Source organism: Lithobates pipiens, unplaced genomic scaffold (assembly GCF_037356315.1).
Source record: "Lithobates pipiens isolate NorthernLeopardFrog02 unplaced genomic scaffold, aLitPip1_a1.2 Scaffold_4, whole genome shotgun sequence".
NCBI lineage: Eukaryota > Metazoa > Chordata > Amphibia > Anura > Ranidae > Lithobates > Lithobates pipiens.
In genome coordinates, this window is record NW_027507852.1 from 308,104 (window position 1) to 380,192 (window position 72,089).

The window sequence follows — 72,089 nt, forward strand, 5'->3', positions numbered from 1 at the left end:
CCTCTTGTCCCCCTGTTTTTTTATAAAGGTACTTATATAGCACCATCAATTTACACAGAGCTTGATAAATCTGTGTATAAATACAGAATGTCTAAAATGTAATTGTACAATAGGTTAGTCAAGTTTTTGGCAACTATACCCTCTTTCCTCATGGAAACCAATTGTGTGTCAAATTTATTTTCCCCTTCCTCTTTTCCCCCTGTTTTTTTTATACAGGTACTTATATAGCGCCATCAATTTACGCAGCGCTTGATAAATCTTTGTATATATACAGAATGTCTAAAATTAAATTGTACAATAGGTTAGTAAAATTTTTGGCAACTATGCCCTCTTTCCTCATGGAAACCAATTGTGTGTCAAATTTATTTTCCCCTTCCTCTTTTCCCCCTCTTTACATTGAGAATTCATCACATTCACTGCTATCTGCATGACATTTCAAGGTACAGGATCACAACTGCTTTTGGCCCATAACAGTAGCAACATGTTGGCCTTTCCAGAATGGAAATGGTTAAGGTCACTGTGTTTCCTGCAGCACTACAAATTGGTTGAACACATATCCCTTAGTATCCTGTTGAGGCGGTGTATGTGACAAAACTTTTCAATTACATATGTAGAGGACATCTGCTGTGTGGCTACATAGACACTCTCACTGGCTCCCCTCCCAACTCTGCTCACTGTCCCCTTTTCTCCCCTCTTTTCTACCCCCCACCCTTCATTTTCCCCCCTGCAGAGTTATTGTTCATTGCCAGAACTTCATGACTTGCTGAATAAGAGGTGGATCAAAGAGACACTGAAGAAAAGAGTAAGCCATGCTGAACTTGTATTAAACCAACATAACCAACTAAATACTAACTAAAATGTTGTCTATTAGTAAAAATAATAAAATTGTTCACCATTTATTTTTGTTCATATTTACTGCAAATAGTGGAAAAGTAAATTATACAAGCATGCTATAGGACATTATAAATCTATTTTCCATTGCAAGGGTTTACAGTATATCTACATGTGCTTCTGTACAAGTTTCACAGGACTAACTTGCACTACCACCAGATCCCATATCAGACTATAAAGTCAGCTATAAAGTCAGAATTCCATTCAATTTTCTAATTGTTAGTTGGGTCAAATTGGCTTTGTTTTCGATCGCAGTGACAAGAAAATTAAAAGGAGCAAAATTAAATTTTTTTTTTGGAACAAACAAATTCCTAACAGTGTATACAATTTTCATGCTAGAAAGTCTATTCATTCCTAATTCGAATGTTAAAAGCAAACAACATTTTAAATATTTTTGAACAATATTCATAAGAAAGTTTTTTCTGAATTTTCAGATCAAATGTGCCAGTGTTTGGCCAGCGGAAAGGCTGATTCACAAAAAGGATTTGAGAATATTAATTTTAATAAATTGAGAGAATATTCACTTTTCACAATTGTGTCAAAATAAATCCCTGTTAGTTTAAAAAAAAAAAAATAAATTCATATGATGGTGAAATAAGTAAACAGGATTTTGCTTTTCACAGGTTTGGCTAATTGAAGCGATTATTTACTCAATTTAGTGAGTGAAGATTCCCAACTCCTTTAGCAAATCAGAAGTGGTAAATACTCTGCGTTGACAACCTCAGATTAAATCTCCCACTCTATAATAAAAATGTAAGCAGCAGGGAGATCTTGATACTGTTCCTTCTTTTGACACGACTGATAATTATTCCGAATGGCCATGCACACATTGGCACTGTTTATAATTGATCAGCTGTATGGCACAATTTTATGGAAGGCAATATTAGGAATGGTTCCAAACAACATACGAAAGCAGTTATCAAGCTACTGTTATACAGTAAAACAGCAACTGGTTAGAACTTGAAAGATCACTCATATCATGTTGTAAAGTGCTACGCAAACTGTTGGCGCTATATAAATCCTGTATAATAATAATAATTCAACCTTAATCTAAATTCTGTGTCTGCTGAATACAACACACATCTCCATTAAGGATTACCAAGTGGGCAGAGGGAGTTCACTTCCTGAAGTTTGTGCTTTGTAACTGTGGGGTTTATTTACTAAAACTGGAGAGTGCAAAATCTGGTGTAACTCTGCATAGAAACCAATCAGCTTAAAGCTTAACTGAACAAGCTGAATTTAGAGGCTGATTGGCTACCATGCACAGCTCTCCCAGATTCTGAGTGCACCAGTTTTAATAAATATAACTCTGTGTTCCTTCTGTTTCTTGTATCACAAATTACTTTTTAAATTTCTAGTGCATGATTGAATATGATTTGTGCCTGTGGAAAATTTCTCAGCACTGATGGATTTTAAATTAGACTTCAAGAAGCTGAAAGGAGGGTGTTCCAGCATCTCCAGCACATGTGTTCCAGGAGTACCTGATTTCAGGGGGGGGGGGGGGGACGTGGGATACATTGATACATCAAAGTAATACCTTAACCCCCCTGACGGTATTCCCGAGTCTGACTCGGGGTGGATTTTTCATACCAAAAGCGGTATCCCCGAGTCAGACTCGGGACAGCGTCGCTGGATCCAGGAGGAGGTTTACTTACCTTCTCCTTCGGATCCAGCGTTGTCTCCCCGCTGTACGAGCGAGCCGTGTCTCGCTCGATGCATCACATCGCCGATCTCCGTGCCCTGCGAGCGTTGCGACGCACGGGCACGGAGATTGGCGCCAAATTCAAAAAGTGAAACAAACAGTATACATACAGTATAATGTAATCTTACAGATTACATTGCTGTATGTAAATATTTCACATCCCCGTTGTCCCTAGTGGTCTGCCCAGTGTCCTGCATGCAGTTTTATATAATAAAAACTGTTCTTTATGCCTGGAAACTGGAGATTGCCCATAGCAACCAAAACTGTCACTGTACATCAAAAATGATTTTAGACCAGCTAGAAAACAGCGATAATAAATTAGAATCACTCGCAGAATTGAGCGATAGCGATTTGTGGGGAGATCCGTCATCAAATACTGAAAAGTAATGACAGTGACAATTCTGCAACTGAGCAAATTTCAGTGTTTTTGATTTGATTACATTATTGAATAATTTTTATTATTGTTATATTATTATTTGGTACAATTATTTATAATTATTTATTATATTATAATTTATGATTTAATTTTTCAAACTTTATCATACCCGGGATGTCTGCTAGACTCTGGTTTGGACAGATTTAAGAGAGTTATTCCTAAGAATTGCAGGACTACAATATAAAACGCCAAATTTTCATGCAAAATAATGGTACCGCTTTTAGCACCTAAAATCCGAAATAATCGTACCGCCAGGGAGGTTAATAAAAGACTTAAATAGTGAGCGGGTAATCTGTTCCTCCTTTAGGCTGGGTTCAGACCAATGCAAATTGGATGCGGGTCTTACCGCATCCAATTCACATGACTGGAGATTGTGACCGGCTCTCTATGGATCCGGTTCACATATCTCCATTGCGGCTGTGGAGCGGCTTGCACAGGAGTGCTGTACATCTTTGGCTTCATTTCAGGGTGGAATTCAGGCAAAAATGTTGCCCTGGTTCATCCCTGAAACAGAGAACAGGGATGCACCGGATCCCTGCTGCAAGCCGTATCCATCAGAGGTGTGAGCCCAGCCTTAATGTATCTGAAGGCTTCATTTTTAGCTTTGAGGATCAGTGTATCAACAGTGAATATTCATTCGCTGTTGTAACACACCTGGGTGGGATTGGAGCGCATCCTCTGCGACCCAAGCCCACCCCAATTTTGAAGCCTGTTAGAGCCTCTGGCTCTAATCAGGTGCTTAAAAAAAAAAAACCTGCTATGCATGAATCTATCCATTGCATATAGGGGCTGGAGTGGAGAGAGGGGGCAGAGCCTGGGCGCCCCTAAAGGACGGGCCGCCACTGAAACCAAGACAGAATAAAACCTGCCCCTGACCACTTCATTACTGTGCTTCTGTTTTTGGAGAAACTTTCTCATCTTCACGAAAATCTGTCTTATCTCCAGTGGTAATTCTGCACTTGGCTACACATGACTGCAGACGAAGGGGTTGCAATAACCAAAAAGTTGGATAGACATTGTGAATCAAATGGTAGCTTGATTTGTCTAATTTTGTCACAACTTTGCTTGATAAGAAAGTTAGAACTGTTACTTTCTGACAAGATTGCTGCTATGTACGACATTAAAAACTCTATCACCATTTACGCCTACACCATGAAGTAATATTAGGGGCAAATAGATGCCTCACAAAGCTACATTCTTCAAACTATCTTCTTATCCTGAAAAGAAGGTGACACCGGGGGAGGGCTAGGCTCTCTCTTCACAGGGCAATCAGTCAATTTCATGGAATTCTTGCCTTATTTGTCACAATAAGTGGGAGTTGGGAAATGTAGGAGTGTCTGATTAGTAGCTGACCAACTGTGATGTGCCTGAGAGTTTGGGACAAGAGCTTCAGATAAAGGAAAGGGAGATTAAATATGCCTCAGGGGGAGTGAGGAAGACAAAGAAAGTTCCTGGTACTCTCGTAAGTGGTAGGGAAACACAGCAAAGACAGATTCAGATAGATAGATAGATAGATATAGAGAGATATAGATAGGCAGATAGATAGATAGGTAGATAGATCATGAACAATGGAGGTTCTGATAAGTGTGACTTAAATGCCATCCGGCAGTGAGCGATAAGGTGGACAAAAGACAAAGAATCCAAGCCACTGTGAAGGAGCAGTCAGATATCAGGTTCTACACTTGTTCTGGGGAAGCAGTGTTTCCAGTGCTTGAAATGTCACGCAGGAAGCAAAGGAAACCTCAACAGCTTATCTCCGACTGTGACAACTCAACCTCTTCAGAGAATGGTAAGGACAGTCCCTGGAGTTGGGGCAAGGCAATGAGAGAGAGCATGTGTGTGTCTATGCTATGTGTTTAGGAGTCTGTATTCTTCAATGAGACTGTAATCTGTAGCTCCCCTGTTGGGGGTAGATGTTTGCAAACAGGTTATACAAGAAAAATAAGGAATCCTTCAACTTAATGTACTTTATATTGTGAAGAATGTATCTTTAAAAAGAAAAAACACCTTGCATTGTACCTGTGTGTAAAGCCTGGTACAATATGTGTGGTATATGTACTGAATGTATTACAATTAAAATTCTAGATTAACTTAATGACGATTAAATGCATGTCACTAAAGTGAGAATGAGAGTGTTTTATATTTGTATAGGTTTAGGATGCGTATATCATAGTTATTTCAGGCATTTGTCTATGAGCCATTGTCACGTGCTATGATATACAGGCCGACTTACAAAAGGAACTGGGAATGTTCACTCAATAAATTGTGTGAACATTCACTTTAATTATTCAATCATGTGAAAAGCATGTTTCTGCATTTCAATTGTCATTTGCATCTGTGTAACTGAACTTTACACTGGGATTTTCTGTTGCTTTTCAAATTGCGTATGTGCTGTTTGTCTGTACCTAGATTTTACATTTTAATAAAATCAGATTGAACGCAATCATATGAAAAGCAAATTCCTGTTTATTTATTTCATCTGCACATGGTTGGGTGTTCAAAGTGAACAGGAATTAGCTTTTCAATTGGATAATTGAAGTAAATATTTGCAGAATTTATAGTGCAAACATTCCTAACTCCTTTAGTTCAGCCTTGTAGTTTTATTGTATTGACTTCAGAAACTAATATCAAGACAGATAAGTATAAAAAAAGTATAAACTATAATACACCAGGCAGTGCATCACTTGTCAGCAACTATATACCATTCGACAATTCACTTTGCAATGTTGCTGCGCTGTTGTTTATAATGCTCCATGTTTGGGGGATCAGGCTTCTAAAGTCTTACAAGGGCAGGAGGCCAAATATTTATTTAGATTGATAATGGTGTTAATGGAAAATATATAGATTAGTCATGTTATGGTATAATCTATCTATCTATCTATCTATCTATCTATCTATCTATCTATCTATCTATCTATCTATCTATCTATCTATTATTGGTATCTGTGTATACCTACTAAGCATCGCACACAGCCATGCTTCATTGTTTTATTGCAATTGCATTTGCAATAGTTGTATTTATTGCACAAAAATGGAAATGTTTTAGTGACTGTGAGAATTGCAGCTTACATGACTTTTCTTAGAGAGTCGTTTTTAACAACCCAAAAGTGTCTTTTTAATACTTATGGGAAAGTTGCCCCCAATAGCTTTCTGTGCTTTGAACAGTTGGTGATAACAGCTCATAAACAGTTAACATTCCCAGTTCTTATCCAGCTCAGTAATACACACACACATATACATGAATGCTAGTGTTTGTTGTCCATGGTAGATCATTCCAGCAGGTGCATATGTTTAACTTGTTGTGTGGCCATTCACATGTTTATCTTTTTTCTGCCATTTGCCCCAAGTTCGTCAAGCCATGGACGCTGACCCCATTTATATATATATATATATATATATACACACACACACATACATACATATATATATATATATATACACACATACATATATATATATATATATATATATATATATATATTTTTTTTTTTTTTTTTTTTTTTTATTTTTTTTTTACTTTTATTTGTTTCAAAAGAAAGAAAAAAAAACAAAACAACAACAACAACAAAGGGGAAAAACATTTTCCATAATGGCACAATCAAGTATTGTAATAATAGCAAGACAATAGTCTCTAAACCAAAAAGTTATAACCAATTTGTTCACAACATATCATTTTGTTAATCATCCTAATTTCCTCGCTCCGGTCATGTACTTAGGAAAACCTAACCCCATTTTTAAAGGATGCATTTTTATCATATGCTTTTAGCAACAGAAAGATTTCAGAACATATTTGCTTTTACTGTTCATTATTTTATTTTTATTTTCATAAAGCACTCAATTCCTGTAATTTGGCCAGCTCCTAATGTTGCAAAGTTGGTTTTACGCCCTAGGATGACATTTTCCTGAAATTTCTCCATCCCCTTCTGTACATATTTAGATTTCTCTAAAACAATAACTTTTCAGAATTTTCTATAAATGCATGTAAATTAAACAATTGTTGCCTCTGTTGTTACCCAACACTAGAATTGCAGTCTGCTTCAAGCTGTACAACTCAATATGTAAAACTGTTGACTTTTATCTTCAGATGTATGTCAATATTGACCACTGTGGCGTTAGTTTACTAAAACTTGAGAGTGCAAAATCAGGTGCAGCTCTGCATGGTAGCCAATCAGCTTCTAACTTAAAATGGAAGTAAACCCTTCCAAACAACTTTGACCTACAGGTAAGCCTAGATTAAGGCTTACCTGTAGGTCCAAGTAATATCTCCTAAACCTATATGGTTTAGGAGATATTTGCCCGAAAATGGGCACCGCTGTCTACGGCGCATGCGCCGTAGACAGCGGCGCGCATGCGCACTAAATGCGGCAAGTCCAAGAATGGATTTGCCAAATTTGTCGACTCCCGTGCGCATGCGCGGGAGTGACGTCATCGCGGCCTCGCCGTATGACAGCGGCGGAGCTGCGAGGCGTGACTCCCGTGCGCATGCGCGGGAGTGACGTCATCGCGGCTTCGCCGCTGTCATTGGTCGGAGCTGCGAGACGCCACCAGCAAGATGGACGCGGCGGACTACAGGGATCAGCGGCGACTTCGCTGGCTCCTGTGTCAGGTAAGTGACACATAATGAGCTACTATGCGATGCATAGTAGTCCATTATGCTTTACCTTTGCAGGGAAAAAAAGAGGAAGTAAACCCATCAGGGTTTACTTCCTCTTTAAGCTTGTTCAATTAAGCTTTGACAAAAAAAACATGGAAGCTGATTGGTTTCTATGTAGAGCTGCACCAGATTTTGCATGCCCCAGTTTTAGTAAATCAATATAAGCCCCTATATTCCTAAAGAAACACACACCTAAAATGAGTTTTGTTAATAATATACACAACTATGTGTATTGAAGTACAGAATATTTGCCATTCATGTAACTTTTCAGTACCACTTATTTGTATGGGTGCATGACTGGCATCATAAGATATAGAAGACATCAAAGGTGGTCTTCTGCTATGGAATTAATGTTTTATAGAAAATGTAGCTGCCCACCCATACCACCTAAATTTTACATTTCCTGTGTTTTGACAACCTCAGGAAACTTTGAAAAAGTTTCCATGAATGCCTTAAAACTAACTTAATTATTCCACCTTGCAGGTTTTATTACATGTAGCTTAAAGCGATTGTAAAAGGTAAATGAAAAAAACAAAACATGTCTATACTTACCTGTTCTGTGCAATGGAATTGCACAGCGTAGCCGCAATCCTTCTCTTCTCGGATCCTCTGCTTGTGCTCATGGCCCCTCCTCTCTGTCCAGTGCTTAGGAGCGAGCATGCACGAGTGCCCCCATGGAAAGCAGCTACCAATGGCGGCACTCATGTGTGCTCGCGAGCATGCCCCGCTGCTGCGCCAATTGACACAGACAGTCTGACTCAGCCCCCCACTCCCTCGTCACTGGCTTGCATTGACAGCACCGAGAGCCAATGGTGCCCCAGGAAAGCCAGAGAAAACCGGAAGTGAGGTGAGAGAAGAGCTGCAGACGTGCATGGTGCTGGATAAAATGAGGGCTCAGGTAAGTAAAAGGGGGGCGGGGATGCTGATGCCTAAACATTTTTTTACCTAATGTAAGGAATCCATTAAGGTTAAAAATATTTAGGCTTTAGAATGATTTTAACAGTACACTGTTTCTCTACACACTGTTGGTCTGCAGGAATGAAAGTCCTTCATTAGTTTTCCAAGTATGTTATGAATAAGTATGCACCAAGGGAAGTCAGTGAGAGTGAATGCTGTTACCCAGAAATGATTGAAGTCATCGAATTAGTATGACAGCCAGGTAACCAGCATTTGACAATGGTAATCTATGCCTATATTGCAGCACAGGTTTCTTGGTTGCCTGAATGGCTTAAATACTTTCAGGGTCACTGACCCAGAAGAAAAATGCAGCAATGACATCATAGTGAAGTCAGAACATACGTTTTCCACGTCAGAACAGGCAGCTTGCAAATCCATACAGGTTTCCTTTAACTGCTTCAGCCCAGGAAGATTTTAGCCCCTTCCTGACCAGAGCACTTTTTACAATTTGGCACTGCTTCGCTTTAAGTGACAATTGTGCGGTCATTCGTCAATGTACCCAGGCAAAATTTGCGTTTTTTTTCCCCACAAATAGAGCTTTCTTTTTGTGGTATTTTATCACCTCTGCGTTTTTTTTATAAACAAAAAAAGACGACAATTTTGAAAAAAAAAATTATTTTTCACTTTTTGCTATAAGAAATATCCCCAATTTAAAAAAACTAATTTCTTCATCAGTTTAGGCCAATATATATTCTTCTACATATTTTTGGTAAAAGAAAATCACGATAAGCGTATATTGATTGGTTTGTGCAAAAGTGTGAAAAAGCAAAAGTGTCTGCAAACTATGGGAAAGATTTATGGCATTATTATGGCATTTTTTTTATTATTTTTTTTTTACTATTAATGGCGGAGATCTGAGATTTTTAGTGGTACTGCAACATTGTGACAGGCAGATCTGAGACTTTTGACACTTTTTTGGGACCATTGGCATTTATACAGCGATCAGTGCTATAAAAATGCACTGATTAGTGTGTAAATGTCACTGGCAGAGAAGGGGTTAACACTAGGGGTGATCAAGGGGTTAATTGTGTGTTCCTCCCTGTGTTCTAACAGTATGGGGATAGGATTGACTAGGAGAGCAGCCATACCGTTTTTCCTACTTAGTAGGAACAAACGATATGGCTCCTCTCCTCTGACAGCACAGGGATATGTGTGTTTACACACACAAATCCCCGTGCTGGCACTCGTGTACGCAATCGCGTGTGGCCGGCGGCGATCGTGCTTGCTGGCCATGTGCATCGTGTGCCCTGCCATGCAGCCAGCATGCACACGCCCTCTGGTGGCCGAAAAAGGGTAGGACTTATCCGTACGGGATTTCGCCCAGGAGAGCCATTCTGCTGCAGTGTATCTGCATGACAGGGTCGGCAAGTGGTTAACATGTTAGTGATATAAAATGAAAAAAAAATTGCATTGAGGTTATCTCATATACACAAAAGCATTTTTTTGTTTTTAAATAGTAAACAATACAGTTTGAATCACAAATTTATTACCAAGATGTAAAGTGTTTATACACATATAAAAGTAATTGGGCTTAGGCAGACAACATTTGTTGGGTGCTTCAACAATAAGGGCGTGCATTACAAAAAAAGAGTGTACGTTTTTTTGTAGCAAAAAAAGTTTTTATATTTTGCAAAAAAAAATTAGTGTTAGAGTTTCTTAGGGCTAAACTTTGTGGGTGATTTTTATTTCATGCTATTGAACCCCTTGCTGGCAATAACCGTATTTATAGCACATCATAATGAATGTGCTCCAAATAAAGTAAGGGCCAACAAGTGAAAATCTCTCACTAACGTGAGATTAAAAATATTGTTTAACTGTAAGGACTTTTAAGATATATATATATATATAGATATATATATATAGATATAAATGCATATATATTATTAGGATGAACATTTTAATATGTGTCTTGTTAGAAACATAAATAAACAAAAATAATATAAAAAAAAATAATCAATATCGTAAAGACAGAAAAATGCATGACATTTATTTTCACTATAAAAAAATTCTTGGATTTGTTCTCTTCTAAGTAGTATGGTTATAAGTAATTTTGCTTCTAATTTCACACCACTGATCTCAGATTTCTCTCTCTTTATGAACAGCAAAAGCAACAGTCACACCTGTATGTTACACACTAAAATAACAAAAAATAATGTACAAAGGAAACCACGCATTACTGAGAAATAACAAGATATAAAAGATAGTTGACATTATGTAGGGGAATACTTTACTTTCATGAACTACACCTTTGCTAGTGCTTTGCACAATCACGTATTTAAAATAGATCTGTATCCGAGTTTATAAAACATATATTTAACTCAAATATCAAAAAATGTTGTATCACACTGAATAATTTATTTAGTGTTACTTTGCAAACTGTGGCAAGGGGGATACCTTAAATTGACACTAAGCTCTGGTTTAACCACTTAAGAACCGAGCCTCTTTTTGAGATTTGTTGTTTAAGTTAAAAACTGTTTTTTTTTTTGCTAGAAAATTACTTAGAACCCCCAAACATTATACTTTTTTTTCTAACACCCTAGGGAATAAAATGGCGGTTGCAATACTTTCTGTCACACCATATTTGCGCAGCGGTCTTACAAGGGCACTTATTTTGGGAAAAAAATTAACTTTTTTGAATTAAAAAATAAGAAACAGTAAAGTTAGCCCTTTTTTTATATTGTGAAAGATAATGTTATGCCGAGTAAATTGATACCCAACATGTCACATTTCAAAATTGCGCCCCCAAACTTTTACTCTTAAAAAGCTCCATAGGCGATGTTTAAAAAATTCTACAGGTGGCATGTTTTGAGTTACAGAGGAGATCTATGGCTAGAATTATTTCTCTCGCTTTACCGATTGCTGCAATACCTCACATGTGTGGTTTTTCATATGCGGGTGCTACTCATGTATGCTTTTGCTTCTGCACGCAAGCTCAGCAGGATGGGGCGCGTTTAAAAAAAAATATTTTTTTTCTTATTTATTTTACCTTTTATTTTTTATTTTTACATTGTTCTTTTATATTCTTAAAAGCACCTACTATTTCTCTCAGTCTCCTTCAGAATTCCAAATTCTTATTTTTTTCTGCTTTGATCCAACATCCTGTTTGAGGGTGGCTATGTTCATCTCCATAGTCTGACTGCATGTAGAACATAGCCACCCCATCTTACTCACTCCTGAGATAGTACTAGGGACTATGGACTATGGGATTTGAAGTGTGCATAGAAAAGTGTACATGACCACAACCAACGTGCACTGCTTATTCCTAACACATGGAAAGGGAGATGTTCAGGAGCTCATGGAAGACATCACAAGGAGGCAGGAAACAGTAAGAAACCACTTCATGAAAAGTAGATTACAGGGGCATTAGGTAATGGATGTGCATTGATGTTGTTGAAGAATAAGGATATCATTTAATGTCAGTTTAATTTCAATTTTTGCGCAGTTGTACATCTTTTAAAACAATTGGATATGTTAGACTTTATACACAAAATGGCCCATAAAACAATAACCTGTATAATATGCCCAATATTGAAAGTATAGGTTTATACTGAATTACAGGCAATAAGACTGATTTACTAAAAGCTTGAGGATCTTAACCTCCCTGGCGGTATGATTATTTCAGATTTTAGGTGATGAAAGCGGTACCATTATCTTGCATGGAAATTTGGCGTTTTATATTGTAGGCCTGTAATTCCTAGAAATAATTCACTTAAATCCATCCAAACAAGAGTCTAATAGACATTAGTCATTTGAAATATGAAGTCATAAATTATAATATATATATATTTTTATATATATATATATATATATATATATATATATATATATTAAATAACTATAAATAATTATAACAAATAATAATATAATAATAATAAAAATTATTCAATAATGTAATCAAATCAAAAACACTGAAATGTGCTGAGTTGCAGAATTGTCGCTGTCATTACTTTTAGTATTTGATGACGAATTTCCCCACAAATTACTATCGCACAATTCTGCGAGTGATTCTAATTTATTATCGCTGTTTTCTAGCTGGTCTATAACCACTTTTGATGTAAACGTCCATTTTTTGGTTGCTATGGACAATCTCCAGTTTCCAGGCATAAAGAACAGTATTTATAATATAAAACTGCATGCAGGACACTGGACAAACCACTAGGGACAAAGGGGATGTGTAGTTATTTGATACAGTAATGTAATCTGTAAGATTACAGTATACTGTATCTATACTGTGTTTTTTACTTTTTGAATTTGGCGCCGAACTACATCCCTGTGCGTCGCAACGCTTGCAGGGAACGGAGCTCTGCGCTGTTACAGATCAAGCGAGACATGGCAGCTCGCTGATCACAGCGGGGAGACATCGCTGGATCCAGAGGACAAGGTAAGTATCTCCCTCCATGGATACAGCAATGCGATCCCGAGTCTGGCTCAGGAATACCGCTTATGGTAATTAAATCTCACCCCGAGCGAGACTCGGGAATACCGCCAGGGAGGCTACATGTGTGAATATTCACTTCAAATATTTAATCACGTGAAAAGCATCTGCACATATTTAAGTCAAGTCAATCAGGAATTTGCTTTGCACATGACTGGTTAATTAATTGCAGAAAATAGTCACACATTTTTTTTTAATTGAAGACTCTTAACTTCTTTAGTAAATCAGCCTCCATTATGCCATTTGTGTTCTCTCAAAATTCAACCCTTTGAAATAAAGTTGGGTTATTATTATTATTATTATTATTATTATTAACGATTTATATAGCGCCTACAGTTTACGCAGCGTTTTACAATGTATAGGGGGAACACAATTACAGTACAATACAAAAGGTACAGGAGGGCCCTGCTCGTAGAGCTTACATTCTAAAGGGAGGGGGTGGTGGTACAAAAGGTAATAGATGCAGAGAATGATTTGATGGGGGTGGCTCAGGGACAGTTAGGTGGGTGTGGGATAGGCTTCCCTGAATAAATGAGTTTTCAGGGAACTCTTAAAGGTGGACAGGGTAGGGGCTGAGCGGACAGACTGGGGAAGGGAGTTCCAGAGGATGGGAGATGCTCTGGAGAAGTCTTGAAGGTGAGCATGAGAGGAGGTAACAAGGGAGCTAGAAAGCAGGAGGTCCTCAGAGGAGCGGAGGGGACGATTTGGGTGATATTGGGTTAGTTTACTAAAACTAGAGAGTGCAAAATCTGGTGCAGATATGCATTGTAGCCAATCAGCTTCTAATTTCAATTTGTTCAATTAAGCTTTGACAATAAAACCTGGAAGCTGATTGGTTTCTATGCAGAGCTGCACCAGATTTTGCACTCTCTTGTTTTAGTAAATCAACCCCAGTGCATAGTTCTTCATTCACGGATTACCATGAAAGCCACATGCAATTACTAGAACTTGTTTTTCTCATCACAACTGCTGGTGCAGACAAGTGAGACTTGGTACTTTGAACTTGCCAACAGGCTTTTTTAGAGTGCAAAATGTTTGTTTGTCTAGCTTCCAAAATATACCACTTTATTAAATAACACAAAATTTAATATTAAATAACACAAAGTATAGCGTTAGAAAATAGAAAACACTAGCAACAAAGTTTTTAAAAGAATAAAACAAAATAAAGCCAAATTCTCAGTGTTGGATAAAAGAAAGAACACAAGAGGAACTACAACTGGTATATATCATTAATGGAACCTTCAGAACAAATAACATCATGTTCATGTCACCTCCTAAGTTTACCTTGCATTCATTTTTAGGGTCTGCTGCATTAGGCTTTGAAAAGGGAATCTCACATAAACCCTAATTTCAATAAGATTTGTTTTTCTATGAGTTCACCAGATCAATTAATTTATCCAAAGACTTCAATGTCACTCTGCCTGCTCAGCTTCTGTTAGCACCACTGGCCGTGGACAGCATGCTGTCAGGTCAGACATTGAGGGAGGCACGTGCTGTCTACAAACAACGCAATGCTAGTGGGAGTAAGCAGAGCATTGGCAGGCCCTGCACAAGTAGGATTTTGGACCCATGAGGTGTTGTGAAGGCTTGACCCCAGATAAGAATAGGATTTTCATTGTTAAAAAGGGATAAATAATAGATATGCTTTTGCACTGTCTATTTTTAAATGGTCTTGATAGCTATGGATTCCCTATATCTCTTTCAATCAAGTAAACACTACTTATGCATTGGCTAATTATGTCTTATTATTGCCTTTGGAACAGGACGATCATTGTCTAATATTAACAATACATTCTAGCTTCTTAATTTAAAAAAATGAATTCTCCTAGCACATGTACTAGCACTGCTGGGCCCATAAGTGTTAAATATACAAGTATACAAAGAAGGAGTTGGGGATTCAATTCTTAATCTCATCTTGCATGCTACTGTGGAATATGTTGGCACCACACAAATACATAATATTAATGCAAGGCCACACACAGTGTGGGTGAGATAAAGTCCCTCTGGCTTGTACAGTCAGCAGCAAGGCTTGGATGGGAATTCAGGGGGTTGGCTCCATTCTCAGCTCATTGGGTTGGGACACTTTCTTTGCATTGTCACTGTGATGAGAAGGGGGCTTTTGTGACTCACAACCTTAGTTCAGCCAGCTGCAAAATCTTTTTCCCAGGATCTGAATAGGAAAAACTGAGGGTAAAGGAGGGGGGAAAGAGCAGAGAGGGAGAGGAGGGGGGCTAAGTAAAAAAGTATCAAGAGATCTTCAACACACAGGCAATAAGACTCCCTTCGTTTATGAGCATCCCGTGAAAGGAGTAGGCCTCCTCACCTGTATGTGGTTGTATGGAAGAGTTTATAGAGTTCTGCCCTTTCTCAGGTATACATCGGGTCACTTATGAACACTGACATCTCTATTTAACGATATTCATGTGTATTATCTTCAGGTTTCATGTTTTTTTTTTGTTTTTTTTTTACTTTATGGGGTTGATTTACTAATAGGCTCTCCACTTTGCAAGAGAATTTACTCTTAGTTTAGTTAATGTGGAGAAAGTTCACTTTCTAAACAATACCCAATCAGGGGAAGTCAGGGGAGCTTTTTTTTATCAACAAGGATAATGGGTAACTGTACAGTACAGTAAAAAGGTATACATAGAAAATAGCATCAGAAACGTATGCATAGTGTATATACCCAAATGCAGAGTACAGGCATACCCCACTTTTCAGTACACAATGGGGTTTATTTACTAAAGCTGGAAAGTGCAAAATCAGGCTCACTTCTGCATAGAAACCAATGAGCTTCCAGGTTTTATTACCAAAGCTTAATTGAACAAGCTGGGGTTAGAAGCTCATTGGTTTCTATGCAGAAATGAGCCTGATTTTTCACTTTCAAGCTTTAGTAAATAAACCCCATTGTGAACTTAAAAGTGGGGTATGTTACCTGGCACCAAGTTCATATAATCTTATTACTGGTAAAACTTAAAACGAACCGAAAGAAAAAAAAAAGAGAAAAAGCACCTACCTTCGAGTTTGTTTGTAGGCAAGTGCACCAAATTATGTTTTATCTACACGTCATATATAGTAGTAGAAGCCCCAAGCTCAAGAAACAATAAAGGGTTCTAGAACCATAGCAATCTATCCATCACTAACTGTGAAGGAGTAATATAAGGTTGAACTGTTTAACTGCATTGCAATGTCGATATGCCAGCTGTTCCCTGAGGAGAAGAGAGTTAACATAGGTAATCCATTGGGCTCAAGTAGGCACAGTAGATGCCAGCCAGAAGCATGCTATAAGTTTCCCAGCTAGGTATAATAGTCTGGTTACCATAATATAAATAGTGTCAATCGCCCCTAGGAGGCACACTAATGGGGTAGATGGTATGGGCATTTGGGCCAAAGTGGAGAGTGGAGATAGTCTGTGTGACCTCCGTCCAATATCTGGTAAGCTTTGGACAGCGCCAGATCATATGTATGAAGTCTCCCCTATGGATGGTACACTTTGGGAAAAAGGGAGAGTCTCTTCTTCCCCAATCATACAATTGAACTGGTGTGCGGTAGGACCTATGTAGTATGAATAATTACGATAGTTTATGAGATGCTGACACCACCGAGATTGATTCTAAGGCCAAACCCCATTGGTCTCCATCTATACCTCCCACATAAGTAGACCAATGAGTTCTACATTTGAGAAGAGCATGGTTCTGAATTGAGGAAACTAGTGTTGAGTAAGCTCATGCTATTACATCCCTATGGTTGGTTGCCTGCAAAACCTCCTGAAAAAGTAAAGATTTAGCGACAGATAAACTAACAGTCTGTGCCTGGGTTTGTAGAGTGTGCCTGAGTTGGAGGTATTGATAAAATAGTTTTCGTGTTAAGGCGAATTCCCCGCACAGGTGATCAAATGACTTGAGTACACTACCATCATATAGTTATTTAAAAAAGAGCTTCACCTTATTTACCAAGCTAAAGAAAAATTCCCTTTCAAAGTGAAAATTTCCTTGCAAAATTAACAGTCTATTTTCCTGTAGTAAACTAACCCCTATGTCTTACTAGTCAAGTATACATGAAACATTGCATGTAAATATGTCCATGCACCTTCCATGTACCTTTTCCAGCCAGAGATAGCTGATATACTGCAGAGTTCAGCATACAGATCTGAATAGCAGGAACACAAGTTTTACAGACACAGCTGAATGGGTCAGCTGAATGAACCATAGCAGTGATACAACCCCCTCCTGCTTTGTAGTAAAGACTATTCTGTTCTTCAGTCTGCAGGAGCAGTCAACAAGTGCAAAGCTAGCACTGGGTTTTCTCATTAGAAAGCCCAGAATGCACTGAGACATTAAAGCATGAAGGTATTAAAATGTTACTTTTTAAAGTAAGACAGTAATAAAAAAAATCAATAATTTTAAGGATATTCAGTTTATAAACTGAATAGCTTTCACAAAAAATAAAAACTACCAAGAATAAATAAAGCTTGAGCACTGAGTAGCTAGTCCTCTATTCCACCAGTGCTCATTAATCATATCACATGTAGAACTCTAGCAACCGGAAATCTCACTCTGCAATATTAGTCCTTCCATGCATCTGGTATGCATAGAAGGGATCCAAATACACTATGTAGTCATTGCTAATTGGCCCAGCATCAGCAATGCTGAAGTAGGTCTAGCCCGTTTCTGGCTCACATTATAATCAGTCAGGTCAGTGATGACCTCACTTCAGGCTAGGAATTTATACATATTAGACAAAGTGCATAGCCAAACATGCTATTAATGTATTTCATGCTATCAACACTATTTGATCTATGACTAAGTGCTGCTGATTGCAGAAAACATGTCAGATACACATTTTATAGCCCGGAGTGCAGTCACCATGGGACTGAATGGTTTGTATGGAAAGAAAGGGAGGACTACAGATCATGTAAAAAGACACGCAGGACAGAGAAAGTCTGGTTTCATCTAGCGTCCACAGTTGGGAGGCTGGATTTTGAACCATCAAAGTGTTGCACAAGTGAGATTTCCTTACCCTGTCAATGATGCACACAAACCCATACAGATATCTCACATAATTTGTGTCACACACATGACAGGGGTTTTTGTCAGAACGTTAACTCCCTGTCACGTATGTAATAGGGCCTGTCTCTTGCTTGCACTGGCACAACGGGAGCTGGACAAGTCAGTCTGTTTTATTCAACGGTCATAAAGAGAATATTTTGCACTGCATATGAAGGCAGATATGAGAGGGACTTCTGAGATGGTATGGTAATCTACTCAAATTTAGAGACAACAGAGACCACTGAAAACATGAGTAAAACATTGGGACTAAAGTGAATGAGTTGTCCATTGCAACCTGTGCTATGATGAGCTGTTACTGAGCAGTCCGCACTCCCACTAAGCAATTAAAACAGAAGTTCTAAATTATATGAACCGTAAAATTTCACAATCTTCTGTTGCTAATGGACCTGCTGGTTGATCCTTTATCCTCACATGCAAACAGTTTTTGCTGTCTTTTCTCTTGAGATAGGAGCCATTTTCTTATATTTTCAGCGTTTACCATTGCCTACACTGACCACATTTCACATGCTTTTGGAATCTTTGTTTTTGGTATGATACAGCATATATTTAAGATATAATTGACCTTGGTATGGTATAATGTCAGAAGTGGTTTGATTTTACAAGCATGGAATATTAGCCAAAAAAGATGGGACACTTTATTAACAAGAACTATTATATACAGATATAAAAGTGTGTCTCATATAGATGAAGCAGCGTCAACCCTTGATATTCTTTTATATATTCTGGAGGTAAAGAGCAAAGGACTTGGGAACAAAAAAATTGTTGAAATGTAACTGGTGTGTAAAAAAATACAGATAATGAGAAAATGTTGATTATGCTACACTTGATGCATTTCAGTTGTATAACTCTGTGGATATAGTATATGGAATTTCCTAAGCGGCTGCCATAAGAGATGTGTGCAGGCATTCAGGAACCACTTATATCTAAGAAAAAAATTTGTTTGCAAGATATCTGTTTTTAGCACACCCAATGACAGACATGTTGAGACTTTAAAGGGAAGCTCTGCCCCTTGGGATGCCGTTTGATTGCCTGTGAATTTCCCCTATAGAGTCATAGACAGGTAGAACTGCAATGGAGACATCCCTGGAGGTGGCTCTTGTCACTATAGGGTTCCTACATATTAAAATCTTCAGTCCCATCATGAAGAAAAGGGTAGCTGCATAAGCGCTAGAGACCTCTCTGTTGGAAAAGTTTCAGTTAATGTCAAACACTGTAACTGGAACTTTTCTCTTGTAGTCAGGTGCTTGGCTAAGAAAAGAGAGTGAGAGAAACACTGTCTGCAGCTGCTCTCTGCAGCTGCTGCCCTGTGATGCTGAACTGGTTAACAGATATGTCAGCAAGAGGAGGGAGCTGCTGAGCAGGAAGAGTTTAATAGGCTGAGTCAGGCAGAACTGCACTGTGGGAACTGTAGTCCAGAAGAGAGGAACTCAACTGTAATCAAGGGCTTTTTCAACTGCTTTTCCCAGAGGGAGATTGCCAGGAGGAAGGGAAAGAGCTCTATTTTCTCAGGCTGTACAGGACACTTCTTCCTCTTGCTGTGAGGGAGACTGGAGAGTGAACATCGTCATCCTGGAGTGTTGAGCTTGAGAGTGCCAATAGCCAGTCACCTAGGAGCAGACCTAGGAGCATCGGTAACCAGATGGAAAGCTGCAATATCACTGAGACTGGTGATCTGTTGTTGTGGGGATTTACTATCTTTTGCTAGAGAGAGACTGAGCCCTTCAGGAACTGACTATACAGCCATATAGTAGCCATACTCTATTGCTGCCTACAAGCTTAACTGGAATAATTCTCATGTGCACCAACAGTACAACTATGCCATAATGCTAGCTGGCTAAAGAGTTAGGACTAAAGACTGTCCCTTTACAGCTGCTACACAGAGACCTTCGCCTATTTCTTATGTTAAGAGGTACCTCTCAGGGGACATTGTACCGTGTCCTAGCCATTCTCCTAGAGTTATAGTATTATTATTCACATTGTAGTTAATGTTTATATGCAGTGATTACTGCCGATATTGCTGATTTATCAATTGATTCCAGTCTAGCGGTACAGAACTCTAACCTAAGTTATCTTTTTTTCCTCTATGCTCAAACCACCATTTACTCAACCTGTATCAATACATTGGAGTTACATAGTTACATAAAGACACCAGTCCAACCTGAGTGAGTGTCTACAATTATCCCTATCCCTGTACATTGCACTCTCACATCGGTCCCTACCCTCAAGGAGCCCACAATCCAAGGTCCCCATTCATATACTAGGGCCAATTTTTGGACAGAAGCCAATTAACCTACCTGCATGTCTTTGGAGTGTGGGAGGAAACTGGAGTACCCGGAGGAAACCCATGCAGGCACAGGGAGAACATGCAAACTCCAGGCAGGTAGTGTCATGGTTGGGATGTGAACCAGTGACCCTTTTTACTGCTAGGTGAGAGTGCTAACCACTACACCACTGTGCCACCCAACACCACTGTGCCACCCTAGTTGATTTATTAAAGGCAAAAAGACTGTGCTTTTTGCAAAGTGTAGTTGCATTCTGCTCCAGAGCTTAGTAAATGAGCAGAAGCTTTGCTGATTTCCATCATCCAATCATGTGCAAGCAAAAATGCATTTTTTTAGAAAAAATTCCTTGCCCGTGATTGTGTACTCTTTGCAAAGTGAAGCTGTACCTCATTCACTAAGCTCTGGAGCAACTGCACTTGCAAAGGACAACTGCCCTTTGTAAAGTTCTCTTTCTATTAGCCTTTAATAAAATCAACCTCATTGACTTAATTTACCATGAAATGGTGTCTATTTCCTGATACTATTTCACAGTCATGTTAAAGGTATCCACACTTGTTTTCCCATTAAGTTCATGCAGTAACTTTTACTCAACTAGGTATATCAGAAGGACTGATGTTGTTCTTGGAGTCAAGGCGCAGAACAGAGGACCCAAATTACCAAGAAGGTCCTTTAGGGTAACACTACACTCTTATTAAGATATTGCGTGAGCCTTATTTGTGACAGTAAAATACCAACACAACTGGACATTGCATTAGTGAAGTGAGATACTCTGTATCGTGAGGGCATGTTAAATGTGGTGAGGACTCTCTGATTGCTAGAGATGGCTTTGTGATTGTCTCCATGTGTCCACTGTAGCCGTTCTCCTCCCCTAATCTAATAACTACAGAGGGAGGGGCTGAGAATCCCCCACTGACATCAGCTGGTAGGAGGGGAGGAGAGGAGGAGAGCGGCTACAGTCACGTGAGCACAGAGCAGTACTCTGAAATTAGTACTCTGAAATTAGGTATAAAGCTGCATATTTTTTATAAAGCACGTACACTGGGGCACATAACTTAATATAACACAGTAAATTCTAGGAATGAGACGCAGTTATTTTAGCAGCGGGAGGGGTGGAAAGCAGATCGGCACAGACTAACTGACAGACAGAGAGGGATGGGGGAGATAAGAGAGTCAGCGGAATGACGGTGGCATGTACACTGACCACAGTATCAGGGGCTCAGCAGCCATGATAAACGTGGTCAGTTTACAGAGGGGAGCGCAGCACCGGGCAGGATAAACCAGGTATTTTAGCTTATATAAAGGGAAAAATTACACACCACAAGCTCTGTGCTGTTATTCATGCTTTAAAGGAACAGAATCAATTTATTTTTATTTTTTAGGGTTACAACCACTTTAACCGTATCAGTCTGCTGAATCACAGATACCACTACAGACCAATAAAGAACCTGTAACAATAAACACACATGTTGTTCTCAGAAAGTAGAGTTTGCAGGCACCTACATGTCACCAGTAGAATTTGTTGCTGTTGTCTGATCCCCTTTGTATGTCCTAGAACAGCCTTTTTCAATCAGAATATTAGTCAGTGCCAGTTTGTCAAGGTGGAGGAATAAAACACCGCTAATGTTGGGTGTCCTATGTGTCCAAATGCTGCTGCAATATGTGAAATGATCAGTTTTTACACTTAAGAATGGGGTGTCGTGAGATAATAATTTTAAAGGGTGCCTTGACTTAAAAAGGGTTGAGAAATACCGTCCTAGAATTTAAAAAATAAGGAGATCTAAAATGTCAACATTATTTATTACTAATGAGAATGCTGCACCTAGTCTAGGTAATGAACGTTTAGAGTTACAGAGAATACAGTGAGCACCAAGCTACATGAAACAAATGGGTTACTCCATGCAGTCTACAGAAAATAATACAGACGAGCTGTTACAAACCCTAAAAGAAGAGGTGCAGAAAATATAATTCTTATGCCAGTTATAAAATTGCATGGCCTACATGGAATAAAACAAATGTCTTTTAACCTAGATTACAGGGATTTTGACAATTGCATCTTTCACTTTCAGTTGCCAATGTCCTCAATATATAAGGTGACAGAACTGTGACTGAAAAGATTGCAATGCTAAAGAAGGGACATACAGCTCATCATGGCATGTAGTATCCCTAAGAAAGGTAATGTGTTGGTTGATGTCCAAAGACATAGAACAAATGTATTTACTACAGCAACACTTTTACACAAGGTTTTATATATTGTACATTCACACCAGTGACCCCAAGGATCTTACAATCTAAGGTCCCTACCACACATACAGTGGGGAAAATAAGTATTTGATCCCCTGCAGATTCTGTAAGTTCACTTCCCTCAGCGCCTGTGCTTGCTAGTGCTCCTGGGAGATGTCTGTCATCATTTCCCAGGAGTCACTGGGCAGTGCCATGGGCTTCGTTGCCATCACAACGGGTGTGGGCACTTCCGACGACACCACCTGTTCTGCTGGCAATGCCTGAAGTGTACGATGCTGCGCCGTACATGTGGCGCATGAGAGAGAGTGATGGTGCATGCTGGTTGCTCAGCTGCACCAGAGCCTGGAAGATAGTGCTTGTGGACTTCACATGCCCACAAGCACTATGGAAACTGCCCGGAAAGAAGAATATAAAATATATTCCTTTAGGAAATCCTCAATTCAGGGCCGATTCTGCATAAAAACATGAGTTCATTAAATTAAACTTAAATTTTTTTTTTTATCAGTGGGAACTCCGCTTTAATGTTCTTCTTCTTGAGCCACTCCTTTGTTGCCTTGGCAGTATGTTTTGGGTCATTGTCATGCTGGAAGACCTGTCCATAACCCATCTGCAGTGTTCTGGCTGAGGAAAGAAGGTTATTATCCAATATTTTATAGTACATGGCCCATTCATTAGCCCCTCAATGCGGCAAAGTCAGTCTGTACCTTTAGTAGAAAAACAGCCCCAAAGTATGTTTCCACTTCCGTACTTGACTGTAGGGATGTTGTTCTTGGGTTAATAGTCAGCATTTTTCTTCCTCCAAACATGTGCGAGTCGAGTTAATGCCAAAGACCTCAATTTTAGTCACATCTAACCACAACACTTTCTTCCAATCCTTCTCTGAATCATTTAGATGTTCATTGGCATGACTGTACATGTCCCTTCTTAAGGAGAAGGACTCGCCGTGTTTGGAAGAAGAAATATGCTGACTAGAACCCTAAGAACACCGTCCCTACAGTCAAGCACAGAGGTGGGAACCTTATTTTTGTGAAGCTGTTTCTCTGATAAAGGCACAGACCAACATTGCAGCACTGAGGGGTCAATGGACAGGGCTACGTATTGTAAAATATTGGATGAGAACCTTCTTCCATCAGTAAGAACACTGAAGATGGGTCATGACAGTGACCCAAATCTTACCGCCTAGGCAACAAAGGAGTGGCTTAAGAATAAGCACATTAAGGTCATGCAGTGGCCTAGTCAGTCTCCAGACCTTAATCCTATAGAAAATTTATGGCGGGAGCTGAAACTTCGAATTGCCAAGTGACAGCCAAGAAATCTATAAGGATTTATAGAAGATCTGTAAGGAAGAGTGGACCAAAATCCCTCATGAGATGTGTGCAAACCTGGTACCCAACTATATGAAAAGTCTTACCTCTGTGCTTGCCAACAAGGGTTTCTCCACCAAGTACTAAGTCATGTTTTGCTTGGGGATCAAATACATATTTCACTCACTGAACTGCAACTTAATTTATAGCTTTTGTATTATGTTTTTTTTCTGGGTTTTTAGTTGATATTCTGTCTCTATCATTTAAAATACACCTATGGTACAAAAATTATAGACCCTTAATTTCTTTGTAAATGGAAAACTTACAAAATCTGTAGGGAATCAAATACTCATTTCCCCCACTGTACATACAATGAGGGCCAATTTAGGTAGGAGCCAATTGACTTAGCCTGTATTTGGAGTGTGGTAGAAAACCTATGGAAGCACAGGGAGAACATGAAAACTCAGTGCAGATAGTATCCTGGCTCTGACTGGAACAGAGAATCCCAGTGTTGCACATCAAAAGTGCAAACCATTAGGCCTCGTACACACGGTATGAAAATCAGAAAGGAAAAGTCTGAAGACGAGCTGACTGCGGATTTTTCGGATCGTTAGTGTGGTGCATTCGACACACGATTTGACTTTTACATCACAAAGCTGGATGTGCAGGCTATAAAAATATATTTCTGATGTGAACTCAACGATTTTCGGATAGTCAGTACAGAAATCCATCACACAAAAGTCGAAAAAGTACAAACACGCATGCCTGGAATAAAGAACTGGGAAGAGTTCGGTCTTGTAAACTACTGTTCGTAATCTAGAATTAACATTCGTGACGCAGCAATTGATGAAATGTCAAAAGTCTCATCTTCTTTAATGAGATAATAATGAAGCTGCTTTGCATGTAGTTATGCAAAACATATTTTAAAAGGCCTTTGTTTTGTACGATCTGAAAATCACAAATCAATGCTCATCAAACTTCTACTAACATGAAATTAGCAGAAGGGGCCCAAAGGGTGGCACTTGAGAAATTAACTTCCTCTTTATACTCTCATAGTACATCACTAAATTCGTGTTTGTCAAACAAGAATTTATATTATTTTAGATATTTAGTATGCTAGACAAAACCCTGACAAAGATCAGATTTTTTTCAAGGAATGTAGAAGTCTCCCCACTAATAGATTGGTAAAACTGGTTGCATGTCCAGGTTTTAATACGGTACGTAAGTCATGATATTCCAAAATAAATTGTTACAGACACAACACCTTTCTCCAGCATAAAAATACATACTTTTACATCCCAGTGAGGAATATAATTAGTTCACTCATTTCCAGATTACCCTCAATTCAGCAGTGTCTTATGTCTGCCTGAATGTCACACTTCCTCTACAAAGAAGCTTAGGAATGGCTGCGTAAAGCCTCGTACACACGATCGGACTTTCAATGACATGTTCGATGACAGGCTGTTGTTGGTAAATCTGACCGCGTGTATGTATTTTCCACGGACAAATGTTGGATGGCAGGTTTTAAAATTTTCCGCGGACAAATGTCTGTTGTTGGATTTTCCGATCGTGTGTACACAAGACCGTCGGACAAACGTCCAAAGTACAAACACGCCGGCTCGGAGGCAAGAACAAGCCAGAAGCGTTCTTGTAAACTAGCGTTCGTAATGGAGAATTAACATTCGTGACGTGGCAAATTATGAAATTTTAAAATGCATCGCACATTCTTTTCTTCTTTAAAGGGATAATAATGAAGCTGCTTTGCTGGTGATAACGATGGAGTTATGGCAAACAAATTTTCAAAGGCTTTTTTTTTCTAGTGATATCAAGAATAATATTATTATGCTTGTTTTTTGTTTTTTTTTATTATTTGGGTAAGTTACAACATCATTATCCCGTAGTTTTTTTAAGATCAAGGATACAACTATGTTGGTGTCCCTTGTCAATTTTACATTGTATTTATTTTTAAATATACCTGCCTACTCCAAAACTGTCATTTGAAGTAAAACACATAGCCAAGTATTATTCTACACAATTTTCTTTATTGTGCATTAAAAAAATAAAACAAATAACATTAGACATGCTATCTGTCAATAGAACTTAACCAAAAAGTGCTTTCTATACATACAAAAATATAGAAAATATACCAAATCAAATCATTATTCAACCAAAAAAATATTGTCAAAGCAATAACTCCAAGGCCAATAATAAATAACACGTTATCTCCTCCAATTCCGCAACATGGCTGGTTGACGAACGGCTGTTCAGAAATGAACTGAAAAGCGCAAACTGAAAAGCGTGAAATGAAAAGTGCGAAAGGAAAAGTACAAATCAACTCTCACCGAACTTCTACTAACATTAAATTAGCAGAAGGAGCCCAAAGGGAGGCGCTAAAGAGCTGAAAAACAACGTAGTACCTCACTACGTTCATATTTGTTGGTCAACAATTGCCGTGTGTGTGCAAGACAAGCGTAGTCAAAAAAATCTAGGCAAATGTTTGGAGCAGGCAGCAAGCAGTAGACAGTAACCAAAAAAGTGAGGCAACTAGCTGGTGGTGAGCAGCAAAAGGTGAGTAGCCACCACCAGCTCATTACTCGTAGTACATCATTCAGATGGTAAAACTGATTTTTAAAAACATTGTTCAACACAAGTGGCATACCACACATGTTGCTTCTCCAGCTATGGCATACAAACCAATCTCGGGTACAAATGTTATGCCTGATCAGCTATTGATGTGAAGAATTTTGATATAAACTTTGTCTAGAACAGCACAATTCAACCTAAAATACCTCAGAAAGTTCCCAAAACAATGTTGAAGTTACAGAGAAGGCAAAACTAAACATGCGTTGTCAAATAGATGCCAATCTTCCATGCAGGAGACAGAGTAAGCTTGCAATGGCAACCAGCAGAAGCTATAGGACCTACATCAGTTCCATGGCCAAAAAATTATGTATGATTCAAGACAATAGGAGACAGCTAGAAAATACCCGCTGCATATGTTGATGTGAGTATGGTTAAACACAAAATAGATCTATATTATAGTAAAGTATTAATACTAGTTTTTCTTTTAAGAAAATAGACAGTTATTAACCACTTTCAGACCGAACCAATTTGCTGGTCAAAGACCAGACCACTTTTTGCGATTCGGCACTGTGTCGCTTTAACTGGCAATTGCGCGGTCGTGCGACGTGGCTCCCAAACAAAATTGACGTCCTTTTTTTCCCACAAATAGAGCTTTCTTTTGGTGGTATTTGATCACCCCTGCGGTTTTTATTTTTTGCGCTATAAACAAAAATAGAGCGACAATTTTGAAAAAAACGCATTATTTTTTACTTTTTGTTATAATAAATATCCCCCAAAAATATATAAAAAAAAAATTTTTCCCTCAGTTTAGGCCGATACGTATTCTTCTACATATTTTTGGTAAAAAAAAAAATCGCAATTAGCGATTATTGATTGGTTTGCGCAAAGGTTATAGCGTTTACAAAATAGGGATAGTTTTATAGCATTTTTATTAATAATTTTTTTTTTTTTTACTAGTAATGGCGGCGATCAGCGATTTTTATTGTGACTGCGACATTGTGGGGGACCCATCGGACATTTTTGACACATTTTTGGGACCATTGTCATTTATACAGTAATCACTGCTATATAAATGCAGTGATTCCTGTGTAAATGACACTGGCAGTGAAAGGGTTAACCAGTGGGTGGCAGTGTAGGGGTTAAGTGTTCCTAGGGGTGTGTTACTAACTGTGGGGGGGTTGGGCTTTCATTTAGTGAACACCGATCTCTGCTCCAATCACATTGAGCAGAGATCAGCGTCACTAGTTGCTAGGCAGAATGGAGAAATGTTGTTTACAACGGCACTTCTCCATTCGGCCGCTCCGTGAGACGATCGCGGGGATGCCCGCGGCGATCGAGTCCGCGGGTCCCGCGACTGGACTCACGGGTGTCCCGACCAGCTCGGGAACACGCCGCCGGCGGCACGCTCCCGATGGCAGGGCGGCAAATTTAAAGGGACGTACATGTACGCCCATTTGCCTGCCCGTGCCATTCTGTCGACGTACATCGTCGCGCGCTGGTCGGCAACTGGTTAAGCTACTAAACTAAAAATTTTAGTCTGAGCACCTCAAGTCACATGGCTATATTCAGTTGCTGCAAGGGCCTGTTAGTTAGGCCCGTGTTTTTATGTGCAAAGTCATATTGGGGTTGATTTACTAAAACTGAAGCGTGCAAAATCTGATGCAGCTCTGCATAGGTCCCCAGATTTTTTTATTGGAAATTTACGCAAAACGTCGTATCCGTACATCGGTACTTTGACACTGAATACCGGGGGTTACTGCAGCAGCTAGCTGCCATAACCCCAGTATTTTCGGGAACGCCGTGCGTTTCTCTTTAGGATAAAAGTGGTCTCTGTGGCGGATTCACCGCAAGATCACTTTTATTGGAGAGGGAAGGGGTGCCCACCCCCTTCCCGCCACACTCTGGTCGTCTCTGCTGCTTACCGAAACAGCCAGTAGCGGCGAAGAAGATTGTGTCCTCTACCGTGGATGCCTGGCTGCCGACTGAGGAGAAGATGGCCCCCGCTCGGCTCTATAGCATGGGAGGTCTGAATCAACGTTAAACGCCACTGCCATAGCTCTTAAAGGAGAATTTATTTTACTTTTTCTTTTTCAAGTGACATTTTTTTTATTGCATTTTTGTGTAAATATGAGATCTGAGGTCTTTTTGTCCCCAGATCTCATATTTAAGAGGTCCTGTCATGCTTTTTTTCTATTACAAGGGATGCTTACATTCCTTGTAATAGGTATAAACATGACCCAAATGTATTTTTTTTTTTTAAAAGACAATGTCAAAATAATAATTTAAAAGTAAAATAAATAAGAAAAAATATAATAACATTTTTAAAGCGCCCCCTCCCAACAAGCTTGCGCGCAGAAGCGAACACATACGTGAGTAGCTTCCACATATGAAAATGGTGTTCAAACCCCACCTGTATCACCACGATCGTTCATGTGAGAGCAATAATTCTAGCCATAGACCTCCTCTGTAACTCAAAACTAGTAACATGTAGACATTTTTAAACGTCGCCTATGGAGATTTTTAAGGGTAAAAGTTTGTTGCCATTCCACGAACGGGTGCAATTTTGAAGCATGACATGTTGGGTATCACTCGGCCTAACATTATCTTTCACAATATAAAGAAAAATTTGGACTAATTTTACAATTTTTTTCTTTTTTAATTGAAAAAAAGTGCCTTTTTTTTTTTTTCAAAAAAATTTATATATATATATATATATATATATATATATATATATATATCTATATCTATATATATAGATATATATATAGATATATATATATATATATATATATATATATATATATATATATATATATATATATATATATATTTTAACTTATTAACTTATTAACTTATTTAAACAACAATTAACTTATTTAAACAAGTGTAAAAAAGAGGCTCGGTCCTTAAAGCGGTAAAAAGAATTGAACTTCCTCTTTAAGTGCTGTTTTTTTTGGGGGGGGGGAGCGGGTATCCTGTTTTTAGAGGCACCCAGCTCTCACTTCCTCCCCTGGCGCTGCGGCACCAGAACGAAGATCACCTCTCCCCCCTCCCTCCCTGCAATCTTCTGGGACACGTCACAGGTCCCAGAAGACTGTCCTGCCATACACAGTGCACAGCGCAGCTCGTGCCTGACTGTGGCTCCACAGTTGGAATGCCGGCGCCGCTAAGAGGAGGGTGAGAGGAGTGAGGCTTCCTGCACCCACATCACTGGACCATGGGACAGGTGAGTGTCTGATTATTAAAAGTCAGCAGCTACACTTTTTGTAGCTACTACCGTATTTTTCGGACTATAAGGCGCACCGGATTATAAGGCGCACTAGCAACGACCGGCTGATAAAATGGATATTTCCATATATATAAGGCACATCGGACTATAAGGCGCACGGTCGATTTTGTGAGAAAATTTAGGCTTTTACGTGCGCCTTATAGTCCGAAGGTTAACGTCAAGAGACCGGGTGGCTTTTTCCACGAATCTCCAGCGATGTCAACAGGTCATATATAAGGCGCACCGGATTATAAGGCGCACGGTCGTTTTTGGGAGAAAATTTAGGCTTTTACGTGCGCCTTATAGTCCGAAAAATACGGTAACTTTTAAATGGCTGGAACTCTGCTTTAAGACCCCTTTCACACCAGGGCATTTTGCAGGCGCTATAGTGTTAGAAATAGCACCTGCAATCCGCCCTAAAGAAGCTGCACCATTGTGTGTAGTGTGAAAGACTGAGGGCTTTCACACTACAGAGGTGCTCTGGCAGGACGTTAGAAAAAAGTCCTGCCAGCAGCTTCTTTGGACCGGTGAAGGAGCAGTGTGTTTACCGCTCCTCCACCGCTGCTTCCCATTGAAATCAATGGGGCAGCGCTGTAATACCGCCGGCAAAACGCCGCCATTGCGGCGTATTGCCGGCGATTTTAACCCTTTCTCGGCCGCTAGCCTTGGGGTAAAAGATCCCCGCTAGCAGCCGAAATGCGCCGCAAATCCGGCTAAAAATAGCGGCGTTTTACCGCCTACGCAATGGGCGGTGTGGTGTGAAAGGGGTCTTAGTGGTTAATTGAACGAGCTGAAGTTAGAAGCTGATTGGCTATCGTGCACAGCTGCACCAGATTTTGCTCTCTCCAGTTTTAGTAAATCAACCCTATTGTGTCATATGTTTGCTCAGCTGTGAGGTCTTCAGTAAAGCCATGTTGATAACACAGATTCTGTATCTACCCTTAGGCTGGATAACCATAATCATAGTACTCCAAAAACCCTGCAAAATATGCATAAAGGGCTTTAAAGAATCTTGCAGTGTCAAAACCCAATAATTATACAATCAGACAGATTCTTTTAACCTCCCTGGCGGTATGATTATTTCTGATTTTAGGTGCTGAAAAGGGTACAATTATTTTGCATGGAAATTTGGCGTTTTATATTGTAGGCCTGTAATTCTTAGGAATAACTCTCTTAAATGTTCAAACAAGAGTCTAGTAGACATCCCGGGTATGATAAAGTTTATAATATAATAAATAATAATAAATAATGATAAAAAATAATAATAAAAATTATTCAATAATGTAATCAAATCCAAAAACACTGAAATTTGCTCATTTGCAGAATTGTCGCTGTCATTAGATTTAGTGTTTGATGACGGATCTCCCCACAAATCACTATCGCTCAATTGTGCAAGTGGTTCTAATTTATTATCGCTGTTTTCTAGCTGGTCTAAAATCACTTTTGACATAATGGGACAGTTTTTGGTTGCTATGGACAATCTCCAAATTCCAGGCAGAAAAAACAGTATTTATAATATAAAAGTGCATGCAGGGCACTGCACAGACCACCAGGGACAAAGGGGATGTGCATTTTTTTTTATACAGTACTGTAATCTGTCAGATTACAGTACTGTATGTGTATTGTGTATTTTTACTTTTTTGAATTTGGCGCCGATCTCCACTCCCGTGCCTCGTAACGTCACAGGGAACAGAGCTCGGCGGCACTCGGGCACTGTGTGAATCGAGCAGAGGACAGCTCGCACACACAGCGGGGGGACATCGCTGGATCCAGGGGACAAGGTAAGTAACTCTCCCTGTATCCAGCAATGCGATCCCGAGTCTGGCTCGGGGTTACCGCTCGTGGCACTGAAATTCCAGCCCGAGCCAGACTCGGGATTACTGCCAGGTAGGTTAAAATACAAAATTTTTGTGTCATGTAATTCAGTTGTTCGTTGGGAAAGATTTAAAATATGTACCTGTAAAATTGATGTGTCCCCCAATACTGATTCGGTAGAGCCCCTACACTGCATATACCCCTCTCGCCCGATCTCTAAATTAGTCTCAAAATGTCTCTGAAAATGTCCCTTTGTCTCCATCCTTGGCCCAACAAGTTTACATGTGCATTTTTCTTGCTCTCACTCCCTCTTCTTCTCTGGCTCAGCAATGTGGTTGTCCTTAGGTTATGACTCCCTTTGATCCCTATAGGTACCATGCAAATACTCCTACCCTGTCATCCCAGAAAATGAAGCACACCATACCTGGAAATCGCCAAGATCTCCAGCTAAAGTCAAAATGTAGTCCCACTGCCCTTCTCAATTCAGCAATGCAGCTGTCAATACTATCCACACCAGCCATCCCCATCTCAGCAGCAAAGAACTTTGAGAAATAACACTGTTCCTATCCTAGTCCAAATAAGCAAGAGTAGCTCAGTTAGCTTTCACCTACCACTGACAGAAGAACCAACCAGGGTACCTATTCAGAAAAGCAATGATGTACCCAGTGTAGTCATCATATCAGGCTAAAATTACTTTTTAGCTGGTGTTAAAATATTAAAACCAAAATCTGAAGCTTATTACATTGTTTGTTAAATATGTTTAAAACTAAGTTAGAACTGAGGGAGCTACTGTTACCCCGTGCACAGGTCATCTCATACATATTTTCATTATTATTTAGTGCTAAGATAAAATGCATTTTTTCCAGGTGAATATAAAAATATTGCATATGGATACTTTTTAAATTTTTAGAACACCAGGTCGAATTCCTGTTTTTTCACATGTTTACCAGTCTATTCTTAGCTGATCTGTCTAAAAAAAAAAGGTTACATTTACAACAAGGGAGTGACACTTCTGTTTTCACCTGGTGATCTGGCTAGTAACAAACCTCCTATATTAGCCCTTGTACACACGGTCGGAGATTCCGACAACCAAATCCGTCGGATTTTGTCTGACGGGTTTTGTCCGAAACTGTTGCATACACACGGTCGGACAAAGTTGTCGGAAAATCCAACGAGATTACGTTATTTCATTACGACGGGGCTACGTTCACGCTAGTAGCCAATAGCTTTGGTGTAGGAATTTGATCTGAGCATGTGTGGCACTTTGTCCGATCGGAATTCTCTACACATGATCGCAGTATGTCCGATCCGAGCATTTTGTTAGAAAATTTTACCGGCAAGTTGGAAAAGTTGGTCCGTCGGATACTCCGATGGAAACAGTCCGATGCAGACCACACACAGTCGGAATATCCGACAAAATGGTCCGATCGGACACATTCCGTCGGAATCTCCGACCGTGTGTACAAGGGCTTAGAGTGCCCCCAATCTGGATGAAGGAGCACCGGGGCACATTTGGTAATCTGGGGGGGGGGGGAGCAGATTTTAATACCGTAACAAATATAAACCAAACTCCAGCTCACATTGCAGTTACACAAGCAGTTACAGAAACAGTTTTATTCTTTTGGGATAAAGGTTTTACATGAATAAATAAAAGTTGATCATTGAAAGCAACCCTATCAGTGATAAATGGTTTGTCTCAACATTCTAAACTGCTACATTTGCAGGAGAGCTTGTTCTGTTGACAAACAACTTACTGGCCAGATCACCAGGTGAAAATAGAAGAAAGAAAGCCTAAAAAATAAAATGAATGCAGCAACCTCATCTAATAATTGGTAAGCTGCAATATAATAAATGTTTGTTTTTAAGTTTACTACCACTGAAAATTTTAATGGAACCTCTACACATTGGAAAGACCCAGTGCAGTTTCCTGTGCATGGAAAAACATAGTGCCAAAGCATAATTTCCCTGTGGTCATGAAAAAGGGTCAGGCACCTTTTCCCTGAACTCCCCACAGGTACAATAGCCCACTCAAATCAATAGGCTGCTGTTTCCTCACAACACGACCACAGGCAAACATATAGATGCAAACCTAGCCTGGGGGTTCCTGTTCACCTCCAATCACTTCACATTGAGATTGTTTAGTGTGCTAGATCATAGGCCTTATCTAAGAAATCATTTTGCATATATTTACGGATCTAAGAATTTGGAATATTTTAAATTCTGTCCGTTTTTTTTTTTTTTTATGCTGTATAGTTTTGAATATCACATTGTTTTAAATTCTGACCCATGTGAACTGTGATCAGGGCATAAATAGTGAATTTCATAGCAATGAGCTAAAAATAAATAAGGATGGTTCTAAAGGCTCAGTTTTTATTTTTTTAAATAACAAACATGGCATACTTACCTGCTCTGTGCAATGGTTTTGCACAGAGCAGCCTCAATCCTCAATCCCCTCCCTGCCGAGTGCCCCCCATTGCAAACTGCTTGCTATGGGGGCACTCGTGCATGCTTGCTCCTGAGCCAACTCTGCCCCATCCCCTACTCCCTCCTCACTGGCTGTGACTGACAGCAGCAGAAGCCAATGGCTTCCACTGCTGTGTCTGAGCCAATGAGGAGAGAGAGAGCCAAGAAAACCTCTGCTCTCATGCACATTGCTGGGTCGAGATCATGCGCAAGTATAGGAGGGGGAGGGGGGCTGCTTGCACAAGGTTTTTTTAACTTAATACATAGAAAGTAAAAAAAAAACTTCTGTCTTTATAACCACTTTAAATGTAATCTGCTTGTGATCTCAATAATTAATATCCTGCCCATCTGATAGGGTTTTACAGGGATGTTAAGGATGGGAAATCAATTTACAAAGGACTGCATGGAAACCCCTTTTGGAGTAGAGTTGTAATGATATGGAACCTCTGTCAGATTTTTCCCATTCTTTTCAAAAAGTGTTGGATTGTAAGGGTTGTTTGGAAACACTGTTCTATTAGACATCATTATTTACAACAGCCATTCTCAACCAAGGTTCTGCAGAACCCTAGTGTTACTCCGGAGGTTGTTAGGTGTTCCTTGAGCTGTGGCTAATTGACTGCCGATTTGAGGGTACTTGATTAATTCTGAGGCCAATGGCATTTGAAAGCCCAACACCAATTATTTCTTTGTCTGTTTCTAAGGGTTGCATTCTGACCACCACTGTAAGGGGGGCATTCTTCCCACTGGTCACCAATAAATTGTTTCCCCTAGATCTGAAAATTATATCAAGGGTTCCTCTGGGGTAAAAAGGATAAGAAAGGCTAATTTACATGCTTACATGGTTAGCTTTTATTACGTTTTGTAAAACCTTTATCCCAAAAGGTGTTGTAACTGCTTTAGAAGCTGAAGTTCATCTTTGTTTATTTGTCCAGTGCACCTAAGTTTGCTAGTCCATTTAACACCATCCTTTTCCCAGATTGCCAATGTTGTTGTCCAAGAGTGTCTCAGTTGCTCTTCCATAGAGTGGGGACACCCAGGAACTGTGTTACACTGGCTGGATCACCAGGTACAAATGAAAGAAAAAAGCCTAAAAAGAAAATTAAAGCGATATTAAAGGCAGATTATTTTAAAACCAAACATGTCATACCCCACCCCCACCCCTGCTCTCTTCTCATTGGCTCAATGGCTGTGACTGACAGTAGAGGGAGCCAATGGCTCCCACTGCTGAGACCCGGTAGCGCCGCTGCTCTTGTGCACATCGCTGGATCAAGTTATGGCTCAGGTAAGTATTAGGGGGGCTGGGGGGGGAGGGGGGATGCTACAAACAGAAGTTTTTGTTTTACCTTCATGCATAGAATGCATGAGGATAAAAAACCTTGAGCCTTTACAACCACTTTAATGCCAAGACCACATTTAAGAATTGGTAAGCTGCAATGTATTAATTTTTTTTGTTGGGTTTAGATATGCTAAAAATGCTACAATATATGTTACTGTCCCAAGATTCATTGAACTATTAAAAAAGGCTATGATTTGGGGCACATTTGGAATGGAGTTTAGCAAAAACATATTTTCAGTATTACTTTGCAGGGAGATATACACTAGGTGGCTATCATATGAAAGGTATCAGTTTAGTACTTGTAGCAGCTCCTTCACATAAAGGGCTGTGATATGAAATGTATGTGTAGCACTGACTCCCGAAAGAGCGGCTGATTTAATTGGGCTTACTGTTACCTTCTTGACCTCGTGTGCGTCTAGGGGTTTTCCCGAGGTAGATGGCCCAAGAACTGTAGAGACTGACGTCAGATCCACTTAGAGGGATTTTTATTTGCAAAAAATAGTTAACGAACATAGTCTCTGACCATAGGGTTAGAGGGTTTAGGTAGGAAAGTCCAGGTACTCTTAGTGCTAAGTCAAATAGGAAAAAGGTCTCTCACATTAGGAAATCCAGAGAATAGCCATTCGCAACTGGATCCTCACCTTTATCGGATAGTCCTTCTCTCGCCAGGCCTAGCAGCCAACAGGGTGCTTAAATCAAACCAAGTCTCTGCCACAGACTTGTTGTAGAACACTTGGTTAAAGTCTCTGCCACAGATTTGCTGTAGAACAATTGAATAAAGTCTCTGTCACAGACTTGTTATAGAACACTTGAATAAAACTGAAAGGTGTAGACAACTAGAAGAACCCTTGTATGGTACCAGTGTCTTGCAGCAGGTCTGGCGATACCACATGAGACTAGATTCACTTGGGGTCTTTCAACTTGTCCAGGCTCTTGGTGAGAAGCCAAACTTTGCGTGGATGCCTTCACAGTTGCTGGGGCTCTCCACAAACCGAGACGGCACTGGACCGCCTCTGAATCCTTCTTTCAGTTTCTTTGCCTCGGGCTAGCCAGCCCCGAGACTTGTAGTCAGGTGGATCTGCACCCCAGGCCATGAGAGCCCTGGGGGCTGGTCAGGAGGACCAGGACCAACAGTCAGAAAGCACTTCTGGACTGGAACCCGAAGCACGTGACGTCAGCACCTTAAGTACCCTCTCCCGGAATGCACAGGAAGAGTGACACTCCCACTGGGCTGGTTCCGAGAGAGAATAAACTCTTAATGCACCCAACTAGACTGCGTTCTAAACCCTGCCAGAGATGACAGCGCCACCTATAGTCAGGCAGAACACCATGCAGTCCAGCCAGACTGGTACTGAGGTCAAAATTTAAGGTAATTAAACCCAAAACCAAACCAGGAAAAGTTAAATGACAAAACACATAGCGCGTGCTCTTCAGGAGTGTCGGCACTACATATGACTGAGAAAATAAATCTGTACATATTACAGTATGGTATACATGCTACAGCAATGATGCCTATAGGGAACTGTATATAAAAAAATCTGCAGAATGAAACTATACTGTAGTTAAGTGGAATTGTGTTTATGCATGTGTTCTCTATGTTTGTATTAAATAGGCTGGGTACTACTGAAGAAGGCAAGGGTCAAAAACATTACTATGACTCCACATTTTGCTTGTAACCCTGACTAAGTTATACAACACAAATTAGATCATCTGAAATGCAAGAAATACAGTATAGACCTTTAGTAAGCATTCCCAGCTACATCAGGTTGATTTATTTTTTGTATATACATTCTGCATTTACAAATGACACAATCCTTTAGATACAGAATTTGGTTGAGGGACACATAAACAGGAATGCACCTATTAATGAAGCAAGCATCTTCATGTTGTCTTGGCCATTAAGACACAGGTATAGTCTATGTATAGGGTACCTATTCAGTCATATAGCAGATGAAAGCAAATTCCACAAATCATTTCTTTGGTAGTGAATACTCTCTCTTCCCAAGCTGTGTTTCAAAGTCCCCCATACCCCCAGCCAATTCAACAAGTTTAATTAAGCTCGAAGAACCCGGGAGTAAATTAGCCAGAACAAGGGACAGTTACCATGAAAGGATTACCATATCAATGCTTGGAAGTCGGTCCCTTTGGCTCTTGTGTGAATACAAATCAATTACCAGGAGCTGTGAAGCTGGCTTTTCTCTCCAGAGTATTAATGCTTGACAAAAGCTGGGATACAAAGAGAGCCCTGTTAAATGAAGAGAGAGTGTGTGTGTTTGTGTGGGGGGTGGAGAAATGGGGGTTCAAGGAAAATTTAAAGTGGTTGGTGTTCACGTTTAACTGAATTGCACTTTTATAATGTAAACATTTAAAAAAGAAAATCTTTACCAAATGCATTGTATTTGTTTTATGGTAGCCCAGCAGGTTGCCATGTGTTTCTACAACATATTTTTACCCATGCATAAAGTAGTGCTACATGTTATTACATATCAAAGATCTCTTTTTTTTTTTTTTTTTTTACAGGGGACACAGCAGGTGAAGAAGTTCAAGTGTGTCAGAAATGCTGCGCCCAGTTTGACGAACCCTCTGATTTCACCCGACATAAAGAATGCTGTTCTCTTGACAACCAAATTGTTGTGATTGTAGAGAACCAGGGAGAGTCTAAAAAGAACCAGCAAGAGAGCATTATTGAGGACTCTGCCTCACAACCTAACTCTCCAGAAATTGCTGGGTCAGGAAAGAAAACAATGGTGACTGGACAATGTGACCAAGAAACACATTATCAAATGATGGGATCCATGAAACCAGAGGTGGACAAAAAGGGTGTGGGACCCTCTCAGCGCTTCCTTATTCCTAATGGGGGATTGGTAATGGATGGTCTGTCAGGACCAAAGGTAGGTCTGGCTCCTATGAGTCAAGAAGCCGTCCCTGGGGGTCAGACTGCTACAGCTCCCATAAACATTCCCATGATTCTGGAAGAACTTAGAGTTTTACAGCAGAGGCAGATACATCAGATGCAAATAACAGAGCAAATTTGTCAACAGGTACTAATGCTTGGATCCCTTTCCATGACTCCTTCAAATCCAACAACATCACAACCAGAAAGGAACACTGCAACAAAACCCTTACCTGTCTTCAGTCCATCAAAACCATCTGAATCTATTCCAGAATCAACAAAGACATTTTGCAGAGATGAGCCCTCCAAGCAGACTTTTCTTCACCTCTACAATCCTATAGGACAAGCATTTGGGGCTAGGAGCATTCCAAACCTAAAAGACAAATTGATAGGGGGCATCTGTGAAAAACCAGTTCTAGGACAATCTTCACTTCCAAGCTCACCAGCAAGCCCGCTCATTTCACCACATACAGTATTTTCACCAAGTTTACCATCCTTACCATCTGGATTATTTTTAGGGGCTAGGGTATTAGAAACGACCCCACCCCATTTAAAGCAGAAGAACAATGAGTCGCTACGAAGCGAAAGCCAACTGGAAAGATCATCAGGAAAGCACAAATGTCGCTTCTGTGCAAAGGTTTTTGGCAGTGATAGCGCCTTACAAATACACTTACGTTCTCACACTGGGGAACGACCATACAAATGTAACATATGTGGAAACCGTTTTACTACTAGAGGCAACCTGAAAGTACACTTTCATCGACATAGGGAAAAGTACCCTCATATACAAATGAACCCACATCCTGTTCCAGAGCATTTGGATTATGTTTTGACAAGTAATGGACTTCCATATGGCATGTCAGTACCTCCAGAGAAGGCAGAGGAAGAAATAATAGAAAAGAAACCAGTTGTACCTCCAATAATGTCAACAGAAGGCTTAAACTTCTTCTCAAGTTCAGCAAATCAAGGATTACCAGCACTTAACAAACTGGTACTTGTGAAAGCAAATGATGCTGCTTTGAAAAATTCGAATGTATGTCCAAAAGCAAAGTCTGATGAAAATACCCCTCCCCTTGAAAGGTCATCCACTGGGACAGCTGACGTCAGTAGTAGAATGCAACTTAGCAAGCTGGTTACATCTTTTCCAAGTTGGGCACTGCTAGCCAGCCATTTTAAATCTGGAAGCTTTCCTTTTTCATACACTGTTGAACCACTGGCATACTCAGAGACTTCAAAATTACAACAGTTAGTTGAAAAAATTGACAAGCAGGCAACAGTTCCAAACCAGTGTGTCATCTGCTTACGAGTATTAAGTTGTCCCAGGGCACTTAGGCTCCATTATAACCAACATGGAGGGGAAAGACCATTTAAGTGTAAAATATGTGGACGAGCATTTTCAACTAAAGGCAATTTAAAAGCCCATTTTGTAGGTCATAAAACCAGTTTGTCATCAAAACCTCAAAATTCATGTCCAATTTGCCAGAAAAAGTTTACCAATGCTGTCACTCTCCAGCAACATATAAGAATGCATCTTGGTGGGCAGATTCCAAATGGAGACATATCACCTGGAGTCGGCGGCAAAACAGAAACCATAGAAGACAAAAACATTCCAGATTTTTCAGATGAAGTTAGCACTGAAGATGATTCTTTGGATGTAAGTGAATCTGAAAGTGAAAAGGCAGCACTAGTAGAGTCCGAAATATCAAGCATGGATGATGACTCCACAGCTTCTGTTGTGAAGAACAATGATGACAGGGCATCACCTTCTGCTGCTCTCCAGCCTTTGCCATTTCCTGCCACAGAATCAACTGTTTCCCCAGATCAACCAGTTAGCGCGTCAACAGAACCAGGCTCCCATCTAGAGAAAGCAAATAGTTCTAATTTAGGTAATGAGGAGGAAGACAAAGCTGAGGAAAACATGAATCCAGAAAATACAGATGAGAAGAGTCTAAATGAAAAAATCGATACAGAACAGAAAGATCAAGATACACAAATAAGCACCACAGCTGAGGGAAGTCCCCAGAAAGAGGAAGCCCATGTGTGTGATTTTTGTTCTGAGAAATTACCCAGCACTGAGTCACTGGGGGAGCATGAGAAATGCCACACCAAAGATGGATTGTTCCATTGTTTGGTTTGCAAACAAAGTTTTCTGGAGGCATCCATTCTGAAGAAGCATGTGCTACAGGCACACCAGGTGAGCCAAACCTTTCCTCCTCAGCCAATGAGCAGCCCCAAACACCCATCTCCAGCCCAAATATTACTGAAGAGTGAAGCTTTAAGCCCACCCCAGACACTGGCACTGGTTCAGCTCCCAGGGCTACCGCTGGCCTCATCCCTCTCCCCTCCTTTGAGACGCAGCCCTAAGCAGCATCTGTGCATAGTTTGTAAGAAGATGTTCTCATCGGCCAGTGCATTGCAGATTCATGAGCGGATTCATACAGGAGAGAAGCCTTTTTCCTGCAATATGTGTGGAAGGGCGTTCACCACAAGGGGGAACCTTAAGGTAGGTTCTCCAGCTAGAAGATCTCCACTTTGTAACAAACACTAAGATACATGATTTGGTAATAAGCACACAGCATTCGATCTAAGACTGACCGATTAGATATAATACATAAAAACTGTAAACATAAATTATGACATTTATCTTGTCTTTAAAGCAAACCTGTCACTAGACAACTTGAACTCAAGCAGAAGCGGCCTACAAAACAAGGTGACTCATACTTACCTTTTTATTCTGCTGTGACCCCAGTCATTGGTCTTTTGCAGTGACACTGCTAGAATTTAACACTTCTGGGTATGTTAAATGTTTGGTCCTCCATTGTGCACTGTGGTACCTACTGTGGTCCTCTATGTCACTACAGAAATCACTAATGAAATAGGGGTGAGTGGGAAGAAACACAGAGAACAGCGGGGGACAGACTATATGACATGCCCAGAAGTGTTGGATTCTAGCAGTGGCTATAGCTTTGCAAGAGAGCAAAGATAGTAATCGCCACCTGCCGTAAAGGTATATATATCAGTCATCTTTTTTTTATTTTTGTAGTCTTCTACTGTTTGAGTTGCAAAGTTGCAAGGTGGCATTATTATACATTTAAAAATCAGTATACTTTATCCTTCTGAAGGAAGCCTTAAAAATACCATTATTACAGTGCTCATCTCTGTGTAAATGTCCTTAAGGATCTAGGCAGTAAAGTAGCATGATGATGGGGAGAGTTTTTGCCAACTCTGTGTTGAAAATTTGTATAATTTACCTTACCTTAGGGAGAGTGCAACATAAAGGATAGGCACACATAAAACATTTCTACTGTTATAGAAAGTGTAGAAACACCCATTTTATACCCTGAGGAGTAGGAAGACCCATTCCATAGCAGGAGTGCACAGTTCTCTTTAGAATATAAATTCCCCTAACAGTTCAGCAATTGATAACTGAAATATGTTTACAGTGCAATGTTCTACAGCCTCTGTTTTCTTCTCCAGGTACACATGAGTACTCATGTTTGGAATAATACCTCTTCAAGAAGAGGAAGACGTTTATCTCTGGATAACTTAGGCCCTCTGCTCTCAGGAACCCCAATGAAACTGCAAGACTTCCTCTCCAGGGATATTCCTACACAACTTGTTGGAGTTAGCCCTTTATCATTTTGGAATCAATACACAGCTTACCTCACTAGTGGTCCACCATCAGCAACTGGTAACATAACTTCTACAGCTGCGGTCATTTCACCCCCTGCTCTGATTGGAGTGCGAGCAGCTAAAGTTGGGCACATTCCAGCAGGAGGACTCGTGGAAGTCAAAGAAAAGAGTCCAAGCATTGCAGAGGCTTTACACGAGAGTCCCGTTAAAGAAGAAAAGTAGACTGAGCCTTTTGAACATGGCAGCCGATATGACTGATAGTCATATAATGTAAAGACTGAATTGGTATTGTGTGTTTAAAGTGTCACACAGTGCTTACTCTTCTTATACAGCTGACAGTTTCCAGAAATGGTTCTACTGTGTCCTGTTAGATTTCAGTCTAGTAAAATACAGTGAGGTCTCAATGAGATATACAAAAAAAAAACTAGTGAACAGTGCTAGCATATGTCCCAGTTTACAAGGGACAATCCCAGGTTTGAATATTAAACTTCCGTTTGAAAAACTTAATTCTCTCTAGTTTGTAGAAAGGTGTTAATCAATAGAACATGGAGAAGAATTCACTGAATCATCCAAGAACATGTCAAATATGCCTTACTTTTGTATTGATATAGATTCTACAATTATTTTTTCAAGAAAAAATTCCAGTACTGAGTAAAACTACAAGAACATGAGATAATAGAAAGACAAAACCAGAAGTAGCTTTAGCTTTTGTGTCGATGACACCTGGACAACCCGGAAAAAGTTTGATCTGTAACATACTATCATTTTCAAAAGTGACCGCCATAAACATGACCGAAAAGCATTTCTGCACTTCTTAAAACAGATGGCCTATTGGACATTGAGCTTATCATATAAAGCATCATAGCATTATCTACACAACAATGCTCAGGAAGTACGAATAACTAAAACTCCTTTCAACACAAAGCACAAGCAGGCTTTTTTGTGCTGAAAACAATACACAATGCAATAATCCACAGTGACCATCACCATTCACTTTTCACTGTTCAGCCTTTTTTCAAACTGATTGGTAAATAAGAGTTACTGTATATGCACATTATTACATTTAGATAAAACATTTGTTACATTTTTGATACAAGGAAAGTTAGAACTTCTGTTGCCCTAATGGGAAGATCTCTGCTTATTTCTTGTCCCGAGGGGTAGCAGTCACTCACTAACATTAGAGGTGGGACACACATTCTCTATGGGAACACAGCCAGCAGTAAAACCATTGCAGAAGCTCTGAATCCTCCTCACTGGAAATAAAAAGGTTTTTATTGATGTCTATGTTTCTGGTGGGAACATTTCCCATAGCTCTGGGTCCCAGATGTCAACAGACACCAAAAGAGGAAGTTGGGATAAATGTGGGCTCAGACAGCAGTAAAAACCATACAGAGGTCCAAGTCCTTCTCTTCAAAAACAAAGAAAAACAGCTTGCGCTGGACTTCTGTTTAATGTAAAAGCCTGGCAGAGTTAAAAATATCCCAGATTCTGACTATCTATAACATTTTACAAGTTCACTGCTAAAATGCCTGCTCACAAAATAGCAATTTTCACTGTGATTTCCCTTTATATGTGCCTGCGTATGACAGATTATTTTTTTGTTAGAGACAATGCAGAAATGAAGCACTCGTGCATCGTTTTTAATGCAAGAGACAATACAGAGATGAAGCACTCATGCATGCTTCTCACTAGCACCACTTGTCTGCTTATAATTGACATTGATAATTATTTTTACCTTTATCAGACTTGATGTACTCACTGCTTCTGACTTACATCGTGATTTCTGCTATAGCCTCTGCATAGGATATTTACTCAGACAATGCATGGTAAAGTGCTAGTTCTGTCCTCTTCTGTTCTCTCAAACACTAGTATGTTTTTGCTAAAATAGTTTACATATAATATGTGTGTGCTTAATAAAGGATATTCTGTTATAAATGTAAATTTGTTGTTTTTGTTACTAAAGATATACTTTATACAGGGCTCAAAATTTCAAGTCCTGAGCTACTAGCCAAGCCTTAAGAGTTGTACGCGCCACCAGTTGCCCCACCCAATCCCTACCCTGCCCCACTTCTAATTCCGCGCCTAAACATGCCCTCATAAATTATCAAATAAAATTACACTGTTAAATGTTTTATGCAGCATTAAGTTACAAAAATACATATTAGCAACAACAACTTTATCAGTGCCCATCAATGCAGCATATCAGTGCCCATCCGTGCAGCATACCAGTGCAGTCTCATTAGTGCCCATCAGTGCAGCATATAAGTGCCCACCAGTGCAGCATATCAGTGCTGTCTCATTAGTGTAGTCTCATCAGTGCCCATCAGTCCAGCCTCATCATTGCCCATCAATAAAGCCTCATTAATGCCCATCAGTGTATCCTCATCGGTGCCCATCAATGCAGCCTATCAATGCCTATCATTGCTCATCAATGCAGTCTCATCAGTGCAGCATATCAGTGCCTATCAGTGCAGCCTCATTGGTGCAGCCTAATCTGTGCCATCAGTACAGTATACCAGTGCCTATCAGTGCAGCCTCATTGGTGCAGTCTCATTAGTGCCCATTAGTGCAGCCTCATCAATGCAGCATATCAGTACAGCCCCATCAGTGCCATTCAATGCAGCCTCATCAGTGTCCATCAGTGCAGCCTATCAGTGCCCATCAATACAGCCTCATCAGTACCCACCAGTGCAGCCTCATCAGATACCATAAATGCAGCCTCATCAGTGCCCATCAGTGCAGCCTATCAGTGCAGTCTCATCAGTGCCCATCAACACAGCCTCATCATTGCCCATCAGTACCCATCAATGCAGCCTATCAGTGCCCATCAGTGCAGCCTCATCAGTGCCCATCAATGCAGCCTTTCATTGCCCATCAATGCAGCCTATCAGTGCCCATCAATGTAGCCTCATGGGAGCTGATTCTCCTCCCAGCGAATGGCAGGAAAATGCGGGGAAAGGAGAGGAGAGGAAGAAGAGAGACAGTTGGATCAGACGGAGAGGGAATCTCCGCTGTCTAAAAAAGTCCTGCCTCCTTGACCAGCTCCTATGATAGACATCATGCTACTTCAATTTACCGACATTGGACCAATGTGCTGTCTATCATAGGAGCTGGTCCACGGGGCGGCACTTTGTTTCACATGGAGATCCTTTCTCTCTGTCATCTGGCCAGCTCTCCTCTTCCTCTCCTCTTCCTTCCCCACAGTTTACTGGCTGATCGCAGAATCTGCTCCCATTTAACCCCACCTGACATCGGCACCCTCCCCCTCCCCCTCCCCCTCCAATATGGCTCCTTACTCACTCTCAGCTAATTTCCACTCGCCAAATGTGAGCAGGCGAGTGGAAATTATTGGTAGATCAAATTTGACATTTAACCCCAATGGCTGAAAGTATTCAAATAATTTATCCACTTCTTTTTAAGTATCAACTTCCTGTCTCTACCCTTCCTTCATTTAGGAATATGATCAATAGCCATATACTGGCTATATATCTGGGAAGCAGTATGACTTCTTTCCACAAAGTGCCTTACCAATGGTAATTCTACCCGCTTATCCCAAATGGCATACTTTTGCCTTGCAATGCAGTCCTCAGGTTTTTGCATGGTCTCCCCAACATAACCGAGGCCACATTGACCCCCATGCTTGCTCCTATATCCTGTTCATAGGTCTGAATATATATAGAAACCAGCAAAGACTGTAGAAGACCACACAGATCAACAATCTCTGATCGTGTGTATGGGGCATTACACTTTATAATTTTATTTTGCACTGTAAGGTCTATGGGGTTTATTTACTTAATGGGACTAGGCTGTTCACCTTAAAATGACATTTTTTCCAGAGCTTAGTGAATTTGGTGAAAACTGACTTTGCAAAGAATGACCAACGATGTCTTGCACATGATTGGATAATGGAAGCCATCAGAGCTTCACCTCATTCCTTAAGCTTGCAAAGTGCAACTTCCCTTGCAAAGTGAACAGCCTATTTGCCTTTAGTTAATCAAACCCTATAAGCCCTCATTTAAAAATGTCATTGTCTCTGCAAATCATGTTTTGTGCCAAATATTAAAACAAATGTCAAGTTATGAGCTGTACATTGCATACTTGAGTTTTTCAAGGGCAGTGAACTCGGTTCTTGATAAACTTAACAGAAAAAAATACTTATCTGTGAACTGGAAAGCAAATGAACGCTCCAAAATCTGCAATATCCCTTTTAAATGTGTATTTCTCCAGCATATTATATCCCACAGGGGCAAAATGTTAGATTTGTATTTCTATTGTGTTACTCTTCTGTAAGAATTTACATCTTAATGTCCTCAAAGCAGGCAGAGCAGAGAATGTAGGCCTAGCACTGGCTGCATATTAAAGATGCTGTGTTTCCATGGTACCCGTCTTCTTAATTTTCAGGCATTGCAGCAGCTGAGCCTAGGCCTAACGTTCATTCTTCTCACAGATTGGAAGAAGAGGAGATCAAGAGGTCCTGGTTACAGATAATATTATTTAAGCGATTATGTTTGACTTGCCAGGCTCATGGCGCACATATCCCCCACTGTTAGACCAGCTGGCCTCCCCTTCTCTATTCAGCCAAACTTCCTGCCAACTGAGCCCATCTTTAATCCCTTTAAAGCACTTGGGTGAACATTTCCTCTTTATCTCTGGTTTTATTCCTCTCTTCACTGTCTTCATGGCATTTTCTCTCAATGCCTCAATAACTGTAATAATACACATAAAGAGCAAGTTGGCATGAGCATATAAAGCTTGCATTCTTCAGGCTTGAAAAAAATAATAATCATAATAATCTAAAATAATAATTGTGTCTCAATTGTAAATTATATATACCTCTGTCCTATTATTAGTAGGGAAAATAATGAATATTTTTATAGTCACCCCCACCTAAGCTATTATATCATTTTTGAATATGCAGCAAGTCCTTTAGGCCTGGTCTGACAATCTGACAACTATGGTATTTTTTCGAAAAATATTTATGAGAGTGTTGGTGAACTGGAGTGTGTTTACAAAGCTTGTTGCTGCAGTCTTATGCCATGTACACACGGTGGGACTCTCCGATGGAAAATGTGCGATCGGATCTTGTTGTTGGAAAATCCGATCATGTGTGGGCTCACTTAACGGTGCCTGTGTACCATGTACCTGTATAAAAAAAATGACCCTGTTCTCCTTGTATTGCTTTCTGTGTGTGAAAGCTGTGGTGCTCCTGCCAGACATTTTGCGTTCCTTTTAAAAACTGACCACTCTATGCATTACAGTGTAGTCAGTTTTATGGTTGTGCCGGGAACTCAGCCTGCTCAGCCTGCTCTCCTTCAATAACTAGACTTGTTGACACGCCCCCATCCCCTCTCCCGTGCAGCGATTCACTGGGAAGTCCAGTGTGCTGCAGTTTCTCCTCCCCTAAGCTGAGCTCCTTATGCAGCTGAGAACAGATGGAATGTGATCACTTATATCAATGGAAAAAAGGTATTTATAATGTTTTTTTTTATATATTTACACAAATGTTTTGCCTTTCATTTCTATTTTAAATTGAATGGGTTGTTTTACAAGGTGAGGGTTACATATATACTTTAATTAAACCTGAGACAATTTCTGCCATTTGGAGCAAATTGCTCTACTGCAGCTCCAAAGGGCAGCCTGAGGTATATGCCTGTAGGACTAAGAACCTAAAAACAGTTTATGTCTTAGCTCTCCAGCTGGATACTTAAAGAGGAGTTCCACCCAAAAGTGGAACCTCTACTTATCTGCTTCCTCCCCCCTATCCGGTGCTACATTTGTCACCTTTTCGGGGGGGGGGGCATATAACGATACCTGTTTTTCACAGGCACCCTTTGCCACTTCCAGGAGACTGTACCACAGCGCCGTCCCTCAGAAGTTCGGCCCCCTCCTTCTTCCTCCACCGCCGGGCCAGATAGAAGTCGCAGTGCTTCGCGCACGGCAGTAGAGAATCAGCTGTGAAGCCGAAAAGGCTTCACTGCTGCTTTCCCTTACCAGGAATGATGGCAGCAGCACCCCAGGAGTCAATCCGAAAATTGTCTGGGATGCTGACATGGCGGGCTCCCTGGACAGGTAAGTGTCCATATATTAAAAGTCAGCAGCTACAGTATTTGTAGCTGCTGACTTTTATTTTTTTTTCCTCAGGCGGAACTCCTCTTTAAGTCGAAGTAAACCCTCCTATCGTTTTCAGCCAAGGAAGCCTCCATCTTGGCCTCTGTTTAATCTTCAACTGTCGTGATGCTGCACATGTGATCAGTTATGACACCAGCCATTGGATGGTTTGACAGTTTGGTTGAGAGCACAACCAATGTGACCGTTATCATTCCCATCATGCCTGGAATGTAACTGTTTTTTGAAACTTTTAAATCGATGGGTTTACTTCCACTTTAAGAAGATCCTGTATATTAAAATGAAATACAGTACTCTTTCAAATTGGCATGATTACCTTCAAAAAAACAGTTGCTTTAACCCCCCCTGACGGTATTCCCGAGTCTGGCTCGGGGTGGAATTTTTATACCAAAAGTGGTAACCCCGAGCCAGACTCGGGACCACATGGCTGGATCCAGGAGGACGCTTACTTACCTTCTCCCTTGGATCCAGCGATGTCCCTGCGCTGTACGAGCGAGTCGCGTCTCGCTTGATCTATCACGGAGCCGATCTCCGTGCCCTGCGACGCACGGGGACAGAGATCGGTGCCAAATTCAAAAAGTGAAACACTCACTATACATACAGTATAATGTAATCTTATAGATTACATTGCTGTATGTAATAATTTCACATCCCCTTTGTCCCTAGTGGTCTGCCCAGTGTCCTGCATGCAGTTTTATATTATAAAACTGTTCTTTATGCCTGGAAACTGGAGATTGTCCATAGCAACCAAAACTGTCACTTTACATCAAAAATGATTTTAGACCAGCTAGAAAACAGTGAGAATAAATTGTAATCACTTGCATAATTGAGCGATATCGATTTGCGGGGAGATCCGTCATCAAATACTGAAAAGTAATGACAGTGACAATTCTGCAACTGAGCAAATTTCTGTGTTTTTGATTTGATTACATTATTGAATAATTTTTATTATTGTTATATTGTTATTTGGTACAATTATTTATAATTATTTATTATATTATAATTTATTATTAAATTTTTCAAACTTTATCATACACGGGATGTCTGCTAGACTCTGGTTTGGACAGATTTAAGTGAGTTATTGCTAAGAATTACAGGACTACAATATAAAATGCCAAATTTTCATGCAAAATAATTGTACCGCTTTTAGCACCTAAAATCCGAAATAATCGTACCGCCAGGGAGGTTAAAAAGGTAATAAACCCAAAAGGCAACATTTAATATATTGTAGCTTACCAAATCCTAGATGTCATGGCTGTATTTGTTTCTTCCTTTTTTAGACTTTCTTTGTTTTATTTTCACCTGATAATCCTGCTAGTAAGCTGTTCAGCAGATGTAGCACTTAGAGGATTGAGAAAAACATTTAACTGTGACAGGGGTTCTTACAACAATCAGCTTTTAATTACTTATGTAAAACCTTTATCTCAAAAGGAAAAAAAATGGTTGCTGCAACTGACTAAAAAGTGTTAACAGGAGTTTGGCTTTAATTTATTTTGTGTAACTAAATCTGCTAATACATCTAGCACTCCCCTTACTCTAGATTGACAATGCTGCTGTCCAAAGGAGTATTTGTTGCTTCTTCATCCAGAGTGTAGGCACCCTAATACAGGGAGTGTGTTACTGGATAGATCGGGTGAAAACAGAGGGAAAAAAATGAATGTAGCCACCACATCTAATAATTGGTGTACTGTAATATACACTGGGTATATAAAATAATCACCCACCTTTAAAATAATCACATTTTGTTGCTTTGCAGCCTGAAATGAAGACAGAGACAGAGACAGTTTCTGTTTTATCCAGCTGTATTTACTTAGTACAAGTTATAGCAAACATGTCTGTTTGGATATGTCTCTACTAACTTTGCACATCTAGGCTTTGCAATATTTGCCCATTCTTCTTTGCAAAACTGCTCAAGTTCAGTTCAATTTTATGGTGGCCATTTGTGGACTGCAGTCTTTAAATCATTACACAGATTTTCAATGGGGTTTAAGTCTGGGCTCTAACTAAGCCATGTAAGGACATTCATCTTGTTCTCCTTCAACCACTGTGTGGTCATTGTTGCTGTGTGCTTTGGGTCATTGCCATGCTAGAAGGTAAACCTTCTTCCCATTGACAACTTTCTGGCAGAGGGCAGCAGATTTTCCTCTAAAAAGTGATGGTATTTTGCCCCATGCTGCAGAGAAACACCCCCATAATTACCACCTCCATGCTTTTGTACAGTTTTGTATAGAGAAGTTCATCACAATGTGGGTCATTGTTCATCATGATTAACATTGCATCTGCATCGCCAGATGACATTTTTTTGCCTGGGGTCTTGCTCGAAATCTTTACCAGACCATTTTTGTTACGCGATTTATGTGTAGACAAGGAGAACTGTTCCTTTAAATAGAAAATAGTGCATGGGGGTTCCCCCTCAAAATCCATACTAGACCTTTATCCACTGGATATCGGGTCTGATATGGATTTGAGATGGACCCCATGCTGTTTTTTTTTTTTACAAACATATAAATCTGGCCAGGAAATGTCATTTGGTGGCAGCAGTTTTTCTTTCTAAATGGAATACATCATACTGGTGCACAACTTCACACGCAAGGTTCACTCAATCCTAGCAATTATATTATGCATACATGTGAAGCATATGTCATCACTTGCAGCAGGTGACGACGATGCAACACCTTGGTGTTATTGCCATTTGCGTTGCTCTGGATGAAACTACAATGTGATGAGGTGACAATACACATACGTGATTTTCCAACATTGATGCCCCATGGTATGTGTTTGCATTGCAGACATTGGGTAATGCTAATTCAGTGGAGTTATGGGAAATATAGTATGGACAGAGCTGCCAGTATTGCGAGGAAGAGCTGTCCAACTCTAAAAATGTACTTGAGATGTGGATGAAAGATGTATAAATCAAAATTCTGAGGATTGATTTTATTTTATTTTATTTTTTAATTATCAAGGTATGCAACAGGCACTACATTTATAACAATTATGCAATGTCGCGTGGTTGTAACCTTTCTATAACAGGAGCACCATAAGCTTTTTGGCTATAATTTTAAAAATATATAAACTAAATAAATTCTAAACAAGATACATGTAGCTGAGAACCCACTGTGTGGATTCACTTGCAGCAGAAAGCCTGAAAAAGGAGAATACACTTAAAGAAACTGTAGTTGTTTTGTACATACCGTATTTATCGGCGTATAACACGCACAGGTATATAACACGCACATTCATTTTAAGAGGGAAGTTTCAGGAAAAACGAAAATTTTTGTATTGGCGTATAACACGCACACGCTATTTGCACCCGATTTTCATGGTGAAAAAGTGAGTGTTATACTCCAATAAATACAGTATTTACTTTTTTCATTTTTTATGTCCACAACTAACAAAAATATATATTTCCTAAAAATGTTTGTTCTTTGTTTCAAATATAAACTTTTGTATATTAAAATGTGTATATTTTTATTGGTTATCAGGTAAAACTTTAAAATCCCTTTAACATGTTTTCATAATTCTCTTTACAACCTGTTGAGAAAAACCCAATCACAGGCCATGGGGTTGATTTACTAAAGGCAAAAAGACTGTGCACTTTGCAAATGAGTAAATGAGCAGAAGCTCTTCTGACTTTCATCAACCAATCATGTGCAAGCAAAAATGCATTTTTTTTCATTTCCTTTGCATGTGATTGGGTATTCTTTGCAAAGTGAAGCTTTGCCTCATTTACTAAGCTCTGAAGCAACTGCCCTTGCAGAGTGCAATTGCACTTTGCAAGGTGCACAGTCTATTTTCCTTTAATAAATCAACCCCTATAGGTTGCAATTTATACACCAAACAGAGTGACTAGTTTGGTTAATCAATCAGAAGTGCCAGTTGGACAAACAGAGCCAACAAGCCACCAGGGTCTTCTATATTGTCTCTTTAACGCTCCCATTGTGCTCTGGGACGGTATTTTTATGTATTATTAACTATTTATTTGTAGAACATAAATGTATACATAGTTAAAAAAAAGAGATATAACATAAGTTTAAAAAGTATACATTTAAAAAACACTGAATAAAAAGACCATATAATAACCAGTAAACAAAAATATTCACATCCCAACTGAGATTCAAAACAGAAGTTCTATGTGGATGTGGCATTGATCCGATGTTGCATCTGTCTCCTGCTGGCTCTGCAGTGAAAAATGAGCAATTAAAGACCACTAATCGCTCAGTTCTCAGCATTCTTTGAGCAGAGAGCCAAGGACTGTCAGTCTCTGGTTCTCTACTCTGAAACCCAACCCCCCCCTCCCCCCCCGGTCACTGGAGTGTTGGGCTGTGGAGTTGGAAGGAGGGGCTGGCTTAGGCTCTCAGCGGATCTCTGAGAGACTAAGCTAGTTGTCCAGGCTTCTGGGCAGATCCCGATCATATGGTCGTGATCTTTTTAGAGCCTAGATCAGCTCTGTAACGTCTATAGCCCGCTATCAGCTGAAAACGGATCAAAGGAGTGCAGAATGAACTGCACTCCTGTGATCTATAAGAGAAGTACATCCAAACTAGCTTTGGCTATACTTCTCCTTTAATTGACTGGGAATTCTCAAAAGTGAGCAAGAGAGCCATAAGATTTTATGGGTATGACTGCTGCAATTCTGTACCAGAAGAGTATTCAATTTTTTGGCCTGGAACAGATATAGGCAATTATGAAAAAAGCATGGAAATATGTAGTGTTGTTTGTATCAATTAATAAAGCAATCAATCAAATTTTACCAAAGATTCTTAGAAAAAATGGATACAACAATTTTTAAAAAAGCAGCATATGCACACATACGTAATTCATCTGCATACCTTCAAAATACACATGTAAACAGTTAGGGCTTACATATGAACACAAACCCACTATTACATCTGTAGCCCTTTTATGGGGAGGGGGGTTATATTAAATGGCCCTCCCCAAAACAGGATAGTGCACTAAACCTGTAGGTAAATAAGAGAAACAGAACCTTTGCTAAGTGGATGGACAGGTTCTCTGTGAGCAGAGGCCATTTCCCTCCTGAGAAATGAACCAGTAATCTAAACAAACTTATTGGTTGAACTAACATACAATAAGTTGGCAACCACCCCAATTTCTAACTAGCCTCACAGCAAGGTGCACATAGAAGGGCAACACACGACACAAACAGACAAAAGTTTCTCAGCACACTTACCAGTTATGCCACGTAAACATGACCATTTTCTCAGTCAGAATAAACTCTGACGTTTTTTCTGACGGAGTTCCGCTGAAAAGGACTTGCCTACACACGATCACACCAAAGTCTGTTCGTTAACCTCCCTGGCGGTGATCCCGAGTCTGGCTCGGGTTGGAATTTTACTATCATAAGCGGTAACCCCGAGCCAGACTCAGGATCGCATCGCTGGATACAGGGAGGACACAGGGAGAAGTTACTTACCCACACAGCGATGTCCTCCGCGCTGTGTGATCGAGCTGTCCTCCGCTCGATTCACACAGTGCCCGAGTGCCGCCAAGCTCCATTCCCTGCGATGTTACAGCGCACGGCAGCAGAGATCGGCGCCAAATTCAAAAAAGTAAAAACACACAAAACACACACAGTACTGTAATCTTACAGATTACAGTACTGTATAAAAACATTACACACCCCCTTTGTCCCTAGTGGTCTGTCCAGTGCCCTGCATGCACTTTTATATTATAAATAAAGTTTTTTCTGCCTGGAATTTGGAGATTGTCCATAGCAACCAAAAACTGTCCCTTTATGTCAAAAGTGATTTTAGACCAACTAGAAAACCACGATAATAAATTATAATCACTTCCAGAACTGAGCGATAGCGATTCGTGGGGAAATTCGTCATCAAACACTAAATCTAATGACAGCAACAATTCTGCAAATGAGCAAATTTCAGTGTTTTTGGATTTGATTACATTATTGAATAGTTTTTATTATTATTTATTATATTATAAACTTTATCATACCCGGGATGTCTGCTAGACTCTGGTTTTAACAGATTTAAGAGAGTTATTCCTAAGAATTACAGGACTACAATATAAAACGCCAAATTTTCATGCAAAATAATTGTACCGCTTTCAGCACCTAAAACTAGAACTAATCATACCGCCAGGGAGGTTAAGAACGCAGTGATGTACAACACGTACGACGGGACTAGAAAAAGGAAGTTAAATAGTTAGTAGCCAATAGCTGCCCTTGAGTAGTTTTTGGTCCGTTGGAACAGCATACAGATGAAAAAAAAGTCAGCTGAAGCCCACACACGATCAGAATATCTGATGAAATGGTTTCCGTCTGACTTTTTCTGCCTGAAAGTCCGACCATTTGTACACGGCATTAGCCTGCAAAAATAAACCCTGTTCAACAATTCACATCAAAACAGAGGTTTTACTTACACACATTTGGAAATATATGTGGAAGCCAAAGTGCCTACATCAAGGCTCCTTTGTGTACTGTGGTCCTAACTCTATATTTTTGAGAGTCTCCAAATTGGAGAATATAGTAAACCCACTAGTCCTTAAAGGCACAGGAACACATTGGACGCCCAGCAAGAGCACAATGGCGGCTGGAGGCATCATATTCAATGTGTCCCTACTCCAAATCCAGTGAACAAGCTATACAAAAAAAAGGAAAGCACCCCAATTTATAACTAGCCTTTGCAGTAAGGTGCACATGAAAGGGCACAACCAGTGGCAGAACTACCACCATAGCGACCCGTGCGGTCGCTACGGGGCCCGCAGCTGAGGAGGGCCCGGTGAGCGGGCGGCAGGTGAGCCGCCGAGCTCCTTGTCCGCTCGGCGCTCGTACAGTCACACTGACTGTACGAGCGGACACAGCCAGGTGACTCGGCGGCGGCGGGGGGTTGTTGGGGAAGCTGCGGGGAGGCTTAGTGGCTGGCCAATCAGCGGGTGGCGGGGCAGAGAGATGACATCATCTCTCACCGCCCGGCGCCCGCCCTGCAAACTGCCAGCTCCGCTCTCACTCACTGTGCAGGCAGCAGAGATTACATCCTCTCTCTGCTGCCTGACTCAGACTGGCAAACAGAGCGACTTTAACAGGAAAGTGACAATCCGCAATGTGTGACAGGTGACATGGCAAAGTGACAATCCGCAATGTGTGACAGGTGACATGGCAAAGTGACAATCCGCAATGTGTGACAGGTGACATGGCAAATGGACAATCCGCAATGGATGGCAGGTGACATGGCAAGTGGAAAATCCGCAATGTGTGGCAGGTGACATGGCAAATGGACAATCCGCAATGGATGGCAGGTGACATGGCAAGTGGAAAATCGCAATGTGTGGCAGGTGACGTGGCAAGTGGACAATCTGCAATGTGTAGCATGTGACGTGGCAAGGGGACAATCTGAAACTTGTGGCATGTGACGTGGCAAGGGGACAATCTGAAACTTGTGGCAGGTGACGTGGCAAATGGACAATCCGCAATGTGTGGCAGGTGACGTGGCAAGTGAACAATCCGCAATGTGTGGCAGGTCACGTGGCAAGTGGACAAACCGCAATGGGTGGCAGGTGACATGGCAAATGGACAATCCGCAGTGGGTGGCAGGTAACGTGGCAAATGGACAAACCGCAATGGGTGGCAGGTGACGTGGCAAATGGACAAACCGCAATGGGTGGCAGGTGACGTGGCAAATGGACAATCCACAATGTGTGGCAGGTGATGTGGCAAGTGGACAATCCACAATGGGTGGCAGGTCACGTGGCAAGTGGACAATCCGCAATGTGTGGCAGGTGACGTGGCAAGTGAACAATCCGCAATGTGTGGCAGGTCACGTGGCAAGTGGACAAACCGCAATGGGTGGCAGGTGACATGGCAAATGGACAATCCGCAGTGGGTGGCAGGTAACGTGGCAAATGGACAATCCACAATGTGTGGCAGGTGATGTGGCAAGTGGACAATCCACAATGGGTGGCAGGTCACGTGGCAAGTGGACAATCCGCAATGTGTGGCAGGTGACGTGGCAAGTGGACAATCCCCAATGTGTGGCAGGTGACGTGGAAAGTGGACGATTTGCAATGTGTGGCAGGTCACGTGGCAAGTGGACAATCCACAATGGGTGGCAGGTGGACAATCCGCAACTTGTGACAAGTGACAATCTGCATCTGGTGGCAGGTGACACACTCGAGGCTCCCACTGATTCTGCATTATGGTGAGTTGAACTATTTAATTTTCTATAACAATGCAATAATAGAAATAATGTGTTTCAATCATCCTGACATCATAACACAAATGGTGCCGTGATAATTGAAGCGCCAACATCAGCCATTGCCCCAATAAATTGCCCCCATAAAAGTATTTTCTATCAGTGCCCCTCCCGAGACTAGAATCTGGATCCGCCCCTGGGTGGGGGGGGGGCCCATACAACATTTTGCTATGGGGCCCTGTGATTTCTAGTTACACCCCTGGGCACAACACAAACAGACAAAAATTTCCTAGCATGCTTACCAGCTAGCCTGCAAAAAAACAAAACAAATTGACCCTGTCTAACATTTCACGTTAAGAGACATCAAATGTGTCCCCATGCCAAATCCAGCTGAACTGTTAGACAAGGTCAATTTGTTTTTGCTATTTCAGGCTAGCTGGTAAATGTGCTAGGAATTTTTTTGTTTGTTTATGCAGATGCACTACTGCAGCCAGGATATAATATTAACCATAAGTACATGGATGTACATCAGTAATTAAATAATACATACTGTATAAATATCACTTGCCTCAAGCTAGTTTACAGTTGTAGCAATGGCATACTCATGCCTTTCTCTACATAGAGATATTCCAGCTTTTAAAACAACAATCTAAGCACCAGCAAACTGAGAGTAATCATCACAGGCAGGTATACTGATCAGTTAACCCTTAACACACACTCACATAGTAGCCTCAGCCACATGTTTTCGGAGGAAACATGCACCGTTTACAGCATCCTCTATTGCAGGGGTAGGCAACCTTTTGAGCACAGTGTGCGGAAAAATGTTTTTAAAAAAATTGAGCGTGCTGATTTTATAACAAAAAAATATCAACTTTACACTCTCAATCACGAAAAGGATTTTTTTTATAAAGTAAATGCTGTAAACTACTTTAGTATTGAGAAACCACCTTCACACCACTGTCCCGCCTGCAAATAAGTTTCACCATTGTACCCCTGCACTTCTGCCCCACCACTGTACCCCCTGCTCATCTACCCCACCACTGTACCCCCTGCTCTTCTGCCCCATCACTATAACCCCCTGCGCATCTGCCCCACCACTGTACCCCCGTGCTCATCTGCTCCACCATTGTACCCCCTTGCTCATCTGTCCCACCACTGTACCGCCTGCTCATCTGCCCCACCTGTACCCCCCTGCTCATCTGCCCCACTACTGTACCCCCTGCTCTTCTGTCCCACCACTGTAACCACCTGCACATCTGCCCCACCACTGTAACTGCCTGCACATCTGCCCCACCACTGTAACCCCCTGCACATCTGCCACACCACTGTACTACACTACACATCTGCCCCACCACTGTAACCCCCTGCACATCTGCCACACCACTGTACTACCCTGCACATCTTCCCCACCACTGTACCCCCTGCTCATCTGTCCCATCACTGTAACCCCCTGTACATCTGTCCCACCACTGTACCACCCTGCTCTTCTATCCCACCACTGTAACCCTCTCCCACTCATGTGCCCCACCAATGTTCCCCCTTTCTCATCTGCCCCACCACAGTACCTCCCTGCACATCTGCTCCACCGCCATACTCCCATGCTCTTCTGTCTCATGGCTGAACCATCTTCTCATCTGTCCTGACACTGAACTTATCTGCTCATCTGTCCCACCACTGTAACCCCTTTTCTCATCTGCCCCACCACTGTACCTCCTGTACATCTGTCCCACCTCTGTTTCCCCTGCTCTTCTGCCCCACCACTGAAACCCCCTGCTCATGTGTTCCACCGATGCACCTCCTTTCACCTCTGCACCCCTCTGCACATCTGCCCCACCTATGAACCCCCCTGCTCCTCTGCCCCACCACTGTAACCCCCTGCTCATCTGTCCCACCAATGTACCTCCTTTCTCCTCTGCCCAACCGCTGTAACCCCCTGCTCATCTGTCCCACCAATGCACCTCCTTTCAGGTCTGCCCCACCGCTTTACTCCCTTGCTCTTCTGTCCCACTGCTGAACCCCTTTCTCATCTGCCCCAACACTGAACCTCCCCTGCTCATCTTTCTCACCACTGTAACCCCCTTCTCATCGTGCCCAACACTGAACCCCCCCTGCTCATCTGTCCCATCAGTGTAACCCCCTGCTCATCTGTCCCATCACTGTACCCCCTGCTTTTCTGTCCCACCGCTGAACCCCCTTCTCATCTCTCCCACCACTGTACCTCCTGCACATCTATCCCACCACTGTACCCCCTTGCTCTTCCATCCCACCACTGTAACCCCCCTGCTCATCTGCCCCATCAATGTACCCCTTTTCTCATCTGCCCCAGCACTGTATCTCCCTTCACATCTGCTCCACCGCTGTATCCCAATGCTTTCCTGTCTCACTACTAAATCACCTTCTCATCTGTCCTAACACTTAACCCATCTGCTCATCTGCCCCACCAATGTAACCCACTTTCTCATCTGCCCCACTAATTTACCTCCTGCACATCTGTCTGACCTCTGTACCACCTGCTCTTCTGCCCCACCTCTGTTCCCCCTGCTCTCCGGCCCCACCACTGTAACCCTCTGCTCATCTATCCCACCAATATACCTCCTTTCACATCTGCTCCACTGCTCTACCCCCCTGCTTTTCTGTCCCATCACTGAACCCCCTTCTCATCTGCCCCAACACTGAACCCCCCTGCTCATCTGTCCCACCACTGTAACCCCCTTCTTATCTGGCCCAACAATGAACCCCCCTGCTTATCTGCCCCATCACTGTAACCCCCTGCTCTTCTGTCCAACTGCTGAACCCCTTATCTCTTCCACCATTGTACCTCCCTGCACATCTGCCCAACCGCTGTAGCCTCCTGCTCTTCTGTCCCACCTCTGAACCCCTCCTGCTCATTTTCCCCACAGCTCACTATGATACGCGTGATATGCAGAGTGGTGAAAGGAAAGCAGAGATGAGACACATCTACCTATCCTGGCACACTCTTCCTGCTGATCCACCTCTCGTATCCAGCCCATTGGCTTGTATGGGATGTATGTGATGTGACATACAAGCATCTGGAATGGATGCGGAATGATGATCTCAGGTCAGGGGCATTTTCTGAAAGCAGTTGGCCTGTGTGCAGGATCATACATTGGGCCCCCGCAGCTGAGAAAAAGTGCAGCAATTTGCACCGCATCAAAAGTTGGGTGTGGTTTTCATTGCGCTGAATACTGGCTGTGGCTTAAAGAGACACAGAGTGCAGGGGTTTAGTAGTAAGTGACGCAAAGGTTCAGGAATATTGTTGACAAAGTTCCCAGAAGCTCAACAGTAATTCCACAAACTGTCACCTGATTGTGTTTTTTTCAATCAGTGAAATCCCTTCTTTTTTAAATTGGTAATGGCAATCAAGCAAGTCATCTTCCTTCAAACGGTGGACAGGACTAGCAGGACTGTTATTGGCTTTAGCAGTGGCCAATGACAGTCCTCCTCCTCCTGGAAACAGGGACTGTCCCCCAGCAGAACTGCACCCAATCTCTTCCCAATCACAAAATCTGATGATCCCATCTACAGCAAAGATAGAGAACCATTGTTTCCCATCTTTTGCAATGTGTGGGGCAGTGCCTCCCCCTCAGTGCAGGTAGGCGTGGGTAATTCTGAAATTGGAATGCATTAGTGTCTCACTGAAACTTCTCTGCACTGCTCTGCTGATAGGGAGGGAGTTGAGTGGCGGCAGAAGAGGTTTCGCGTGCCACCTGTGGCACCCGTGCCGGGGGTTGCCTACCCCTGTACTAATGCAACAGTTTATTCTTGACTTTTGAGAAAGTATCACAGAACCAACTTCATCCATGCACATGGTCCAAAGTGTGTGTTATAAAGCATATTTTATTATGTTCAGAAGACACAATTTTCATGCTAACTATCCTGAACACATCTAGAGTTCCACAATCCAACAACTAGCATATCATTCAGCAGAATGAAATTATGATTTGTTAGATACCAAATATGATTTAGATCTTATGTATCTTTTTTCTCGGCAAGTCTATTGTGTCTTATTAGCCTTCTAGACAATGAAATATAGATGTATTTGGTGTCTTACTGATTATACATTAGTGTAACCTTTTTAATGACAGTAACTTTATTACAGCAGGAGTTATGGAATATTATTAGAGTTGAAATATAGGAAAGTTCAATTTTAGGTAAAAATCCCTGTGTATTCCTGAGCTGCTCACAGATTGTGTATGACTCAACATTTTTTGACAGGTCCTCAGGAGTCTTTTGAAGATGGATTGGTGAAGGTTTATGACTTCCTTCATTTTTTTAATGCCTTGTTCACAAGGGGCAATTATGATCAATTACTAGTCAATTCGGGAGAAAATTAAGGTGGCATGATATTCAGTACTAATCCCTCATTCTCTCCACACAGTTTGGGATTCATAAAGTCTCATTATCCTCACAATCCTCTTTTCCAGTGCAGTGCAGATAGCTAATACTATGCTTTATACAAGGAGTGAGGTTAGTGGAAATTTGGTAGATAGATTTAATACATTTAAAAAAAAAAATATGGGTTCAAACCTGGGATAGGGCTGTCAACCTACAGATAACATAAAATGTATTAGTTGTGGTTGTGTCTTTTGAAAGCACACACATAGGGCAGCAACACATAAATCTTACTGAGTGGGAACACTGAGGGCTCCTTAAAATTCTCTGCAGCAGCCACTAACTGCACTACCTTGACTATAAAGCTCCAATAAAGGAAGTCCCATTATGTTTTTCTTCCATTCTAACTCTGCTTACCATGCTGGCGGGACACATTAATCTAAGTCAATATACAGGAAGAAAATTCTCTACTCCCTAGCTTCTGAGGCCCATATTGCATTTCAGTAGCATTAAAATAAAAAAGCTGGAGGTAAATTAAAGCAACTGGAGATAAAATACTACTGTCTGTGGAAAAAATATCAAACACATAATGACTGGTATATATATACCGTCGAAGGGCAAACAAAACATTTTTGACAGAATATAAGGAGATAAAACATATAGTATTAAAATTAAGATTTGTTTAGTCCATGTCCGTTCTGACCCTAATATCTATTTTCTCTGTATATAAGAACTACGTAATTCTGTGGTTAGTACTTTTGGCCAAAACAGTCTTATCTCAAGAATAGTTCTTCACTGTCTTACAATACAGGTTGTACTAATGTATCAGGGCAACAGAGAATAAGTGACAACACCGGACATAATCAGGCTCTATTCTGTGAGCCAGAACATAAAATCCAACACATTCTATTCCCCTGAGCTCCTCTGGCCACTGAGCAATCTGAGATTAATAGAGAGGGGGGGTAGACATTAGCAGACAGCGGGTGCAGAGGGAATTAGTGGAGTAGAAAAAGAGAAACAAAAGAAAGAAGGAAAAACATGTAAAGAAAGAAAATCCTTGGGGGTTTGGACAATATAACAGTCTTGGATGACCAGGGAATGAATGCAAATTTTGTGTAAACCTCTCCAAAGGAATTCGTGGGAATGGAAAAGAGAACATTGTGGACTGAAAAAAGCAGGTCACCTGTTTGAAATAAAGTGCCTGAATGAAAAGGAAGCTGGTTAGATACTGTGTGTGAGAGAATTAAAGACAATGAAGAACTAGAAATTTAACATGAGACAGAGCAAGATTACAAAATCCCCCCACCTCTCAGTTAATTCAGAATATAATGTTTATTTTGTCTAGGGATGATCTAAATTAAAGGATTACTCCATGGTCCCACAGTTTTCCTCCCGAATGGTACCAATTGTGAAGACACTCTTCTTGCTCGCCACTAACATCACCATGTACAATGCCAGAGCAGTGGCCACCTCTGATAATACATTGTACATAAGGATGTCGACATTTGCATTCTGGTACTGGAGAAGGGGGAAAGAACTGACAGTTCGAGTAAGGTAAGTAATCTTCAGATCATTCCCTGGACAAAACAAGCATGTGGGTTTCCCAAACAAGGCATAGTAACAGTTTTTTTTATGAACCTCTCCCCACCAGCACATATTGACCTTTCCTTTACCACGGTGTTTGTGGGTGTAGGTTCTACTCCATCCAGCAAGTGCCGCCTTGCTGCCTCTGAAATGGGGTGCAGTCTAAGGACAATGATGTTCCCCCGCAGTCTCCATAGGTGTCACTTGGGGAGTAGCTGTCCAATTGGATGCTGCAACACTCAGTGACCCTCTTGGTTGGGGCAGCGCTTATAAATAGCCATAGCTGGCATGCATTTGTGAGTGCATAGTGTAGGGAAAAGAACCCTGTCTGACAGGGACAGAGGATTAGCATTAGGGAGAGGTTCCAGTGTGGGGAGGGAAAAAGTGGAAGATAAAGCTGCATGCTTCACATAGCGCCAGCATCCAGAGTTGCTGCAACTACCATTTCCAGTCTGCCAGAGCTGCTGTTGCCATCTGCTCTATTCTGCCAGAGCCGCCGATGCTATCTATTCCAAGCCTAAAAAACTACTATCTATCTGTGTCAGTCACCCTTCCAGCCACCCCTCCTGCAGATACTGCCCCAATACTGTAGGCCTTGCCTGTGTTGCATCTCGTGGTGCTGAAGACATATCGCTGCATACATGTATCTATACCTGTACCTTATATGTTTAGGAGCTGCTACCACCTGGTGCTAACTGGTCCAGCCTTTTCACCCCATGCCAGAGAGTGTTGGAGCACTACCCAGCTGGGAACTGCATGGTGCATGTGTGGGGGGCAATCATATTGGATCATAAAGTGTTATTACAAGTGTGGCTGAGCCTGTTATTGCCAGTGTTACTGAGCCTGTTATTGCACGTGTTACTGAGCTGGCTACTGACAGTGTTTCTAAGCCTGTTACTACAAGTGTAGCTGGAACTGGTACTCCAAGTGTTCTACCTCAGTTGGTAACAACAATAATGCTAGAGCTAGTGATTGTAGTCTCCCAGGATTTTTAATGCAGAAGAGAAATGCTTTGTCTTTTTCTGCATTAAAAATACTTACCTGCATGTCTGCCCTCATACAGTGAGCTGCACATGTGCAGCTCACTGTCCGAATTCGGCAATGCTGAATCTGACTGAACTCCCGCACATGTGTGGGAGTGATGTCATCCCCGCCCAGCCAATGACAGTGGCCAGCGATCGAGACCCGGAAACTGGCCACCCGAAGATGTTGGCAGAGAGCTTGAGGATGCAGCATCGCTGGAGCTGAGGTAATTACTATTCCGCTTTAAATTGGGTACCATACTAATGGCCTTGCCCATGACTTCTCTACTTTGAAGCTCTACGTTGCGCTAGTCAGAGCTTAGACACAGCTGAAGACTTTCTTCCTGTCCCGATGTGACAGTGCTGGGCCCATCAAAAATTACCAGTGCTGTCAGAGAAGAAGAAGGGGTCTGCCACTCTTTGCTTATAAATATTAATGTAGCAAGGTCTCCAGCCTCCTTCAGTCTAATGAGAACCTCCAGGGCCAGAGAAAGCTGACATCCTTCTACATGTGGTGGGTTGTGAGGCATAGTGGGTGTAAGGTGGATAAAGTTACTGGGCACCAGACACTTCTTGAATGCAAAAGAGAGTTTATTTCTCTTACAAACTTTTGGGGGAAAGAGGGTTAGGGCCAGGACACGCTTGAATAGTTGCAAGTTCAATTAGCAGACTCTGAGACTTCAATAGGACAGCCTGCAGGCAAAGGCCTCCAGCAAGAATCCACATCTGTACGTGCAGGAATGCTGTCTATTTCAACGGTCTTTAACAGTTCCTAACACAAAGCGTAACAGTTCTTTCACCTTCACTACAACTTCTCCTTGTAGTTTATCAGCCCACTGAGCTCCTGGTCTCTCACTAGACCCACTGATTCACTGTCACTGAATACCTTGAGCTCCTACAATCTTCAGGGTGGTATCTTCCCCAAGTGTCACCCCCACCTCTCTGCTGGGTACCTAGCTTGGCACTCCCCATACTTCTCAAGCTTCACCCCACTGGCCTGCTCGGTCCCTGGCTTGACACACAAGGATGCTCTCCAAGCGTCACCTCTGCTGGCTGGGTCCCTGACTTGATCGCCTGAAGTTTCCAGATTCTCCACCCTGCCTGTTCGGTGAGAATACTACTCCGGTATTTGCTTCAATTACTCACTGTGGTCCCTAGTAATAAGGTGATTTGTCCCTTAGTGGCGACAGCTTCCCCTCTACCTCCGACCACTAACAGGTTCTCCGGCTGGCAGAACCGTCACTTCTGGTTGGACTGCAAGGCGCAGTCCCAACCCTGTGCTGCTCTCTTGCTCCTGGATAGGCCCTCAGACAGCCTAGCAGCTAGACACCCCTGGGACAGGCCCAATCTCTGGCCTAGCAGTCCGGGGAAAAGACAACCGTCCAGGTGGCACAGAACACAGATCACCCGTCTCCACCCAAATATATAGGCTCTCCCAGCAGGCCAAGGGACCCAAGAAAACCCCTGCCCATTGGCTGAGATACCCCATATAACTATAACCTGACCTTAAGTTGCCCTTCTCATATCTAGTACCACCATGTACCCAGCCACCTAGTGGTAGAACAGAAAAGTACAACAAGGCCAAACTTAGGGAGAAATCAGTGGATCTCTAACAATCAACCAGGATAACTACTTCGGGTCGAGTAAATTTGTGAGGAGCTCCCTGACTAAACTCTAGGGTGCTACGTTAAAAACGTATCGTTTTCAGCTTTCTCAATCTTGAGATTGTAATATTTCACAATGTGAAAAAGATCTACATAAATGAGCAATAGATAAAAAAACAAAATTAACCAGAAACCTCAAACTGACAACTATATGTAGCAGTATTCTAATATCTTAAAATGTTTATTTAAATAAAGTACAAATATAATTTAGAAAGTACTGATTGAGTTCTAAAGAATCACCTATGGTACCTGCTCCATATCTGGAATTTTATCCTCAGCTTGTTCAGTTAAGCTCTAAAAATAAAGGATAGAAACAAATTGGTTTGCCAAGCAGAGCTGCCTCAGATTCTGTATGCTCCAGATTTGATACTTTTCCTTTATTGTGCTTTCTATTTGCAGCAAAACAGAATACAGTTAGAGCTTTAGGACCCATTCACAATTGTGTGACCTGTCATGCGACTTTGGACCGAAAAGTCGCATGACAGGTTGCATCCCATGTTTCCCAATGGGTACCATTTATATCTGTGCAACTTAAAGTCACAGCAAATTTAAAGTAGTTCCTGCACTACTTTGGTCCGACTTTCATGTGACTTGAGGGCCATAGACTTCAATGTAACCTTCAAAAATAACATGAAAGTCGAACCTGCATGATATACATGCGACTTGTGTGGGACTTTGTAGAGCAAAAACAATCAAATGGTCAAAGCCAGAGTTGCAACAAAGTCGCACTCATCTAAAGTCTCATCAAAGTCGTACTGTAAAGTTGCAACAGAAAATCACACGTTTTTTAAGTCACACAAGTGTGAACGGACTCTTAAAATTACTATTACTTTTTTTTATTTAAAAAAAAAAAACAGAAACAATTTTGTTTTCTAAAATATGCATAAAATCTGCATACTAATGAGGTACTGACAGCACATTTACATACATACATCTTCTGTTTCCTACAAACGATTTAACTTTATTTGGCCATTCTGAGTTAAATTAAACAAACAGGATTATGCCTTAAAAACGTTCACACGTAAGATAGAGTAAACTTGTGCAAGGAAAAAAATGCAAGCTGCTGTGTTCAGTAAAGTACAAAACTATTGAAAACATTGCTGTAACAAAGGACCAAACTCTGGAATGTTAGCTGTCTTCCTTATATAGCACACTCTTTTATAATCATTGATTTGTTTCCTTATTTGTCACATGGCTGGCCAGTCTTCTCTGTCTTTGATTGACCCCTATGGTAATTTTTCTATCAACTATTATTTTTACAACTCTTAAACTATAAGGCCTCACAGTAAATGGTCAATCTGATGCTTTAAATTGTATTGACCTTTTACTTTTTGACCCAGAGTTTTTCAAATGACTTCTACATTTTAGTTCATTTATACAATGCCTATTGCTGTGATCACTAGGCATCCACCATGTGTAAACGTCTAGATGTCTATTGTCTGGATATGGAATTGGCCAAAATAGCCTATGTGCTTAAACTTTCTATATTTTCAGTTGTGAACATATAAGCCATTGCTTTAGAAATTTGAAAAAGGCATATGGGATTTTTAAGGTATTAAATTAGAACAAAATAATTTTTATAAAAATTTGAAATGTATTCAAACAGTAAAAACAGACATACAAAGAGTAAATATTGATATTACAGTACTAATACATGTGCTGACTGATTTCATCTCTACATGTTCTGCCTTGATAATTGGCTTCTTCAAGAGATATAATTGATTCAGGCAATAGAAATAAACACAGTTTTTTGAGAAACAAAGAAATCAACAACCATGCCAACATCAGAGATATATACATACAAATGAAACAAAATTGAAAAAAAAAAATGAATCGATTGGGAAAATGCATAGCGCCAAAGCCATAATTGGTCCCACAACCACAATTACCTGTATGTTCAAAAACTATTTGCATATGAATTGGGGCTCCAGAGTCATGGAGATATAAACACTTGGATCATCCGGTGAAGCCATAGAGGGGGTATATCTATAGTACAGCCACTGTCAATGGTCCAGAAACTAAAGGGTGGAGTGACGAAGAAAATTAGACATTGGGGCAACAAAAAATCTCCAATCAAATTAAAATCAGTAAGGGTTAAATATAATATAAATTTTACCCTATACAAGGGATCCTTAGCTATGTTCACAGGCTTGAAAGTTGATTATTCACCTCCAATTCCACAGAGAAATGGATAAAGATGATGAGAGAGATAAAAAGCTAATTTCTGAATTTTCAAAAAGCCAAATTTTAAACCCCTGAATCAGAAAGATAATAGACCAAATCAATATTAAATTCCGATAGCCAAGGAAACAGCAATAGCGCTATTCAACAATAGTAAGGTTACCTTCAGTCAGAAGTTCAACAGCAAATCTCTCCCCCTCCCATGCTGGACCATAATTAATGACCAAAAACGGGGCTGTTTATATACCCTCCTCCATCCTCAAATTAAATGGCCGCTTTGGCGCCAAAATCCAAGGGTGAGGATGCTCAGCGACCGCAAAATGGCGAGCCGAGGTCGAATCGGAAGTGACGTCATTATGGCGGGAACACCAACCGGAAGTGACGTCCGAAAGATGGCAGCTGACTGGAAACGATGTAGAAACATCACCAAACCGGGAAGTGTCAGCATAAAGTCAGACAATCACTGCAGGATATGACGCAAGGATATATGCAACATGCAAACCTAAGGAATCACAATTGGCAAGCCGAAATAAAGATGCCAAAACCAGGAATAGATGGTATATCACAATTAGATGGGGCCTAATAAATAAAGGCAGACCAACTAAAGGGGACATAGGTCAGCCAAATGGCATTGGCTCCACCTAGTGGAATCCAAAGGGACTGCACCAGAAATGACACCCTGGGCATCCCTATGGCTTCAACCACATCAGAAAATATCCCCATGATAGGAATTAAGAGATATATGATGTTTAAAAAATAAACATTTAATGTCCCTTGTTGTCTACCAACAAGGGACAAAAATTAAGACCAAAAAAATGAAATTTTAACAAATAAAGAATAGAACATTGTTTTAACCATTAAATTGACAAAAAATGACATAAGGACACAATGTAGATCATCAATCGTGATTACAAAATATATATATATATATATATATATATATATATATATATATATATATATATATATATATATATATACAATTGCCAATTAACAATTTGAAACTTTATAGATATCAAACTATAAAAAGAATGATAATAAACGAATCCTAGGTTCTCGGTATTTGAAGAGCATTCTACATAGAATGTTTGACATTTACAGTGCCTTGCGAAAGTATTCGGCCCCCTTGAACTTTTCAACCTTTTGCCACATTTCAGGCTTCAAACATAGATATAAAATTTTTATTTTTTGTGAAGAATCACCAACAAGTGGGACACAATTGTGAAGTGGAACGAAATCTATTGGATTTTTGAAACTTTTTTAACTAATAAAAAAATGAAAAGTGGGGCGTGCAAAATTATTCGGGCCCCTTGCGTTAATACTTTGTAGAGCCACCTTTTGCTGCGATTACAGCTGCAAGTCACTTGGGGTATGTCTCTATCAGTTTTGCACATCGAGAGACTGAAATTCTTGCCCATTCTTCCTTGCAAAACAGCTCGAGCTCAGTGAGGTTGGATGGAGAGCGTTTGTGAACAGCAGTTTTCAGCTCTTTCCACAGATTCTCGATTGGATTCAGGTCTGGACTTTGACTTGGCTATTCTAACACCTGGATACGTTTATTTGTGAACCATTCCTTTGTAGATTTTGCTGTATGTTTGGGATCATGGTCTTGTTGGAAGATAAATCTCCGTCCCAGTTTCAGGTCTTTTGCAGACTCCAACAGGTTTTCATCCAGAATGGTCCTGTATTTGGCTGCATCCATCTTCCCCTCAATTTTAACCATCTTCTCTATCCCTGCTGAAGAAACGCAGGCCCAAACCATGATGCTGCCACCACCATGTTTGACAGTGGGGATGGTGTGTTGAGGGTGATGAGCTGTGTTGCTTTTACGCCAAACATATCGTTTTGCATTGTGGGCAAAAAGTTTGATTTTGGTTTCATCTGACCAGAGCACCTTCTTCCACATGTTTGGTGTGTCTCCCAGGTGGCTTGTGGCAAACTTTAGACGAGACTTTTTATGGATATCTTTGAGAAATGGCTTTCTTCTTGCCACTCTTCCATAAAGGCCAGATTTGTGCAGTGTACGACTGATTGTTGTCCTATGGACAGACTCTCCCACCTCAGCTGTAGTTCTCTGCAGTTCATCCAGAGTGATCATGGACCTCTTGGCTGCATCTCTGATCAGTCTTCTCCTTGTCTGAGCTGAAAGTTTAGAGGGACGGACAGGTCTTGGTAGATTTGCAGTGGTCTGATACTCCGTCCATTTCAAAATGATCACTTGCACAGTGCTCCTTGGGATGTTTAAAGCTTGGGAAATCTTTTTGTATCCCTGCGCTTTCAACAGAACCCTGAGACTATCACAGAGCAGGTGCATTTATACAGAGACTTGATTACACACAGGTGGATTCTATTTATCACCATCAGTCATTTAGGACAACATTGGATCATTCAGAGATCCTCGCTGAACTTCTGGAGTGAGTTTGCTGCACTGAAAGTAAAGGGGCTGAATAATTTTGCACGCACCACTTTTCAGTTTTTTATTTGCTAAAAAAGTTTAAAATTATCCAATAGATTTCGTTCCACTTCACAATTTTGTCCCACTTGTTGGTGATTCTTCACAAAAAATAAAAATGTTATATCTTTATGTTTGAAGCCTGAAATGTGGCAAAAGGTTGAAAAGTTCAAGGGGGCCGAAAACTTTCGCAAGGCACTGTACATACCATGTAGTAAACCACACCAATTGATTGATAGTTCACAAAAAAAAATTGAGTTTTCCATTTGGTAGGGCCAGCTCCGCAGAATTCACACCTGCCACATGGAGCTGCTCTTCCCCTACGACTTGGTTCTCCCTGTCTGGGCATCAAGTGACTGTGAACCAATTGATCCTTTAAAGATCTGGACTTCCTATAAGTGATCTGAGGATAAGGATTAACATACTTTGAGATCACATCATCAGTAGCCAAAAGATGCCAATACTTTTGAATTATATGGAAAACTTTGTCATGTTCCCCAGAAAATCTTGTAATTAATCATACCTTTTGCTACTCTTTCGAAGTTTTTGTGCATGTATTAATTCCAACCTGTCACAATCAGGGGTCAGGCTTGAAGTCCAACTGCTATAGCAGTTGCCGGACTACCACTAACCAGCAGGATAGGTACACAGGCAGTCACCCTGGCAGATGACACAGGCTCACCTGAGGTGCGCAGTCTAAGTACTAACCGGTGTTCACCAGAGCTCCTGATAGTGAAGATGGATTTAGCTGCGTGTTAGTACCAGGTCGCGGTCCTCAGGATCGCCCCACCAGGAGGTGAGCAAACCGGGGTTCAGTAGCGGATGAGCAGGTAAGGATCAAACAGAAGCATGGTCAGTAAACAAGCCAAAAGGTCGTAACGAGTTGTTGCAGGTTGGGATCAGGCAGAATCGTAGTCGTGGAACAAGCCAAGGGTCGATAACGAGCAGTAGCAAATATAAACGGCAGCAGGGAGCGAGATACAGGCTGGAGATAGCACAATATTCTGGCAAGGAGGAAGTGCAAAGACATGGCTTATATCAGGAAGTTCATGGGAGGAGAAAAGATTCAAGGTTCAGCTGAAATGAAGTTACATGGTAGGGTTGTCTAAAGGATCTGAGAAGGCACTATCCAGCATCTCAGATAGCTCAGTGAGAAGATTCATTACCAGACATGGTTGAGGTCCCAGGTTGAAGTCCAGGTCCTGACAGTACTCCCCTCCCCCCAGGATGTCCACTGGATGTCTTAGGGCCTGGTTTGTGAGGGAACTTCTGGTGGAATTCTTTTGTTAATCTAGGAACATGAACATTCTGCTCAGGCTCCCAAGAATTTTCTTCTGGCCCATATCCTTCCCATTGAACCAGATATTGCAATTTGTTCCTATAGATCCTGTAATCAAGAATTTTGTCCACCACATATTCTTCTTCACCCTGTACCTTAACAGGTGGAGGGGGTGGAAGAATTCTTCTCAAAAAAGTTTTTGTGAAAAGGTTTGAGTAGCGATATGTGAAACACAGGGTGAATCTTCATACTGGCTGGAATTTTTAGGCGAAAGGCGACTGGGTTGATCTGGGCCGAGATCTGGAGAGGTCCCACAAACTTTTGTCCCAACTTTGCAGATGGAACATAAACCTTCAGAATTTTAGTAGATAAACAAATTTGATCACTCACTTTTTTGTGAATGTCCTACCATTCACAAGGTAGGAAGTGCTCTGCAATGTCTATCTGCAGCCTTCTAGTAACTTTCCTGAGCTTCCCTCAAAGTCTCGATCAATTTCTCCTGGATCTCCTGTAAAGCAGTTAATCTGTTGGTAACTGCAGGAATCAGAGTTGAGATAGGGAGATCAGGGATAAAAGCTGGATGCAAGATGGCCGAGTTGTTATATCCGGTCCACATATGTTTACATCCTGCTCACCTTTTCAAAAATGGCCGATCGGGTACTTCCGGTTACGGTTTTTTCGACATATATAGATATCTTGAACGGCCTATCATCATCCCCATGAAGAAGTCACGTGGTATGACGTCACGCGTAGGGAGTGGCCGTAGGACAAACCGGAAGTAGCGTAAGACTGGCGGAAGACGCCAGATCACCATCTTCCTCTCTCTGTGAATTTTGACTGTGATTTTTTACTGTTTAAAATGTGAGAATCTTGGCGTTTTTTAATAAATTTATCTGCTTATCTAAATTACTACACGATTGGAGTCCCCTCTCTCTCTCTCCTCCCCTCTCCCTTGTGTTTTTTTCGAGCCATATACTACGGAATAGATGTCTATATCTACAGTGCAATACTTATAAGCTGGGATTGGCCCTCTAGTGGCGGAATTTTTTATTACATCCTTCACCTGCATTTCCTTAATGGCTTAACACAGTGAATCAAAGGAGAAGTTTCTGGGGCTTTATTGGATGTGCTTGCATATTTCATCTTAAGGTGAGAGTTCTGAGAGCCTGGATTAGTGGACTTTGGAATATATGGTCCCGCTTTTTTCCATATTTTATCCTCACTCATTTGGGTGCGATTCTTGGAATATATTTTTTATTTACACATTGACTGTTTCACGTTTTCATTTTTATATATATATATAT

The 72,089-nt window shown here is 40.9% G+C and overlaps 1 protein-coding gene across 2 annotated transcripts; it reads left to right on the top strand.

Moving 5' to 3' along the window:
- The first annotated feature begins 4,345 nt into the window (after nucleotides 1-4,345).
- Nucleotides 4,346-43,900, top strand: SALL2 (spalt like transcription factor 2). Of its 2 annotated transcripts, none has more exons than XM_077466854.1 (3): nucleotides 4,346-4,818; nucleotides 37,954-40,829; nucleotides 41,804-43,900. In XM_077466854.1, the coding sequence occupies exons 1-3, from the start codon at nucleotides 4,746-4,748 to the stop codon at nucleotides 42,179-42,181; spliced, it is 3,327 nt and encodes a 1,108-aa protein (XP_077322980.1). In that variant the 5' UTR covers nucleotides 4,346-4,745; the 3' UTR covers nucleotides 42,182-43,900. The 2 variants fall into 2 exon arrangements, with proteins under 2 accessions (XP_077322980.1, XP_077322981.1); XM_077466855.1 differs by having other exon boundaries at nucleotides 4,354-4,818; nucleotides 37,954-40,520.
- The last annotated feature ends 28,189 nt before the right edge of the window (nucleotides 43,901-72,089 follow it).

What these genes read in the sequence shown, in the direction of transcription:
- SALL2 (XM_077466854.1), top strand. Translation starts at nt 4,746, where the DNA reads ATGTCACGCAGGAAGCAAAGGAAACCTCAACAGCTTATCTCCGACTGT. An exon ending in CTCAACCTCTTCAGAGAATG is followed by an intron (nt 4,819 to 37,953) that starts GTAAGGACAGTC and finishes TTTTTTTTACAG; the next exon opens with GGGACACAGCAGGTGAAGAA. An exon ending in CCACAAGGGGGAACCTTAAG is followed by an intron (nt 40,830 to 41,803) that starts GTAGGTTCTCCA and finishes TTTCTTCTCCAG; the next exon opens with GTACACATGAGTACTCATGT.